The sequence below is a fragment of the Podarcis liolepis genome (genome assembly GCF_965112155.1).
Source record: "Podarcis liolepis genome assembly, chromosome: 3".
NCBI classification, from domain to species: Eukaryota; Metazoa; Chordata; class Lepidosauria; order Squamata; family Lacertidae; genus Podarcis; species Podarcis liolepis.
In genome coordinates, this window is record NC_139557.1 from 59,060,352 (window position 1) to 59,131,621 (window position 71,270).

The following is a 71,270-nucleotide window of genomic DNA, read 5'->3' on the forward strand; positions in this document are numbered from 1 at the left end:
GGGGACTTTCATTCATTCCTCCTCACCACTATGAGCTGAATAAAGAGCATGAAATCACTTTGCGACTCTGAGTATATTTCACTGGCGACGAAGGTGGGATCCCGCTGAGCTGACTGCCACACCCAGCACCGCAGCACCGCCACCTGCCGCACCGCTGCCTCGCACCGTGTATCCAGGCTTCAGCTCCGGGACACAAGGAACTCAGAATGGCAGCCAACAGCAGCTTCTCGCCATTCAACCCAGCATCTGGAGACTGGGAAGCGTACGCCTCCCGTTTCACCTTCCTCCTAGAAGCCAAAGGGGTCACCGACGAAGAAGACGCCAAGAAGAGGGCGATATTCTTCAGCGTCTGCGGAGAGGAGACGTTTGAAATCGCCCGGGCTCTCCTTGCACCTGAAGACGTCGCTACTGTTCCATACAAAACAATAATGGAACAGCTGAAGGGGCACTTTTCGCCGCAGCCCTCAGTGGTGGCTCGTCGAAATGCCTTCTACGCAAAGCGACAAGCCCCTGGGGAAACCATAACTGGGTTTGTGACCTCTCTCCGCCAAGCCGCCCGGTTCTGCAACTTCTCAGAGCTGGAGAACATGCTTCGTGACCGCCTCGTCGGTGGCCTGAAGGATGAGAAGCTGCAACGACGCCTCTACGCTAAGAAGGACCTAACGTTCCAGGTCGCTCTGGAGGAGGCCCTGGCAACGGAAGCTGCTGAGAGGTCGACGCAAGAGGCACGGCCGAGCCTGCCATCCCAACCGAGGGTCCACCACGAAGACCTCACCGACGACTCAGGATCCGACAGGGAGGAGGTGCACCGAGTACAGCAGCGCACTCAAGCAGCGCACAGACCACAGCTGCCTCGACGAGAAGGAGGAAACTGCGCAAGCTGCGGGGAGAGTCACGAGAGGAGGACCTGCCGTTTCCGCAACGCAGAGTGCAGGCAGTGCAGAAAATCGGGACACATCGCCCGGGTGTGTCGGGCTCGGCTCACCCGACACCAGGCATCAGATGACCAACCCAAGAGCCCCAGGTCCCGGGGCCCAACGCACCAAGGCAACTCGACGGAGCTCACAGACTGCCAGGTATACCAGTTGCCCCACCCCAACGTAGAGAAAATTTATGTAGAGGTACAGATAGAGGGGGCCCCATGCCGCATGGAGCTTGACACGGGTTCAACTCTATCCATAATCTCGGCAAGGACCTTAAGGAAACTGTGTCCTACTGGGGGTCCCAAACTCAGGCCGGCCCCATTCACCCTACGGGACTTCCAGAAACGTAAGGTCCCCACAATGGGGGTGGGGACCTTCAGGGTGCAATACCGAGGGCGGACGCGGCAACTGGACTTGCTTGTGGTCAAGGGCCCCTACATTAGCTTACTGGGATTGGCATGGTTTGGACCACTGGGGCTAGCTGTCACCGGGGTGAACCACACTAGCTTACAAGTGGACGTGGACGCCATATGCAAGGAATTTCCAGGGGTTTTCGACGGGAAATTGGGACAGTATACGGGCCCCCCCATTGCGCTACAGCTTGACCCCGCAGTACGACCGGTCAGGCTCAAGGCCCGCCGGGTCCCGTTCGCCTTGAAACCCCGTATAGACGAGGAATTGGACCGACTCGTGGAGCAAGGAGTGCTGGAGCCGGTGCCTAATGCCCCCTGGGAAACCCCAATCGTCACTCCCGTCAAGCCTAATGGTTCGGTCCGTATCTGCGCAGACTACAAATGTACCATAAACAAGGCCCTCACGGCCCATGCATACCCAGTGCCAGTGGTCAGCCATGTCCTTGCCACCCTGGCTGGGTCGAAATTTTTTGGCAAGCTGGACTTGGCCCAAGCATATCAACAGCTGCCAGTAGATGAGGCCACAGCAGAGGCACAGACGATTGTGACGCACAGAGGAGCGTTCAGGGTAAAGCGGCTGCAATTCGGGGTCATCGTGGCACCAGGCATATTCCAGAATCTAATGGACTCTCTCCTTAAAGGGATTCCTGGCGTCACCCCCTTCTTCGATGATGTGTTGATTGCCGGGCCCACACCAGAGGAGTTTGAGGACCGCCTCCGCACCGTTCTGCACCGTTTCCAGACGTCGGGTCTCAAGGTGAAGCGGGAAAAATGTCTACTAGGAGTGCCTCAGGTGGACTTTCTGGGATTTATGGTGGACGCAGAAGGGGTCCACCCGACTGGGGACAAAGTATGGGCCATTTGTGATGCCCCAGTGCCCAAGAGCAAGACTGAACTTCAGGCCTTCTTGGGACTATTGAACTTTTACCATTCCTTCCTTCCCCATAAGGCGGCAGTAGCGGAGCCCCTACACAGACTCCTGGACAAGCGGGCCCCTTGGGTGTGGGGCCAGCGCCACGAGGCCGCATTCCAGGCAGTCAAGGACTTGCTTGTCTCAAACTCTGTCTTGGCACACTTCGACGAGAGGCTGCCGGTGGTGCTAGCATGCGACGCCTCACCCTATGGCATTGACACCAACTCCCGGATGGAAGAGAGGTACCGGTGGCGTACTTTTCCCAGACACTCAACGCAACCGAGCGGAACTACTCGCAAATCGACAAGGAGGGTCTGGCAATCGTGAAGGGAGTAAAAAAATTCCATGATTTCTTGTACGGGTGGCCCTTCACCGTGGTGACTGACCACAAGCCATTGCTTGGCTTGTTTGCTCCCGAAAAGCAGACCCCCCAAGTGCTGTCTCCTCGCGTCCTCAGGTGGTCAATTTTCCTTGCCAGCTACCAGTATGCACTGATTCACCGACCTGGGAAGGCGATGGGCCATGCGGACGCCCTCAGCAGGCTACCACTACCGGAAACAGGCCCCGACCCAGCACCTGCACAAGAGGTTATGAGCCTGGAGCTGCTTCCCGACCGCCCCATTCAGGCACAAGAAGTTGCACACCATTCCAAGAAAGATAGGGTCATCTCCCGGGTCCTGGACTGGGTGTGGAGGGGATGGCCCAGCAGCAGCCCCGGGCCAGAATTCGCTGGCTACACAACCCGCAAACATGAACTGTCGGCCCACAAGGGGTGCCTGTTATGGGGAAGCAGAGTCGTTCCCCAGCCCCTCCGCAAAAGGGTCCTCACAGCCCTACACGAGACACATCCAGGGGTAGTAAGAATGAAGGCCCTTGCCAGGAGTTATGTGTGGTGGCCGGGGATCGATGGAGAGATAGAGGCCTGGGTCAAACACTGCCAGGCCTGCCAAGAATCCCGCCCAGATCCCCCAAGGGCCCCAGTCCAGTCCTGGGAGTCCGCCCGAGCACCATGGTCACGCCTGCATGTGGATTTCGCTGGCCCCTTTCAGGGGAAAACATTCTTCATAGTGGTGGACTCCTACACCAAATGGCTGGAAGTCGCACTGGTACTGTCCACTTCCACGTCCGCAGCCATCCGGGTACTACGCAGGCTGTTTGCAACCCACGGGCTCCCTGACACTCTCGTCTCAGACAACGGGACTGCATTTACGTCAGGAGAATTCCAAACCTTCACAGCGCAGAACGCCATCCGCCATATCCGTTCAGCGCCATTCCACCCTGCCACCAATGGCCAAGCAGAACGCATGGTGCGGACCACCAAGGACACCCTTCGCCGCATGACGCAAGGGGATTGGGAGTACCGCCTTGCCACATTCCTCCTAGCATAGCACAGCACCCCCAGCTCAACGACTGGCCGGAGCCCTGCTGAACTACTAATGGGTCGGCGCCTTGCAATCAGATTGGACCGCCTTCACCCCGATAGAGCTCAGGATGAGGTAGTGGTGGGGGAAGGCAGGAACCCCCGGACCTTTGAGGCCCAGGACCCAGTGTACGCAAAGAATTTTGGGGCAGGCCCAGCATGGGTACCCGCCACAGTCACCAGGGTCACTGGCCCCGTGTCGTATGAGGTGCTAACGGATGGGGGGCAATGCTGGCGCCGCCACTGCGACCAGATACGGCGACGATTCCCAGGGGAAAACCAGGAGGAAGAAAGGTCAGAGGAGTCCCAAGGGAACAGAGGGGCAGTGAGGTCCATAGAGCAGGAGGGGCCAGCAGGAGAGGCAGAATCAGTAAATACAGAGAGGACCCGCGAGGCCGAAAGGACACCGGAACCAGAACCACGACTGAGCGAGCCGGTTGCGCCAGACCAAACAGGCCCATCACAGCCAGCATCCTTGGAACACGAGCCAGAACCTGAACCCCAGACCAGGGAACACCACAGGCCGCAACGCACACGTAGGCCGCCGGCGTACCTTGAGGACTATGAATGCGACCTCCCGGGCAGGACTGGAACTTAGAGGGGAGGGGTGTTATGTACTAAGTTGAATAGGATCCAAACTGAAGCAGTCTGACTAGTCCTAGAACAATAGGATTCAGAATGCAGCAGTCTGATTGGTCCTAGAACAATGCAGCAGTATGATTGGTTGGCAGGAACCACCCAATCCTGCTCCAGATAGAAGTGAATCCACAACCTGATTGGCTTACAGTAGAATTCCGGAATTAGCCAATCATGTGCAGCCCATTGTGTAAATAATGTATATAAAGCAGATACTGTGAGGGGACTTTCATTCATTCCTCCTCACCACTATGAGCTGAATAAAAAGCATGAAATCACTTTGCGACTCTGAGTATATTTCAGAGAGCTAGCCCATGGATGTGCTGGTCAAGCTGGAACGTGAATGGGTGAGGCTATTTGAAATGGATTGGGCAATGAAGCTGGGAAACACCAGGCAGGAGACAAGAGAAAGAGATGAGACTGTGAAGAAGGGCAGCAGGCCAGCCTTGAATAGTTCCAGGGCTCAGTCCCAGCACTTGTTTTCATTGCCAAGGCTCAAATCCCTGGAATTGATGAGCTGATGAAAGTGCCTCTGAATAATAGAGCAAAGTGCATATTCCTCACCCCCAAGTTAACTACAGAGTCTTCATGTATCAAGGACTACCTACATAAGGGCTTTCCCGAGGCTTACTTGAGACCCACATCTTTTTCAAGAAAGCAAGCATGGAAGTCAGGCAGGAAGAAGAGACTTGTAACAGTGCAGAGAAGGCAGGAAGGTGCCGCTTAAACAAAGATCCAGGCAGGGAAACATTTAAAGTAGTTTATCACCAACCTCCATTTTCTTGTCAAAGCAATCCTCTGCCAAAAGCAGTTACTGTATATGTTACTGTATATGTTGCTGTCTTATCATGAAATAATTTAAAAGCCTGTTATCTACTACTCTTCTCAGGGTGGTTCAGTGAGGCTGTTTAGTCAATAATGCGACACATCCTCTCTCATTTTCCCTTGGGCTAGGAAATTAGATGAGGGGAAGAAATCAATGCATGCAGACAACGCAGTAATTTTACCTCATGTTCTCTGTGGTTGCCCTTCTGATACCTTGGCCTGTAGTGGTGCTTTCACTAATGTAAATTTCTCTATGAAGGCTGAATGGTAATTCAAGACACTAAAGCTCTATTAGGCTTCAGAATTAATCCAATGACTCAGCTTTTATATGGCTAACTAAAACTGGAAATAATGGAGGAAAATAGTTTTTAAAAAACACAAACACCAGTAGGCAAGCACTTTGGATTACTGCACTGTATTTTGCTTGTATATTACACAACAGCAGCGTGCTGCCTCTTGCATTACATCAGTTTGCTTCTCCTGGGGTTAACTGAGTTTGTCTCCTATCTAAAGAGAACAGTCTAGACCAAAAGACAAATAATTATAACAGGCATCCCATGCACATCACTGAATCGTATCTCCCAGAAAAGAGAGTATCTGGCTTTTAAGCTATCAGTATTAAGCTGACTACCTGGCAATTTTCTATAAATTATAAGGTTTATGATTACACAAGGGACACAGGTGGCGCTGTGGGTAAAACCTCAGTGCCTAGGACTTGCCAATCGTATGGTCGGCGGTTCGAATCCCCGCGGCGGGGTGAGCTCCCGTCTTTCGGTCCCACCTCCTACCCACCTAGCAGTTCGAAAGCACCCCTAAGTGCAAGTAGATAAATAGGTACCGCTTTACAGCGGGAAGGTAAAAGGTGTTTCCGTGTGCTGCGCTGGTGCTGGCTCGCCAGAGCAGCTTCGTCACGCTGCCCACGTGACCCGGAAGTGTCTGCGGACAGCGCTGGCTCCTGGCCTCTTAAGTGAGATGAGCGCACAACCCTAGAGTCGGACACGACTGGCCCATACGGGCAGGGGTACCTTTACCTTTTTATGATTACACAACCCTTCTGTGCTCCCCAACACTCATTTTTTCACACATTAAGAAATGCTTGATTTCTCAGAACTTTTGAAAAGTATCCAGTTTGCAGCTGATGTGATAAACCATGAATGATCTTTATCATTCTTTTAATTTTGTTTTATGATTGACATTATCTTACAGATTTTTATGTACTCTTGTTCAGCTCTTACATGTTTCGGAGAAGAACAACTCATCACATGACAAAATATGGCACGTGGAAGGACTTAAAGTAGTCTCCAAATGGAGCTTGTGAACTACAATTCAGCCACAGAATATTTGCTTATATTTTGTTTGCTTATAGATAACATAGTTTGGGTGATGAGTTACATGTTTGCAGGAATATGGGGATCCCACATACATCATATATTATTGTAAGCAACTCTGAGTGTCCTTGACAGATAGATGGTTAGGATATAAGATTCAAAATGCTTGATCAAGTGTGAGATAGGATATTAATACCGTTACTTTCTTTAATAAACCCAACATGCTAGTTACCAAAGTGTATGAGGGCTGACACTGACTGATGTCTGTACTCTAACTAGTGAACCACTGAGGATCCTGTCTCAACTTTGAGATCAGATGAAAATGGCTCAAGGTACAGTGGTGCAAGACGAAAATAATTCGTTCCGCGAGTCTTTTCGTCTTGCAATGTTTTTCGTCTTGCGAAGCACGGTCCGTCTCAACTGCGCCTCTTCAAGCAGCTTTAAGAAAAAAGCGCAAGACGTTTTCGTCTTGCGAAGCAAGCCCATAGGGAAATGCGTCTAGCGAAGCAACGCAAAACCGAAAAACCCTTTCGTCTAGCGAGTTTTTCGTCTTGCAAGGCATTCATCTTGCGGGGCACCACTGTAGTTCTTGCTTTGAAAGGCTATCTGTGAAAAATGATGATTGGCTGGTCCTTGGCTACATACACACCATATATTTAAAATGCACCCCCCACCTCACCCCGAAGAATCCTGGTTACTGTGGTTTGTTAAGAATCCTGGGAATTGTAGCTCTGGGGAAAACTACAGTTCCTTGGCAGAGGTGTGTGCTTTAAATGTATGGTGTGTATGCAGCCTTTTTTATATATATAATCATGAAGTATCTCCTCCCGCACCTTCCTGTCAGACTGATGTACACTCAGCACATACAATTTTCACATGGATAGTTTGCCCAAACCTTGGCCAAATTTCAAGTTCCTCTTCAACATGTATTAGAACATATGAGCAAAGCAAATGGAGGAATGTAAACATGACCAAAACCATATTTTCCTTGCCATTCCTCCACCCTCTCTGCTCTTAAATTCTCCTTCTGGTATTTTCCACAGGCCTCGGGGATAGCATTTTACCATGGAAAATTAATTAGTTGTCATTCTCTGGGATTTTATTTTTATTTGTCTTAAGATGTTTGTCTTTCTTTGGCACAAAAATGAGCTGTTGCACTTGTGAGACTAGCTCAAAGAGGAAATGCTAAACACATTTTGTGAAATAATAAATGGAACAAGCTATAATCTGCCATGCAACTGGAGGAAAACAATTATATCGGATATCCTCAACGCCAAATGCACTTTTTAAAAATAAAAAAATAAAAAAGTAGTAACAAAAATCAAGAGTCGCTGCAGATGCTCAGGTCATGTCACAAAGAGATACATGCCAGTTTAAAACTGTGTTAATGAGGGAGTTTGTAGCTAGTTAAGATGCTACATTAAAAAATGGTTGTGGCCTCTCTCTCTCTCTCTCTCTCTCTCTCTCTCTCTCTCTCCATATTTCCACATTATCAAACCCTTTCTGCACAAACACTCTATATGTGCCATTTCATTCCAGATACTTTGAAGATAATGCAGGTATAAAACTTCTGCAGCCTGCCACCTCAAGAAACAGTGAGGGCAAGGACAGATTTGATCTGGACTTGGAATGTCAACAAGATTTTGTTGCAGAACTCATTCGTTGGTTTTGATTACAGAGTTGTATGCTACACTTAATGATTATATATGAATGGGAGGTGACGGAAGATGCAAAAGCCTTTAGCTGATTGTGGTTTCACTTGCCCGGGAACAACATGAGAGAACGAATATTTCAAAAGGCCTTTCACGTTGGTTGACAAGATGAAAAGTCAAAGAAAAAATAAAAAACATATTAAAAATCCCCCTAAAGGTCTAGTTCAGATTATTTTATTCTCCAATGCAGAAACATCTATCTATGTATTCAGGGGCTATTTCAGATTTCATGACGGGAATGTGAAGAGATTTGATCATCAGTGTTTAAAGGCCCACACAGTGGCATTAACAGTTAAATCTCTCCCCACCCCCGTCCATGCAATATACTTTGAATACAGTTGCTGTGGTTAATAAGATCTGCAATAATTAATGTAATTGTACAATAACCTCTCTTAAAAAACTAAACAAAAATACAAAGTCACACCCACATCGGCTGGCAGACCTTTCCTATTTCCTTCATTGTACAATGTCACCTTGCCAACAAAGGTCCGTATAGTTAAAGCTATGGTTTTCCCAGTAGTGATGTATAGAAGTGAGAGCTGGACCATAAAGAAGGCTGATCGCCGAAGAATTGATGCTTTTGATTATGGTGTTGGAGGAGACTCTTGAGAGTCCCATGGACTGCAAGAAGATCAAACCTATCCATTCTTAAGGAAAACAGCCCTGAGTGCTCACTGGAAGGACAGATCGTGAAGCTGAGGCTCCAATACTTTGCCCACCTCATGAAGAAGAAGAAGAAGAAGAAGAAGAAGAAGAAGAAGAAGAAGAGGAGTTTGGATTTGATATCCCGCCTTTCACTCCCCTTCAGGAGTCTCAAAGCGGCTAACATTCTCCTTTCCCTTCCTCCCCCACAACAAACACTCTGTGAGGTGAGTGGGGCTGAGAGACTTCACAGAAGTGTGACTGGCCCAAGGTCACCCAGCAGCTGCATGTGGAGGAGCGGAGACACGAACCCGGTTTCCCAGATTACGTGACTACCGCTCTTAACCACTACACCACACTGGCTTCCAGAAGAGAAGACTCCCTGGAAAAGACCCTGATGTTGGGAAAGATGGAGGGCACAAGGAGAAGGGGACGACAGAGGACGAGATGGTTGGATAGTGTTCTCGAAGCTATGAACATGAGTTTGACCAAATTGCGGGAGGCAGTGGAAGACAGAAGTGCCTGGCGTTCTTCTGACTTTATTATCAAAAGGTCCTTGTGTTGAACTTACTTTGCTGATAATGTTTATTTTTCACTTCATATGCATTGTCCATTTTTGTTGCTCAGTTATAAAGAAACTGGGCAAAAAACAATGCAACAACAACAAATTGATTTAGGTCTTGGGCATATATACCCGAACAGAGCCATGTTATTGTATGGATTACACCGAAGAGGTGAATTGGATCCAAATTAAGTATTTTCACATTTATTTCAATGAGATCCAGATTCAAGTAATGTAGCCCAAACCCCAGTGAATTGGCCAGAAAAACCAGTGCTTCTGAGGTATAATCACATTTCATCTGAAACACAGCCTGACTTCTTCCAGTCTTTCCTAAATGAACCCCCTATTCTGTCAGGAGTTACTTCCTTTGTGAAGAAGGTTCATCCCATACAATGGAGGAGGGTATCCCATCGACATGTGTTTAAAGCTGGAGAAGTTGCAGGTCATCAGCTGAGTCCTTTGTGCCAGAGATGGCAGGTGCCTTTGCTGGTTTCAACACTTCAATTCAGCCTCTATCAGGTTTGTAAACCACATGTTGGATTTATTTCAATGGCTATGTAAACCACAACAACACATTTCAAAAGCAAGGCAGCATAAGAAAGCCTTAATATGTGTTTGTGGCTAATTTTATTTTTAAAAGGGCATACATCTGCACCAAGACACAGGATGGGAAAGTGGAGAATGTTGTCTTGAGTCTAGAATCCCCCTCCCAATCCAGTTGCTCACCAGATATATTGAACTACCAAATCCATCAGTTCCAGCCGGAATGGCCATAGTGCCTAATTGTTACATTTCCCCCACTAACCTAAGCTGCTACAGGGTCTTGGGAAAGGAAATGACTCTAGTTCAAATTACTAGTAACTGGTAGACCTTCATGCCACACCACTTTCCGTCCTCGGTTTTCCCTGAAGTACCCTTCCCTGAAGTACCCTTTCCCTTCTACCACCAACTTCTTTTCCTAACCCTGTGATTATGGAATCAACTCAGAATTGGTTGGCTCAAGGCTGTCGCAGGAATCGGGGAAGGGATGCTGAACCCATCACCAATGTCATGGTCCTCTGTGTCTCAAACTATTGCCTGTGGTCTTCTTTACCTCTGAAACTGTCCTCCCAGAAACAATTTGCGTTGCTTCCTTGGAATTCCCAGCAGGACAGCACGGCATATTTGAAACTGTACACCACACAGTTCAATCACAATCCTCCTTTATACACTCAACTGCTAAAACATTTCATTCCATCGTTGCTGCTTAGAAGAGCTCTAGCTATCAGATCAGACTGAAGCTTCCTTTGCAAGCCATCAGCTGCTGTTTGCCATGACAGCTCCATTTAAACAGGCTTAGTGGAAGCGTCTAAAATCAACACAGCCAATGAACAATCTACCTATCTGCATATTGAATTCAAATGCCAGGTACTTATCTAAAAGCTAAAACAAACAAAAAATGGACTACACGTTATTTAATTGAGGAAAGGAGAACATCCTATTCAATTTGCCATTGATCGATTTAAAATTAATTACCACAAGGGTTTCTTATGGTGCAGTTCAGTAAGTAAATACCATTGAGTTCAATGGGACTTTCCAGGATAAGTGGGTATAGGATTGCAGCCTTAATTAGGTCTATATACAAGGGGATGCTACCTACCATTCATTAATCTTACATTGTAGCTGTCATTTGGTAAAGTGGCAGAAATCAAAAGCAGACTAAGCTACCATGCTATCATTTGATGAACGAGCTTTGAAAAGATAAGCCAACATAGGTTAAATGGAGGATTTACTTCATACAAGAGTGCAGCAACCTTTTCCACAGTAATTCAAGCATTGACATAGATTTCCAAATGGTTTTCCTGTCTTTGCCTTCAATAGCCTCTTTTGGCATGAACCTGCTATGGATTAATCTCCACATCTGAGACCCTCCTTTGGATTTCACCTCTGAGACAGGTTTGGAGAGCAGCAATAATAATTATTAATTATTATTAGTTATTAAATTTGTTAGTTGCTTAATCTTAGTTGCTCAGTTAATTTCATTGTACACTGGTTGTACATTGACAATAAAGGTTGTATTATTATTATTATTATTATTATTATTATTATTATTATTATTATTATTATTATTATTATTATCTTGCCCAGGGCAATCCAAAGCAATTTACAACCAAACAAGGGACGGGGCCTTTTCGTTTGTGGCTCCCTGCCTATGGAGCACTTTTCCCACTAAGGCCTGCCTGGAACAAATATTACTATTTTTGATTTATTTATTTTTAAAAGAATCAGGTGAAGACATTCCTCTGCTCCCAGCCATTACAATAGGGTGTTTGTTATTATCTATTTCTGGTGATAGAGGGACGCGGGTGGCGCTGTGGGTAAAACCTCAGCGCCTAGGGCTTGCTGATCACATGGTCGGCGGTTCGAATCCCCGTGGCGGGGTGAGCTCCCGTCTTTCGGTCCCAGCTCCTGCCCACCTAGCAGTTCGAAAGCACCCCTAAGTGCAAGTAGATAAATAGGTACCGCTTTATAGCGGGAAGGTAAACGGCGTTTCCGTGTGCTGCGCTGGTGCCGGCTCGCCAGAGCAGCTTCGTCACGCTGGCCACGTGACCCGGAAGTGTCTCCGGACAGCGCTGGCCCCCGGCCTCTTAAGCGAGATGGGCGCGCAACCCCAGAGTCGGACACGACTGGCCCGTATAGGCAGGGGTACCTTTACCTTTTTTATTTCTGGTGATCTTTGGCTATTGACTCTTTCTTGTGCTGATGCTGATTGTATCAATTTTTATGGGGTAGGGTGAGGTTTTTTGTATGTTGCTCTTTTTATGGTATTATTTCAAATGTTGTATGTTTTGTATTTATTGGAAGTCACGTCAAGTCTTTTTTTAAAAAATGTGTCGGGAGGAAATTCAAGTGATGATTTCCCCAATATGCCTAGTGGTAGAAGCTTCACCAGTGAACTTTTACATGCCATGAAACTTGTCACGAGATAAGTTGGCTCCTGTAGATTAGTCTCATGTTAATTAGAGGGGCAGGGGAATCCTCTCAGATACCTCACAGGCAATTTTTAAAAAGTTTTATCATAATTCATTCACAAGGCAAGTCAGCTAGATCATACGTTGCTTGTTCTGCCAAGAATTGGTACAATTCTACACTATAATCTCTGGTCACTTTTCAAGTATTCTGTGAATGTTTCTGTCAAAAAGAAAACTGCACAGTAAATAGTCAACATGATTCCCCCTTCAGACAAGATCAGCTCGTCTGTGGGATCACTGTGACACGGAAATAATTTGGAAGAGGAATAATGGTGAACGTGTACACATTTACTGACTGTAAAACTCTCATGTAGCAAGTGTTCCCTCATTCATCAGCTGCTAAACATATGAAGCTGCCTCAAACTAAGATAAGATTATTGGTCCATATATACCAGTACTGTCTCTTCAGTTCTCAAGAAGAAACCTTCCCTAGCCCCTATTACCTGAGATTCTTTTAAGCAACAGATCCTGAGGACAGATCTGTGCTTGTAGAGCTGGAGAAACTTCTGAAAAAGGCAACCAAAATGACAACAGAACTAGAGCAACTCATTTGGGGCTTTTCAGTTCAGAAAAAAGTTGAGTAAATGGGGGTGGCACACCTGATAGAAGTGTATATGTTTACACATAGTGTGGAGAAAGTGAATAAAGAGAGGCTTTTCTTCCTCTCTGCTAATGCTAGAACCCAGCATCATGCAATGAAGTTGAATGCTGGTGAGATTTAGGACAGACTTCTCCATATCATGGAATTCAATGTCATGAAATGCCGTGGCTTTAAGAGGATTAGACAGATTTGTAGAGGATAAGGCTACTAGTTGCAATATTGAGGTTCTATCTCCACTGCTGGAGGCAGTATGCCTCTGAACATGTTACTGCAAATCCTAAGTGAGGGGTCTGCTCCGGCACTCATATCCTGCTTGTGGGCTTCTGGCGGCAACCGGGTGGCCATTGTGAGAACAGAATTGTTTTAGCTTTCAAATCAGTGGTGGAGGACCTGTGTCCCTTCAAATGTTGTTGGAGCTATAATACCCACCAGTCCTAGCCAGAACAGTCAATGATAAATATTTCAAGCCAATAAAATGTTAGGGTCTGATCTGTTGGTGGGTTAATGTGGCAAAGAATTTTGATTTCTTCTTTTTCTTCAAGCGGGGTAGTGTCTGACTTTTCTCATGAGAAGAGTAATAGTGTGACTATTTTGGACCGACCTATTTCCTTAAAAATATTACGTTCACCCTAGTATTCCATGTGGGTTGCTGTTCATTTCTCCTGCAAAATTCTCAGAGAGATGAACATTCACGACAATGAAAGCAGCATTTTTAAAATGACACTTAACAAGGCAGTTCAGGAGGATCTATATTTCATTCAGACTCTTAGGAAGAGTGTATAAATTGAGCTACGCACATAGCATATTAACAGCCAACAACATAGAGACAGATGATGGCAAATACATGCTTCTAATGCCATCAGTCTAGGATTTCTGGCACCACAGCAATCCTATCTTGATGCAATATTTATGTACTCTATGTCAGGCTTCTGCCAGAATGAAAGCTAACCTCATAACCGAGAGCCACTCATAGCGCTCATGGGAGCAGAATGTGGCAGTTGCCTTGGCTCTCTGAAGTCCTCCAGTACTTCATTGGTTGATAATTCTTCCGCTTTCATTTAAAACGAAGTGATGAGCTCCATCTTGCTAGACTTGAGACTTTGACTGCAGCCTGGACAATCATAATGGGGGAGGGAGAGTGGGGATTGGCTCAAAAGCACAGCTTAGGTTAAGCCCTGCCACTTGCCAAAATCCTAACATTAATGGTAAATATGACTTAGCTACACTTTTATTACAAGTATTTCAGGGGAAGTGGAAGTGTGCAGAACCAGCATGCACTCATCATGTTTAATAATAATAATAATAATAATAATAATAATAATAATAATAATATGCTGTTGCCCCAGCCACTCTGGCATGTTCTCCTTCATGTCATGGAGTTCATCTTACTACATGTCTGGGCAGCTTCAGTGTGTGTTTCATCAACTCAATTCCGCATCACTGACAGAAGTCAGCAAGGAAACCAACATGTCAACATGTGGGTTAAGTTGTACTAGAAGCCCTGAGGCCAGTGAAGGTATCGTTCTGCCCTAAAGCTTTTAAAGCCAGGATTTGCCTGGCTTCCATGCACCTGTACACAGCCTTCATGCACGTAGGGAAACAAGCCTGGAAGCAGTATCAACCAGAGTTCCCACATATATGTGACCCAGGAACTCTTGTTAATGGCTTCCAAACAAGCAAGATTCATAAGTTTTAAATCATGGCTTGTTCAGAAGCCATTAACAATTGCTTCCTGGCTTGTTTCTTTGTTTGCATAAAGGGAGGAGCAAGTGGTAGGAGGGAGCTGCACCAAGCTCTAGCATAGTGTGGTTTATAAAGTCAGGATTTGATGGTGTAAGTGCAGCTGTTGTCTGGATATCCGTCTCAATCTTTCTCCTCTGTTCAACACACACGGCCGGTTGAACAAATCTATTAAGAGTCCAGTCACTGAGTGATGTTATAGCAAATGGCAAGCACAAGCATTATTTTTTGGAATGTCTGTGCACTGATAAAGGCCTAATGTAGGTGTAAACACTAGGTTTTTAATTCTGAAACATAAGCCTAGCATAGTAAAGTTTAAAGAAGTGACGTTTAAATAAGCATTAATGAAGACATGATTCACTGAGCAAAACTGCTCCTGGTACATACCATAAAATGCCTTTTCACTACAGTTACCCCCCAAAATGCATTTCTTAGTTTTTGTATATCAAATACTAGACCTGTGAAACCTGTAAAAGATATACAAAATATTATTATTGCCTAGGCTATATGCTGAACTTTCAAAATAAAACAGAAACATTTTTATGTGTATATGCAAGTATATAAACAAATGTTATAATTTCAATATCAGCACTGGAACTGAGTTTCTCTCACCTAAATACAGTTATGCTTCCTATTTCAACACATGCACCTACAAACACATGATCATGCATACAGCATTTCTTCCTGCTCTTTGTGGGGAAAGTAAGAATATACAGGATTATACATTATGTAATTTCTTTTTAAAAAAGGATTGAGGAGATAACTATTAGCATATGTCATTCAAAGGAAAAAAATGGTTGCGAATTATAAAATCATATATACATATGAGGAAGGGGCATCCTTATCTAGTTGATAAAAACACTGAAGACTGTGGAAGGATGGTCTAAGAATTGAAACAGTGACTCCAACAAGTCCAAGGGCAAGGTCACTGTTGACCAAAATACGATTACACAGATCTGGTTGTGGTCAGGAACGTGGAAAAGAGAGTCCATATGGAGATTTAATAACAGCACCAGATCCATTCTTGAGTTCAGAAACACTGAGATCCCACAACAGAAGTTCAAGAAAGTTCGTTCAAGGCAGCTCTTCTCACAGCTGGTGGGGCTGATGGCGACCTGGAGGCCCACCTGGAAGGCAAACGCCTGTTCGCTGGCCGAGCTGGCCGAGAGAAGCCTTTCGCATTTGACTGCTTAGCTGGCGCAGACACCTACAAATACAAATGTGGCTGCTTGGGTAACAAAGTCAGAACAAAACTCCTCAAAAAGCATTCGTGGAATTTAAAGAGAATGACTAGCCTTACAACAGGTGGCCGCTGGCTATTAAAAGGTCCAGAGAATGTGTTGTTTACCATAACATAGCATTGCAAAGATGTAAGGACAGAGGAACTCCTGCATGTGTCAAAGAAATATGTGCCACACTAGCAAGACACAAAATATGCATGGGAGACTCTAAATGAGAGCTAAAACACACAACCCTCTCTCTGCACATGGCCAAAGCTGGATGAAGTCAAGCAGGTTGCGGAGCAAACTGGTTGTGCGGTGGCTCCATCCCTGATGCCACTCACACCTCTCAGCGTACAGTCAGGTTTTCAAAAGCTTATTGCATGTTGATGGGAAACTGACTGTGTGATGCAACCAAATGCCCACTGTCTTGCAGGGACAGCTGAGCTGTGGCTAGGCACAGAATTATGGGTGGGCAGACTCAGCACCCAACTTCCTATTCTGCAGTCACAAATTTAATTGTGATGACTTTGGAGCACATCTGGTGACTTATCTGAAAGTAACCTGATGTGTTCATTTGGAATCAGTAGGGCCTCTGGGGACCATTGCACTCCCAATGACACCTTTCAGACCATGACAGAGCCTAGAAGACTCTCTGAAATGTTTCTCTGCCACCACCTTTCCCTAATTTATCATGGTGGGTGTTGATAGATGACTCTTGGGAAATCATACAGTAATGGCTCAGGCTTCAGGCCATTCAGTGGCGGGGGTAGAGAGCAGGTGGGGGCATGGCTGGCGCGTGTCCCGGGGCATGGCATACTGCCTGGGGCATGGCATGTGTTGCAGGGGTGTGGCAGGCTGCCTGCAGGGGCATGGTGTGCGTCCTGGGGGTGTGGCGCCCAGCGCGGAGGGAGGGCAACCGTAATGGCACCCCACTGGGATCGTGGTGCTGGGGGCAGTGCACTCCCCCTCTTCCTCCACCAGTGAGGCCATGGTCAATGCTGTGAGCATGTCTAGGAATGCTCTGAAGTAGACAGGACCATAGGAAGCTGCCTCATACTATTAGACCATCTACCTCAGTATCGTCTACCATGACTGGCAATTGCCCTGCCTGGAGATGCCAGGGGTTAAACCTGGAGCTTTCTCCATGCAAAGCAGTTGCTCTGAGAACATAAGAATGGAAGAAGGACCTGCAGGATCATGCCAACAGTGGTCAACCAGACGCCTGTGAAAAACCTGCAGCCACAAGAGCATTCTCCCCGCTTGTGGTTTCTGACAACTGCTACAGTTCTTCCACAGAATTCTTAAAATTCCCCCCTTTTTTAATTTGAAAAGCTGTTTTTAGAAAAGGACTTTTGGAGTGGGAGAGTAGGGAGGGATATGCTTCATCTTTTCCCGACGCAGTTGCTTCTCCACTCCTAAGCACCCTATCTTTCAAGCAACTTTCCAAGCTAAACAAGGACAGCTAGGCTACCATTTAGCATGTAATGTCTAGTTTCTGCCCTACTCTTTGCCTTCTTCCTATGGCCAATGTGGATATCTGCTCAGTGGCAGCTTGCGGGGGCAGGGGCAGGCAGAAGCAGTGGCGTCCCCTCATTGGCAATAGCACTCATAGAACCATAGAATTGTAGAGCTGGAAGCGTCCAGACGGTCATCTAGTAAAATCACCCTGCAATGCAGGAATCTTTTGCCCAATGTGGGGCTCAAACCATGTACTGATTGAGTTATCCATCATGAGCCATTGTGCTAACTGAAACAGGGATGAGGTGTCACCACTGTGCCAAAGACTCCCCAGTCTCACCATCTAGCCTCCCCCCCCCCCATCCTGATGAGTGCAGCAGTGTCCCAGGAGAATGCCACTGTCTTCACACATAGACACCCTCAGCCACCGCTGAGTCTGCTGTTGCTTCCATTATCAATCCTTTTCATTTCCTGGCTCTTGGGATAAAACAGCAAAATTGCTTCTGTATTGTATTCCCAGAAGCCTAATGACATGGCAAGGAACTGGTAACAGCATAATAAAATTACTTCTCCTTTACCAGGACCTTGTTATCTAACTGCTGTTACAAAATGAATGGCTAAGATATTTTCTTGCTGCCTCGGAAGTGGAAGAATTATTAAAACAAAGGCAGACTCTTAAAGGAACATGGCAAGCTTCTCCTCTTTGTTCTCTCTATCAAGGTCTTTAGACCCTGGAGGAGTTTTGCTCAGAAGGGCAGCCTATAAATATTTTAAGGAAGACAAGTAATGAATAATAAAATGAAATGTTAGCATGGTTCCAGTAAAATCAATGGAATATCAGCAACAGGGATGAAAATGAACAATCTGTGGGTTGCACAAAACGTATATTCTTCCCCGCTTTGGCCAATTTGGGGACTATTTTTACAGGAACTTTACAATCAATTCAACCTTACTCCAGCCAGCGATCATTTCTGGCTTTCAACATGTACTATTTAAAGACATTTGATTAGATGATGAATGCCAATCCACCTTGCTTGTACATTTATTTTCTATTATTTTTCATGCCTTTTGAATCCTTTTACATCAAGGAGTTATTATCATATCCTTGCACTAATCCTGTGATGTCTTATGGGGTCAGGGCTCCAATGAGCAGATGGAAAACCCACTCTGCAGACCATTGTTCCTAATTCACACAGTCTGTTCCACAATGGACTGAGCACCCAGCAATTGGGAAGCACTTTCTGGCAGCGTCAGATTGGGAATTGTAATAAATCATCCTTGAGAGCTCTGTCTAAAATTTCTCCTATAACAGATGGTGCAAAATGCAAATGGAACACTGAGAGAGCTGTGTATGCCGCATCCGATACTGTATTTGATTTGTTAAGGAACCAACCCACCCATCCCACTCATCTCTGAAGCTCACTAAGCAACTTGGGCTAGTCACTCCCTCAGGCTAGCCTACCTCACAGCACTGTTGTGTGGGTGCAAGAGGCCCAGGGACTAAGAAACTCAAGGAAGGCCATATTGGACAACATGTGCCGCCTCAAGCTTCTTCAAGGAAGCGTAGGGTCAAAATGTGACAAATGGGTCAACTTTCATTATAAAGGCATACCTCGGGAAATTTCTGCTTCTCTTTGCCATGCTTGGCATAAAGCCCCACGTGCCGGGTTGAATTCTTCGGCTGCTCCTGCTTCCCTTGATCTGTCTGGAGCATTTCAAAATAGTGGCCCAATTTCTCGCAGCTGCCACCCGCCAATTCCGAACTGGGCGGCAGCCAGCGCTCTTTGTGGAGCTTTGAGTTCCATGCAGCGGTTGACTTTTCATAGTTCTTCAGAAGCTTCTCGACAACCCCATAGTTGGATCTGGAGTCTGCGGATCGTGGGCGGCCAGACAAATTGCTTGGCTTCCAGTCGTGTTCATGGAGCATATGCTGGTAACCACTTAGGAGTCCATTGAGCTGCCTCTGCTGCCCTGTGGCTTTGGCATTTTTGCTGGGCTTGGAGGCTTTCTCGTCCAGTCTTGAAGAGAGCCTGGGATTCAGAACACAGGCTGGCTCTTCCTTTTGCGCCCTGCTGGCCACACTGTCCTGAACTATGGGGCGGGGTTTGGGGTCTCCAGACAGCACTGGCACCACGGGGTTCCGTTCCACACACTTGTGGCCTTTATCTGTGTGAAACACGGTTCTGTTGAACTCATCAATTTTTGCTTCCAGCGTTTCATTTCGTTGAGTCTTTCCAGTTCCATAGCCAGAATCACCCAGGGTGTTGCACACAGGGGCATATAAGTCACTGTTATAATGCACACTGCTTTGCGGTATAGGATGCTGTTGTTTCTGGGGCACCATATTTCCGTCAGAACAGCTCTTCTGGACAGAATGTGAGGCAGAGTCCTTTTTAGGACTATTCCCAACCTTACTTGCATCATGAGACCAAGTGTTATGAGAAAACCCTGCAGGCAGCTTGCATTCAAGGGACTGATCCCTTTTCTCAGTGGGTACCGTGGTAGCCATAGCAGGCCCACTAACAGATTTCCATTCATTTGTCAGTGGCATTGGAGCATCACATTGCTTTGCAAAAGGCAGGCGAGTCAATGCACTTTCTTCCTGGTCCTCCTGGGTCTCGCAACTGCTTTTGTGCCCTGTTTCTTTTGCTAATGCTTCAGAAACCTGTGCGAGAGAGCTGGCCAAGTGCCGGGAAGTGCTTCTTGGAGGCACAGGAGGGGCTTCTCTTTTCTGCCAGGGAAAAAAGCCTGTTTTCTCAACTCCAGCAAGAGCGCTCGGTGGCATCTCCTTTGAACACCTGCTAATGCCCATCAAGTTCTTCTTGTTGTTTTGCTCTTCTGTATCAAATGCAATTGAAACTGTTTGTGGGTCATGGTTACGCCCATGGTTCATCTCTTGTGTGATCAGTGCGTTTTCAGTTTCGGCAGATTCTCCCAGGAAAGGAAACAACTTCTTTCTACATATGTAAGAAAAATATTTTATATTAATCAGCAGTGATTTAACTATTCTCTCTATTACACAAATCAGTCCAGCAACAGTTTCAGAATGTCAATGTAGGACTTGAAGTGGGGACTCAGTCCATGTTCTGTTTGTTTGTTTGTTTGTTTACCTACCTACCTACCTATATCAATAGGCCCACACCTTTATGAAGCCCATGAGGAGTGTGATCATTCTACACAGCAAATATCTTGAAATCTCTTTCTTTTCAACATGCCAGGGTACCAAATCAGCAGCACAACATAACAAAACACATCATTGCCCAAGGTTCTTGTAATTTCATCTTTGATCCCTTAAGAGAACTATCCTAGGGGCCCACCAGCATCCCCCAGAAGAACTGGCTAACCTGAGCGATGTTTGTATATATTTTTGGCAAGCTGTTCCTTGGAGAGAAAAGGAACTTTAATCAGATAGCAACAACACTTGCTGAATTACAGAAGCACTTCCTACTTCCCTGTGAATCAAATCCTGTTACCAAACGAGAACTTAGGTTAGTCACAGCTATCCAAGGCACTCGAGTGTGACTAACTGTTGCTGCCTCAGTGTGAAAGAGATAAGACCAATGTGTCTTTCACCTTTGAGCTCCACAGGCAGCTAAACCTGGGGGACAGCCTATAAAGCATGCCATTCTTTTTATAATGTTTTTAATGTCGGAGGAAGAACTTTTGGGAGCGAGTCCCTTGAAAGGATTAAAATGTGGTTTCACTGCTCAGCTGCCTCAAATGAGGGGAGGATTTTAACAGGAGCCTCAGGCTGCTGTTTCTATCACAACCAGATCTAATATGTGATGTGGGCATAGCTTTGAACTGGATTTAAGGTAAAGCAATTTTATTACAAGTTGAAGGGGCTAAGAATTTGTATCTCTCTCTCTCTCTCTCTCTCTCTTTTTCCAAGGACACTTAAAGTAATGATGGGGGACCTGTGCCTTCCCTGCCCAGATGTGGCTGAACTACAGGTCCCATCATCCTTGACCATGCTGGCTGGGGCTGATGGGAGTTGGAGTCCAACATTTGGAGGGCCACAGAGTCTCCACCCCTGATTAAAGACTGAAGTATTGTGGACATTTCTCCAGCTCACATTCAACGTTTCCCAGTTGCTTGTGTGTGGCCCTGTGTCTCCAATGTGCCCAAGTAAGAACATCTAATGTAGTGATACCTTTTGTGGTTGGACTTCTTGCGGATTTCCTCTTGGTAGCTGCACAAGTCTTCGCTTACTTTGGCAAGTTCTTTAAGAGCCTATAAATGCAAATAGCAATCTTTTAGTGTGATCAGGTTCTTATCAAATTTCTAGAACGGCTGTAAACACAGCTATAGCCTGTGTTTTCCATTTCAGAGGTAATTAAAGAAGGGCCACAACACAAAAGATACAGACCTGGTAGAGCCATAACTTCTCCTATCTGCTATTTACATTATTGTGTAGTTATGTCTGTGATTTTGATGTTTTATTCTGCTGCAAGCCACCTTGAGTACTTTTTGTAAAAAGGCAAATATATAAAGCAAAACCCCTGCACACCATGGTTTACCAAATCAGGAGCTAGCCTTATGAATAGGCCACAACCTTGCCTCACTTCCTCCTCCTTCCCTTTCCAAAGTATCTTCCCCTCTCCCCAAGACTTGGTCATCAGCCCAGGTCTTCCTACAAATTGGAAATTGTAATTGTAATTTCTGGAAATCCCAGGTATGAAGGAATCTGTTTTTATGCTAATCGTGACTTTAATTGATATGTAATGGCAAACCAAGAAAATGAATAACTGGGAGAAACTGTACCACATGGGAAAGGAGGAATCACAGAGGGCACTTATTTTTGAGGTTGACTTCCCACTTACAAGTACAGTTCACAGCAAAGCAGTGTTATGTCTAAACCAGACCACAAACTGCAGCAAAAAGGCTATGCTATCAAATATTTTAAACAAAAACCAGCAAACAGAAGAGTCTGCATGGCTTGACTGACAAGTTTTGGAATCCTCAGCACCCAGGAGATATATTTTGGGGACAGAGGGCAGTGTGACATTCATTTTCTTAGATCTGTAGTTAGCATGTTTTCACACATATTCAGTTCAGCTCAGGACAGGCTGATCTGATCTTGTCACCTTCCAGTGGACTCGGAATAGACTCAGATGAGCTGAACACATCAAGTCCATCCATTAAACAGCCACTTATAAAAAAGTGTTGACATGTAAGAGGTTGAAGCCTGAGCTACCTTCACTTTCCCTAATTGAAATACCCATTACTGGTTTACTCACAATATTGAGATCCTGTGTGTAATTCTTGGTTGTTTTCAAGCCTGGGCAATCTTCAGATTCCTTGTAACTCTCAAAGGCCAGAGTATCATTTGCAAAAGCATGGTTTCTTCCCTTGTTTTTCGCATCCTTGCTCTCCTTTTCTGCCTTGCCGAGAAAACTCTCTTTGTCTGCTGAACAAGAGTTCAGTCCTGGTGTGTCACTCCATACTGAAGAGGGGGAATGTATGGGTCGTGTCTGTGCCTTGCTATGAATGGCCTTAGTCTCAGAGGCATTCATATTGCTCTCACGCCTTAATTTTACCTCCTGGTAAAGCTGGAAAGGAAACAAAACGCCTCCTATTAGACCACAGTGATCTTACCAGTTTGATGAACAAAGGATGATATCTGCTTTCATGTTGAGCTTGTGTCATCAGACTCCAAAGTCTGGATTCCTCAGTGGGCTGGAATATCTGGAACTTTTTTTGCTACAGCATCATTTCTTTTCACAAGGAAGTACTGCAATTTCCAAAAATGGTGTCGGTTTCAAACATAAAGCACATGAGTATGTGGCTGTTGCATACTGGAACAAGGTCTGAACAGATTCCCATTGTACCACACTAACTCTCAAATGAAGCATCTCCCAGCTGGGCCAACTCTTGGACATCAAAACCAAACCAAATACATGGTGCACCACAACAGGACATGATAATTGGTACAAGACTATGTAGAGAAGGCATGTGATATGAGAAGCAGAGCAGAAGAGCCACTCAGATCCTATTTGTGGGCTTCCAATCGGCACCAGGTTATCCACTGTGAGCACAGGACTCAACTGTGTGTGTGGTTACTGTTTTAGTTTATTACTATGTTATGTAGTTTTGTGTTTTTATATTGTAAACTGACCTGTGATCCTTGGATGAAAGGTGGTATATAAATTTAATAAATAATATAATAATAGATGGTTCTTTGGCCTCATCCAGCATGGTTCTAGCTGCTCTTCCATTCGTTCTCAGACTTGGAAGCAGTATCCCTAAGGATTCCTGACCAATTGCTATGGGAAGCATGAGTTCAGCTGTGACCTCTACCACCATAGGCACAGATTGCACAACAGCCTGTTAGGCTTCCTTTCCAAGGGGAACAGACAGATATAACAACTGATGGCTCTTCTGCATTTCACCTCTGCAGTGACTGACAGATATCAATTTCACCTCCCTCTTCAAATTCTACCTTTTCATCTCAAATCAGTTTACAGATTTAGCAAGGCAACAACTATAATATGGAATGGTGATGCTCTTCCATGGACAAACGAAAGATCTGATGGGCAAAGCAATGGCATCATTATTACAAGGAATACGGCTAAGGGAGCTTGTTAAACAGCTACACTTCACTCTGAAGGCACAAAATGGCAGAGATCCAGTGGGGTGCATCAGCCACCTCAGCTGCAAACCACCAGGCAGATGAATCAATGCAGACACATATTGTGAATGTGGAAAACCAACAAAGCAGATACAGAATCACCAGCAGGAATAGATTCCATGTCCTGGTAAACAAAATACACTGCTAAAATGGCAACTCAAGGGAGCATCAGCAATAATTATACTAAACTCGTCCCATGGGTTAGAACTGTGCGAAGACTGGCAGAGAACGAATGAGTGAAGGGTGTATAAATACAGTTTGTGTCTAGCCTGTGGTATGTTGTTTATTGTACTCTCTTGCTACTGAATGCCATCAATAAATATAGCAGGGCTGAGCCGGAATAAATGTGTCCTGCTCTCGTGTCCCTGGATTCCAAATTCAAGACATTCCTTTACATGCTAATAAACAAGATTGGTCAACGTTAATCTCAGAAAGCAATGTCCAAAAAGGCACACCTAGATTTGGGGCGGACAGTGGGTGGCACCGCAGAGTGTGTTGGACTTCATGAACAGGCATGATGGGAATTGTAGTCCAACAGCACTTGCAGGGCAGCAGCTTGCTACGTGGCACCTTTTTTTGCATGGATTGCTGTTCTATAATACAAGGGTATGCTCATGACCCCTTTAGTTTTAAAAGCACAGTGCAAATTCTTCCAACACCCTTTCTGGCATCAATATCATGTTAGCATTAGCATGCTTTCTACAGCAATGTCCCAAAAGGCATCATGCTTCAATGTTTATACAATAAATGGTGCCTGAAGAACTCCCCACCACCACCCCTGCTTCTGAACAGTGGCATAGACACAGTGGCTGATTCATTCCAACCCTATGGATTCTTTGGTGAAATCATCTTTTTAAGTTTTGGGACTTTGCTTAAGACAGTATCATCATGTTAGTTGCTGACATGGAAAAGAACCCAAAAATACCTCTTCTATTTTCTTCTGCATGACCTTCCACTGACATTCCCACTCTTTCCTTTCATTGTCAAAGCGCTCCAGAAGCTCCATCTTCTCTTTATTCCAGTTCCTCTCAGTTGTGCTCTCCAGTTGTGTCCGTAGGTCCATAGCTGCAGTGGCCGAACAGAGAAATGTCTGTGCACCTCTTTTTTCTTCTAAGACTTTCCTGGAATGTGTGGGAGTTACGGAACGGCAAGCCTTACTTGCCTCTGGCTCCAGCTTTTGGGTCAAGCACAAAGGAGAAGAGCAAAGAAACAGGGAAATCAAACAATATGCATTAAAGGTTGGTTGCAGAGTATAATTCTATACCTCTTGCTTTAAAATACATACAATACAACAACAGGGCAATCTGCTCAGTTGTCCTGCCTGAGCTGGCCTCCTGCTGAACAAGCAATACATAGGTGGATTTTTCACCAGTGGAGACCAGAAAAAGCTCTGAAACAGGGCCTTCCAAGGGGAGGACTCAGCTGGCCTGGGATCCACTAGATTCCAAGCCAATCTCACTGTCATCACACGATGGAATTGGACTGCTGCAAGAACTGGGCTTGATCATCCACTATGGCAGTGTTTCCCAACCTTGGGCCTCCAGCTGTTTTCGAACTACAATTCCCATCATCCCTGACCACTGGTCTTGCTAGCTGAGGATTATGGGAGTTGTAGTCCAAAAACAGCTGGAGGCCCAAGGTTGGGAAATGCTGCACTATGGCAGCTGGCAGGAAGGGTGGGCGTGAGTTTGGATTCTGCTCTTAATCTCTGGCAAAATGGAAATGGAGGAAATTCAAAATCTGTGGGAAAAGAGCAAATGCATGACAGCTCCTGTAATCTCAACACATGCAGGAACTGCCTTTTTATTTTTATTTCACTCCAGTGGTATTTTATATTCACAAGACTACTAAAAATGCAATGCTGAACATGTTGATTTCTTAAATATTTCTAATGGTTTTGCAAAACCATACAAGGTTCTCGGAAGATGTTTCAAAGATGAAACAGGAGCTGCATAATCTATATTCGCCAGGCAGAGCATTTACATGATTTGCACAATTTAATTAAAAGCAGGCACAGGATCTTGGTAAGTAATTTCTTAGCAGGTGCAAAAATGCTTATCGTAGAAGCATGGTGCAGAAAGATATGGAATGTTATGATGGGTAAACTACTTACTATTATTAAGACATGGTTCAGCACTAAAGCTCTGATTAACTTTATGAATGCCTCTGATTAACTTTATGAAAAACATACATTATGTTGGATGAAAAATAATCCAGACATGTCTATACATGTCTATAGATTAGCAATGCCATAAAATTAAGCATTTGCCCTATCAGAACACAAGCACAGTTGATTGACTTATTTAAGTATTACATTTTTGCATTTGCAATGTTGTATTTGGAAAAGTAGTTTCTTTGTCTTTAATTTTAAACATATTTTTACAAAATACAAATATTTTTAAAACCTATGCAGAAAGAGATGTGTGGCATGATCACCAAAGGATCCTCTATTTGTCTAAATTAAGAAAGAGTGTTCATTAAAATAAAAAATACACATTCAAACGTGAGCAGCTGTCCAGGATTGTGATACTCAGTCTTGCAAGGTAATGCTGAGCAACCTCTGTTCTCCCTGGTGCCTGGCAGTGGAAACCAAAACCCTCCAACCTTGCTAGGCCTGGAATAACCAAGACACAGTCCATGTCCTACTATCTCACACTCTGTTGACAAGGCAGCCAAGAATCTAAAGATAGTAAGTTTGCTAATGAAGATGATTTGGAACTGATGCAGTCAATCTCTCCACCTGCTCTTCCCAATAAACAAATACACACACAGAGACACACACACGGAGGGGCGATCTATACAACAATGGTGGGTTGACTTCAGTCTTGCAGAATCTATACTTTTGCTTCACAAGAATCCCCACAGTCAGCCACGTATATTAACTGTGCAGAGCTCATCCGTCTTAAGTGTTTTTGAGTATCCATTACTGCTTAAGAATATAGGAGATAGCTTGCAGGAGCAGACCAATATCCCAGCAACCAACAGTCACTAGGTGATTATTGGTCAGTGGTCTACTGCTTCCCTGTAGTCTACCTATCTCCATCCCACAATAAGGATGCTCTTCATGCTTAGAATCATACTATGATTTTATTTTCTGAATTCAAACTAACATTGTCAAGGCTGGAGAAAGGATGACCATAATAAAATTTTAGGCCTTCCTTATGGGGGCTAAAAAAAATGCTACAGTATATTTCTGATGTCCCAACCCAAATATAAAAAACTATTATATAAGCTGGATTCAATTAACAAAGTCCATTAACAGAATCCCACACAATAATTTGTGCTAGCACAACAGTGCTTCTCCCTTTCTCCTTCTCCTGTGCCCCCCCCCCCCGAGCCAATTGGACACCCCCAGAACAACGCACAGGGAAAATGTTTTGCCTGCCGAGCTAAAATGCTTGCACTGACAGAACAATTGCCACAGTGCCGCACTGAGTTCCTCCCTACATTTTTTTGAACGACGGTTCACCAAAGCCCTGGTTTGTTTGTACAACAGATTTATAGGGTTGGGGTGACACGCACTGACCCTGCATGGCCTATGCGCATTCTGTAGTCCTTCTGAGCAGACTCTATATGTGTGCAAATCATAGATGAGATCGAGTTCTTTTCACAATGGGGTTTGGAGCTTAGGGAGCACCCCTTTCACCCCACCCCTTGTGTCCTTCACTGTACATGCCAAGAAGTCAAGGAAGTTGCTTAGGGGAATTCTCTCACCCCCCTCAAGACTATGGAAAGCAGTCTTGCTTGGCAGCCACAAACAATATCTAGAGCTACCAGAAGGAAACATCTGCCAATTCCCAAGGAATGGGTGATGGCCTCCTTTGCCCTCCTGAGATTTCTGCATTGCAGGGGGTTGGACTAGATGACCCTTGTGTTCTCCTTATATTCCTAAGCAACACAACCTAGATGCAGGCTTGATACCTCAGTGACAAAGAAGTATATTTTTTATTGGTGTTTTGCTGCCTGCATCTTAGTTTCATAAGTTGGAAACCACCCAGGGGTTACGTCAACATGATGAGTGATCTATAAATGAAACCAATAAATAAATAATATATTTCTTGGGGAAGGAAAGTAACCATAGACAAGTATGTATTTGCAGCGTGAGAAGGGATGACAAATTCCTTATCGTTCCTCTTCAAAATCATATGTATGCTACTGAGTGTCTCTCACCTGCGTGATGAAACATTTAAGCCCTTCTTTTTCTGGATCTCACCCAGACATTTCACAGGACTCTGAAGCTCCAAAGGGCTCGCTCTTTTCTCCTCTCTTTGCTTCACTTTCCAAAGCTGACTCTGGATCCAGTAAATTCTTTTGTGTTTATACCTGCCAGGAAAAAATTCAGGGCAGCTTTATTACAAATGAGGGTCACTGCTGGTAACTGAGCTGTTCAAATACAACACAATATTCTTAATAAAAAAATGAGGAGCGGCCAAGAGGGACTGATTGTTTAAGCAAAGGTCTTGGCTTCAACTAGGAAACAGTCAGCAGATAAAGCTTCCACGATTTCTTAGGCCAAAGTTCTAGCTGACTGCCAGGGGCTGAAATGACTGTTGCTCAAAAACAAATTCTTACATAAAGTTTCCACTGCCCTGAAAGCTCGTTTGCAGTCTAAATGTCATTTGAAATAGAGCTTGTGCAGCCATTTCAATATTTTAAAAAGTTTACAATAATGTAAAATCACTAGGTTTGATTTTCTAACAAAATGAAGCTGCACAGTATTTGGAGGGGTGCTACAGTTACCTCTGAGCAGACTTATTCAAACACACTTCAGATGAATTACAAGACTTTTATTACTTTGACTTCAACTGTATGAAGACTGGTCAATCTGCAGGTTCCCGTGCAAAGCAATAAAATAAGACAATGTAAAAAAGCTATGATCTTGAGAAGCATTAAGATATAGATGCATTATAGGACAAGCACAAATATAATGCATTTCACCTTAATGTGTATTGATTGCGCTCTTGCAATGCATGCTTTTGCAGCGAAGCTCAGTAGATGTAAAACAAAGGAGCACAAAGCTTTCCTGCAATTATTACTTAGTTGCTTAAAGCAATCCTTGCAGTGTGTACAATCTGTTTCCCACCAAACTACATTTCTGAAACCACACTGGAGACCATCCAAATGCAATCAAGTTCTGGAAGAGCACCACGGGAATCATTGCATTACATGTAACATAGAATGGGATGGTTGGAAAAAGCTGGAGGTCACATAACTCAAACTTTTGCCCTATGACAGGTCCCACTTTACCCCAAGCAGTCTCAGCAGATTAGCACATGTCAGATGGACCCGTTGTTAGAGATTTGCCTTGGACTCAGAAAACCTGGACCCAAGTCCCTCTCCTAGTTGAGATTCATTCCGTGGCAAGACACTTTGTGACCTCCAGCTTCTCCTCTGTAAAATGGGAACAAAAGTTACCCTACTTGCAGGGTTACTGTGAAGGTAACAGCAATAAAAGCTGTGAAGCATTTTTTTTTTTGCAAATTAATCACGTTATAGTACAGTGGTACCTTGGGTTACATACGCTTCCGGTTACAGACTCCGCTAACCCAGAAATATTACCTTGGATTAAGAACTTTGCTTCAGGATGAGAACAGAAATCGTGCTCCGGCGGCGCAGCGGCAGCAGGAGGCCCCATTAGCTAAAGTGGTGCTTCAGGTTAAGAACAATTTCAGGTTAAGAATGGACCTCCGGAACAAATTAAGTACTTAACCTGAGGTACCACTGCACTAGAAGGCTTGAGCAAAGTGGTCATTGTCCTTGAAGGGCAACTTAGTGAAACACATCCAGATGGCCCAACCAAGCAACATCTTGGGTGATATCCAACTGTGCCCATCTGCTAGCAGAACAGACTTCCACTTGCACAACAAAACTCCTCCTTCCTCTCGCTCCCCCTGCAGCCTCATATGCACCCCCCTCCAAACTGTTTTGGAGGGTTGGGGAACTGCAGGCGGGTGGAGAGTAAGGGGAGGCCTCCTCACACAATGCTGGATACTGCCCCCCTTTATATATATTCTCCCCTTTCATTCATGTTCTCTACACTTGCTCCCATTGCTGTTTATGGATCTGCCACATTTTCTTGCTAATTGCTCCCATTGATGCTGACACTCAAGCATGACATTTACATGTGGAAAACTGGGTCACTGTTTAATTTTGTACCAAATTCTCAAGCTGGTATTATGGTGGATAAATTCCTTAGGGGACTGTCCCTTATCTCCATCTCTTATTCTCCTCAGATGACCCTTCCTTCCCTGGGAGGGCAGAATTAAATTTCCCTTTCCTGTATTATTTGTACCCATATGGTCAGGGAAAAATAAAAATAAAGGCTTGGTTGAAGAATCATGGCAGATAATTTACATCAAAGCTCATTCTCCATGTAAATAGGAAGCCTTTTCCTTTTAAAAGAAATAGCTAACATGCAGTGTGTGACACAGCTTTTGTTTCCCTTGGGGAATAGCAGGGCGTCCATCCTTTTCGACATGTCCTAGACAAGGTCAGTAGCTCAATACAGCAGTAAACTGTATGCCAACAATCAATGACATCTGCACCACTGGTTGTTTCCTATGTCAAGCAAACAAGTTTTTCTTTATTAAAAAAAGAAAGCAAAACTGTATAGCATTATACTCTCCTTCTATCCCACTCTCTCTGCATACAAACACACATACAAGTCCAAATAGTTTGAAATAAACACCCTTCTGGGGCACGGACGGCAGCAGCTAAAAATAACAGATGGTGACATCAGCCAAGGAGGTGTTATGTTTTAACGGAGATGAACAAAAGTGGTTGCACAAGTCAGCTCTCTGGGAGAGGCGTCTTTTGATTTATCAGCAACGCAGCCATTCAGCTGTGCCAGATAGTTAGGTACATGCTACAAAACAGTTACTTTTGATCACAACTGTAGCCAGCTACTGTGCACTTGAACACACGCATCCAAGACTCAAGCAGTGAAAATCAAGAGCCAAATAATTAAATAAAAAAACACTCCCTCTATCAAAAAGTGCACCCAGCCTTTCCTTAAATAATCCATTTCTTAGTAAGATGATTACTGACCTACATTCACATCAAGAGGAAAAACTAGACAGATGTCAAAATAAGCTGTTGGACACAATGCTATAGCCCCTTCTCATTTTATGTTTTTTTTAAATTCTCATAGTCTAAAAATGAGTATAAACAATGAGGTTTGAAGTAGGAGAAAAACCTTACCTTTTATAGAGGAAAAAAACCTTTCAGAAGTATTTCAGTCCAAATGTGAAGTAGTAGTGAAAGCAGTGAAAGTCTTCCAGTTCTGAAAATACTGAAATCGTTCAGAGAAAGGAAAAATAATCAGCTTCTCAACCAGGAGAGCTCTTGGAACTCTATTAGATCAACTTTGCAACTTTTTGCAAACTGAAGAACGGTTCCGTTTAGCATCATCCCAACAGCTGGTTTCCATGTGACGTCAGCACACGGAGGATGGTTTTAGAATCTCTTCCAATCCCCAGCCCTGTAACTTTATATCTTCTCATATTATATGTAAACAACTTTGTGTCCAGGACATTTTTAGGTTTTATAGTGGAGCCCAGTTTTTAAAACTTGCCAGAGCAGCCTGTGTAAATATTAGAGCAGTGACAATAGCCAGTTTTAGATTTCTTTTATTAAAAGGCAGTCATCTTTTTTTCTTTCTTTCTTAAGAAGCATTCTTTCCCTGGAGAATTTTCAGATGCACAGATAGGATAGCAACGTTCCACCACATTTTAAAAAAAAAATCTACATATTTTCTCCTTCTTCAAAATAATAGCTGTGGCTCAATCTTTTATTGTTTTAAAAAAGCCTCCTCTCAATAGAGAAGAGCAGTTTGAAAAATATTATCAAACTCACAGTGCCCTGCCAAAAAAGACAAAACTTTAAATGAGAACAAGAATCAAACCTAACAATCTTGCTTAATGCCTGTGTGCTGTGAACTCTGTGTGGTTGCCTTTGAAGACTATTCAACAGCTGCAGCTGGTGTGGAATTCACTGACCCCACCTCATGGTGGGTGGAGGGGTCACTTGGAGCAGAGAAGAACAATATTCCAAGTCTCCACTGGCTGCCTGTTGCTGAGCAGATCAGCACAATTTAAGGAGCTGGTTTAGATTCATAAGGCATGAAACAATGTGACCTCTGCATACTTCATGGCCGTTTTATAGAATTTGGTTTGAACATGCACTATCACACACAGTCAAGCATTGACCTATAGTGCTTAAAAACACATCCTTCATAGGAATATACAGATTACAGGAAGATCTCATAAGTCTGCGGTATGTACTTGTATTAGAAGTCTCACTGGCTTCTGTGAAGCTGTTTATTTTCTCCTACTTGATTTCCACTGCAATTGTTTACTCCAGACCTTCTCCTTCTGTTTTCCATTACAAATGCGTTGGTCAAACAGCAGAGGGGCATTTTCAGTGCCTGCTCTGAGGATTAAACTCCCCTTCTCTCCACCACAATACAAGTCTGTATCATTCCAGAAAGTGTTGTGTAGAATCTTTGTTAAGTAAGAATTATACTGCCCAGGATGGGTATGAAGACTTGAAAGAAAAGCTTGCTTGCCTTCAGACCATGGAACCCTTTCCACATCAGCTTTTACCATGGATCCTGCTCATCTGCGTGGAATCCCTGAGCATTGCAGCTCCCTCAACCACAGTATGAAAACCAATGTTTTAGTAGCATAACTGTAACCTGCATGTCACAATATATTATATATTTTTGTATTTAAAATTGTTATCTTCTCTGAGGTACAGTAGTCACTCCGGTGGTCAAAAGCCATTTGAAGGGGAAAAATGTAATGTATTTGTAGCAGATGTTTTTCAGCATTCAGGAACCCACAGGAAATGATTGGCTCAAAATACTTGTATTGTTGACTCATTTTTAAATAGTTATTCTCTTCCCCTCCCAACCTATTAGGTTTCAAGACACATTGTCAACTATGTAGTCCTTGGCAGTGCAAAAACACCCATTTGCTTCCATCAGATTAAAAATGTGTGTTTCATTCCATATTGAGGGGCACAGAAGAGTGTATCTGAAGGATGTATTAAGCCTGATAAGTACCGTATTTTTCACCCCATAGGACACACTTTTTCCCCTCCAAAAATGAAGGGGAAATGTGTGTGCGTCCTATGGGGCGAATGCAGGCTTTCGCTGAAGCCTGGAGAGCGAGAGGCATCAGTGTGCACCGACCCCTCTCGCTCTCCAGGCTTCAGGAAGCTATCTGCAAGCCTTGCAAGCCTGGCGGGAGTTCCCGCGGGCTCACAAGGCTTGCGGGCAGCAGCCTGCAGCCCGAAGCACGGGACACCCTCCGGAGGGCTCCCCGTGCTTCGGGCGGGTGTCCGCAAGCCTTGTGCGCCCGGCAGGAGGTCCCGCCAGGCGCGCGAGGCTTGGGGCGGCAGCCGGGGCTGGGGGAAAATATATATTTTTTATTCATCCCCCCCCCCCCAAATGAGGTGCGTCCTATGGGCCGGTGCGCCCTATAGGACAAAAAATACGGTATGCTTATGATTCAGCTCTGCTATGAACTCTTGCACCAAGCATAAGAGCACATTTGTACAATGTCATCCTAAGCTTTTGGTTCTGTGTCTTAGCAAAACCAACGTGACTGTTATCAGGGTTTAGGCCTACAGATGGCCCTTTGTGAGAAATAATCAGCCACCTATGAGATAAAAGGCTGGCCTTCAGCTTTTGTGCCACCACTGAGTACCAGGCAAAGGAAAAAAGTGAAGGAAGACCAGACAGACCTACAAGAGCTTCATGAACATCAATATGACATCACAGGCCAAAGCCTGAGCATAGAGACCACTTTTCCAACACGGTTCAGCTTGTTGCTGTTCCTTTTCACAAATACTGCTTGCCCGGCCTATCTCACCTTGTCTCACACAGCATCTTTGTATTGTGCATTGTTGCCTAAATAGCACCCCTACTGACTTCGCAGAAGCTCTCTCAGGCAAGGATCTGAAGCCAAACTTTGGATGCTGGCTTTATTCACCCCCTAGGTAGATCATGCTATGCTGTGCATGCAAAATCTATGACTAAAGGTGGTGCCATAGAAGTACAATTGTGGACAATTGTCTTGCCCTTTCTTTTCCCTCCCTTCTGGTGGTAGCTGTTCATTGCAGAGCACATTTCTCAATCACATTGCTTATGCTGACTGGAACTCCAATGGAATATGCTGAAAGGTTTGTGAGTAAATAGTTCACTCCCTTTGGTATAATCTGCTTCAGTTCCAACCTGTCAAAATGGCTTTCTCCAGGCACTGCCAGGATTTAGACAGACTGCAGAAGGTATTAAGTGGTATATTAGCAAATGGGCCAAATACACTTCCTCATAAATATTTTGGTACATTCAGTCTGATAAAACAAGAACAATGCAATTATGACAGGAAAGAGGTACATGGTAATTTCTCGGGTTCTAGCATAGTAATACGATTCCACATTAAGGCCTACTTCTCACAAACAGCAGGTGAAGAAGTAAATCTGTTACTGGACTGTTCCACTACATATTGCATCCCTGAACATATACTGACACCAGGAAGAAATGTTCTAGTCTCATTCAAGAAATATGCATATAGAGTTACGAGGCTGAAGGCTATGAGAAAATGAAAAGAACATTCTAGCCCTGGTGCACTGTAAAACCCTTAAGTACCAAAGAAGAGGCCTTCTGGATTAGGCCAAAGGCCCATCTGTTCCAGCATCCTGTTGTCATAGTAACCAGCCAGATGCCTATGGGAAGCGTGTGTGTAGGACTTGAGTGCAACAGCTGTCTCTTCATTAGTGACTCCCTGAAACTGGTATTCAGAGGCATACAGTGGTACCTCGGTTTACGAACAGTCCTGTTTATGAACTATGCAAAACCAGAAGTAGTGTTCCGGTTTGCGAACTTTACCTCAGTCTACAAACGGAAGCTGAATGGTGGATGGGCACCGGCAGCGGGAGGCCTCATTAGGGAAAGCACACCTCAGTTTAAGAATGGACTTCAGGAACGGATTAAGTTTGTAAACCAAGGTACCACTGTACTGCCTCCAAGAATGGATGTAAATCATAGCCACAATGACTGGTAACCACTGGCAGCCTTGTCTTCTACGAATTTGTCTATCCTTCTTTAAAGTTGGTGGTTTTGTTACACCTTCTGGGAGCTAATTCTGAAGTTTAACTGTGTTGTGTGTGAAGGAGTACCTCCCTTTGTCTGTCCTGAATCTTCCAACATTCAGCTTCATTGAGTTCTAAAATTTTGAGACTGAGAAGTTTTTCTCCTGCATTTTGTTTCCCCTTGTCATTCCAGAAGCATAGTTAATTCAGTCTATTCCAAGCCTAGTAAAGGAACTGGAGTGTGATGTTCTTAAGGCCCCGCACATGTTGTAAACAACCCCTGAAGGTCATCAGCAGTTCATCTTTCTTTTCGTTGCCCTCTTTCTGGCAAATATTTCTATATTCCAGTGACTGGGTGTATTTTGGCTTCACAGTGGCACCTGCTTTCTTCCCCTCTGGTTCCAAAGTGTTGGTGACACATGTCACCAGATCCTTGTCTTATTATATCTGCGACCAGGAGCTCCAGGCACATAATATTTTCAGAGGAAAGAAATCTCCATCTCCTTGAAAGAGAGCTTTCAAACCACCATTTAATTTGAGAGTGGCAGAGATGGCTTGCGCAATTAGGGTGGGTGGAGGGAGAACTGTGTGACTCATCCCACATTCCTTAATTTTCAAGCTAGTAAAAGTTACTCTGCCTAAGACCTGTGAAATTCTGCACGGGGTGGCTGCTTGCATAAGCCCATTATCAGGGACACCTAGGAAGACTTGTAAGTTTGGAAGGGCTGTAGATCAGCCGTCACACACATGCTTTGTGTGCAAAAGGTCCAAGGTCCAATTCTCTTTATCTGGGCTTTGCCAAATGCAAAGTGAAGCTGATGTGAGCCCAAGAAATTGGGTAGTATGCAGCCTAGTGCAATTGCTCTGGTTGTCTCGCCCTAAAACCACCCAGGAAGGTCTGTAATGATCAAGTTGCAGTGTGATCTTGCCCTGTTGTAAAAATGCAGCAGTTACAGTAAAGTCTGACGCTTCTTGGGTGTGAATGCACAAGCTGACCTTCAGTGCTTAATGGCACATTTATTAAGGAGGGGTGGGGAAACAGAATTACCATTTTATTGTCAGCACATTTCTGTCATTACCTTTTAAAAAAATAATTATGGGTTTGTGTCATCGACTCTTAAACTGACCCCCCCCAAGGGAATGATAAAAAGAAAAACAACAACAGTCCTCTCTGGTGCAGAGAATTTATGGGATACGTTTTGTCTAGAAGAGATTCTTTTGAAAGAGGGAAAGAAACTAGTGCATTGCAAATTGCCAGAAACACAGACTGTAGAGGGACACTGCCAAGTAATCTTACTGAAAAAAATAAAAATGAGAGAGAGAGAGAGGCAGGATGTTTAAGTTACAGGTAGGTAGCCGTGTTGGTCTGTTGTAGTCAAAACAAAATAAAAAAAATTCCTTCCAGTAGCACCTTAGAGATACTTCTTCAGTATCTGAAGAAGTGTGCATGCACATGAAAGCTCATACCAATGACAAACTTAGTTGGTCTCTAAGGTACTGCTGGAAGGAATTTTTTTAAGGATGTTTAAGAACTCTCTTACTCAGTGATCTGTCTGATGCCAAGGCAACTGGTTGTATCTTAAGAAAATGCAGAAATAGGGTCCACACAAAAAATGGAGAGGGAGTTGGACCAGCTCACCATCACTAAAGCATATATGTAGCATTTCACTGGAGAGCTGGAAGGGACCACAGGGGTCATCTAGTCCAACCCCCAGCAATGCAGGAATCTTTTGCCCAAGGTAGGGCTTGAACCCACAACCCTAAGATTAAGAATCCCTTGCTCTACCAACTGAGCTATTCCAAAAGGGCAATGAGATTGGCAAACATTCCAGTGTTTTCCCCAAACTGACTTCTTTTTAAGTGTGTGTTCACATTAATGGAAACAGAACACCTGGGGTGATTTCCTAATATAATTCATTACCTCCCTCAAACAAAAATATGGCATACAGTGGTGCCCCACAAGATGAATGCCTCGCAAGACGGAAAACCCGCTAGACGAAAGGGTTTTCCGTTTTTGAGCTGCTTCACAAGACGATTTTCCCTATGGGCTTGCTTTGCAAGACGAAAATGTCTTGCGAGTGTTCCGATTTTTTTCATTCCCCCCCCTTTTTCTAAGCCGCTAAGCCGCTAATAGCCTTTTAGCCGCTAATCTGCTAAGCCTTTAATAGCCGCTAAACCGCTAATAGCGCTAATCCGCTAATAGGGTTGCTTCGCAAGACAAAAAAACCACTAGACGAAGAGACTCGCGGAACGGATTAATTTCGTCTTGCGAGGCACCACTGTATTTGGGGATGAGATGGAATTAGATGCTTGCAACCTCACTGTGGGGTAGACCTGTGCAACCGTGACCTGCCAAGCTGAACTAGCTCACTGATGCACAAGCAGATTCAATAAGCTTCTTTTTGGTCCAGTCTGCTTAGAGCCTGGCCTCACTGTTGTGGGGGTGGGCAGGAAGAAAGCTGGCAAACTACAGCCTTCGCCTAGTGGGCTGTGTTCTTCTTGGAGGGTCACATATTGTGTATGCTTTCTGTGGAGACACGGAAACTGTAAAAACCAATTTCTGTGTCTACTCTGAAAGGCATGCTTAATTTCTACACTGATATGCTCTCTAGATGTACTTTAACGAAATGCACAGCTTATTCAGTCTTGTTTTTCCCTTGACCTTAACCCAGCAAGCTACAGTAAAGAAAAATAATGGCTAGAGGCAGAGTTGAGATATGGCCAGGAGGCTTCAGGAATACAGAAGAATATCCAGTAAGTGATGAGCTGACACAAGAAGTGAAATCCTTCGTCGTTTTTCTATCTCACCATGGTTTTGGTCAATAAAGGCCAGATCTACATCATTATCCTTGCTATTCTGACATTTGTCGCTGACATTTTATACCACTCAGATATCATCAGACTCTTAACTAAACCAAATCTACATCCACTACAAGATGTTAAATCATTCAATGTTCCAGGGGATTGATCCTGGACTTAGGAGCTATACATTCAGTTCCCAAAGGATCCTGGTAGAAGCTCTGCAAATATATCAACTGCCAGGAAGTCCGGCAAACTCCATGTAAAATCAATTTTAAATTCACAGCTCTGTTCTGAAGAACACAAACTGCAGTGAGTACAATATAAGCATTGCATTGAGGGGAAACGTGCAACATTTCTACTATTGTATAATTTACTAAATGTACTGTGAAATAGCTATTAGCTGTTTACAGCCTCATTCCCATTCCCCCCCTAAAAATAAAATAGATAAATAAAAAGAATGAAGATCTGTTTTTAACCTGCTTACCTAGCTTTTTTTTTTATGACCACGATCAATTCCGTTGTGGAGATGGTGTCCTCTGTGTGTCGTTGCTTCCTGTGTGACTGCATTTTGGCAACTAAGGGCTGGTTTGTCTTCTTTCAAACAAGTAGTCTTCAGTGTTTTTACAACAGTAGTGATGGCTACAGAAACTTATAGCTCTTGCACTTCTTGTCTTGGGAGGGATGGACAAAACAAAACAAACTGAAAATAATACTACAATGAATGGTAAAATGATGAAAAAAGATCTACAGCACAAAGAACAGTGTGAAAAGGAAGACAAGCTTAAATATTGTTGTGTAAGAAAGGGATGAAAATAATACAAGGATGAGAATCAGTAAAATGATAGGCTGGAACATCTGGGAAGGTACAAAGACAAGATAATGCTATATTAATGAAACAATAAACAACAAATTTCCAGAGAGTGAAAAATCAGTATCTGGAACCTAGACCTGCAAAGACACTCTGCTTGGGCTGACTAGTTTTAGAAGATCAGTTTTCAAAAGATCACTTTTATCTTGGAAACCAATACTCATCAACGGTATTCTGAAGTTGACTATATTGTCTTAGATCTGAGATTACATCAAAATTGTCTTATGAAAATGCTGCCATGCTTTTATTTGCTTTTCCTTTTGCCAGTTTGTGAAATGTTTGTTTCACTTTTCTTTTCCATCCACTTGCAATGGGCAGCACTACATTCATTGCATCCATGATTTACTGATAGAGGAAAGGTTAAAACCACATCCATTCATTAAACATGAAAGTCAGGACAAATTGAAACCTTGGCAAGCTGTTGATTTTTTGGGCGCATTGAGTCTAAATTTGCAACCTCCTACCATGTATATTATGTGGTATATGACCAGAGGAGCATGCATATGCATCTGTACTTCCTGACACATAATTCTAATGGATTTTTCTACCATCTCTGAAGGGGAAAATATACACATGCATTTGTCTCTCACCTCAAAAGTTCTATCCTAAGAAGGCATTCCCCCGCCACATACAAGAGCATTATAGCTGATGACAGCCTGGGCCAGCCCTAATTTTAAAAACCTTCACACTTAATGTAGAAATAAACCCTGCAGCTTTGACAAAGCAGAGGCACATTGCAATACATGATTTAGATTATTAACCCTGCATTCCAATGAATTATAAGATGCAGGGGTAGGTTTCAGAAACTAGTGCATGGGCTTCTGCAAGAGACTCCAAGGCAATTCCAGCTATTTCACAAATGTGAGGCTTTTTAAAGGCCAAATTGCCACATGGGGAGGCAGTGATTTTCAGGCAATGGGGAGGAGGTCAAAGTGCATGGCGAAGAGAAAGTTAATCCTGCTCACTTGCAATCTCTTCCCTAAAAATGTTGCAACTGGAGCAATTAGGATTTTTTAAAGAACCCTCATATTGGAGCCATTGGGGGCTTTTTCCAAGCATAACTGATCTGTGATGAGAGAAAACATAGGGAGAAAGGGATTAACCTTCTCTCCCCAACTGTGACTCCCACCCCTCTTTAAAAAAAGTCCCTCTGCACAGTCAGAAAGCTTAAAAAGGACTTTCATTGGTACTTGTGATTTTTTTGTCTATTTGTTGCACTGAGCGGTTAGGGTAAGGAGAGGCATGGCAAGTGAGGAAAGGAACTCATGGGCTTGACTGGGAGGCCAAAGGGGATCGTAGCTACATTATGAGCTGGATGTTCCCTGCACCTGGATTACTGGATGTGGGGAGAGTCTTCTGCCAACCTCCACAATAGATTTGGCATGTCTTATAAAGCTGAATATTTTGCTCTTGTAGCCCTAGTGCTGACTCCAGGTTGGTTTGTTATTTTTTTGTGGGGGCACAGGAAACAGCAGCAGCACTCTCACTGTGAGACCACCTTCTCCTTTCTGCAATATGGTGCTGCTGGCTCCCCCTTGCCAATACCACATGATTGCTTGCCAGGGCAGAAGCCAGCCAGCCAGCCAGCCGGCAAGCAAGAGAGCAGGTAGTGGCAGCCATTCTCTTGCCCCTTTGGGGCCTGAGGGAAAGGCCAGGCAAGAAAGCCAGAGGAGCCATGGGGGGGGGGTCTTGGCAATGGGTCCAATGTAATTGCCAGTGCTGATGCCAGCCCCGCACAGTTTTGAGAATCCAATACAGTGGAATCTCTGCTGTTGAACGTAATCCATTCTGTAAGACTGTTCAACTTCCGAAATGTTCGACAACCGAGGCTCAATGGGCAGTCGGAAGATTCAATTGAGAAAATTGAGAAACGCGCCTCAGAAGCTGGTTGACTTCTGAGGCACGTTCGAAAGTGGAAACAATTACTTCTGGGTTTTCAGTGTTCAAAAACCAAAACTTTTGGCTTCCGAGACGCTCGAAAACCGAGGTTCCACTGTATTGTGATTGGGTTGCAGACATTAATCTGGCAAATTTACAATTAAGACAGAGAAATGTAAAAGGAAGACTATTATATAAGAATTTCAAGAAAATGTGGCTCAAATATCCATGGCATCTTGGGCTGGATTTTTTTTTTTACCTGGATGGCTTAATAGGTAAAAATCTACCTGACTCACTGACAAAGGTTCATCTGTACTTCGGTCGTCCGAAGACTTTGGAACTTCTAGTCTGTCAATAAAGGTCTGGAGCTCTTTTCTGAACGCCTTCATTTGGGCATTTATCCGGTAAAGAAGTTCATGCTCCCGTATCCGACTGCCATCATCTTCATCATCCATAAGTCCAAACAGGTCCCCATTTGCCACATAAACTCTTGCCTCTGTTATTATGGTGCTTGTGTCTGAAATCAGGCGGTCTATCGTCTTGCCCAGGCGTTCTGCCTCACAACGGATGTCCTTCATTTGCTGCCGGTCGGTGAAGCTTTTCTGCCACCCTGCCGGCGTTGGGTAGAAGCTTCTAGTGGGGGTCAGGCAACGTATGTTGCGGACCTCCTCCGAGTCACTTTCCCCACCGATGGGCCCCTCACGCTTGCGGTGTGGGGGCCGAGAGTCATCATCACTTTCTTTTTTCCCTGCGTCACTTTCAGCATCGCTGTCTCTGGGGCTGCCCCGGATCCCCAGATGAGAGGCTAGATCATAGCGCTGCATGTTGGACATCAAGACTCTGTTCTCGTACTGGAGCTGCATGACTTTACCACTGAGGTCATTGATCTGCATGCGAGCAGCTTTGAGCTCTTCTTGCAGCGCATCCATCTTGACACTGTCGTAGTGCCTTGAACTGTCGTGAGCCCCACTCTTGTATTTGTATTTGTTCAGCTCTGTCGTGATGCGCTTGTTTTGTTCTTCTACATCAGCCAAGTTCCTCCTCAGCAATTCAGTTTCGTCCTCAACTAGCTGAAGATGCTGACGTAATTCTGAGAGGGATTCGTTCTGCTCCCCCATGAGGGGGTTGGCTGCCCCTGAAAAATCATCCCCTCTTAAGTCATCCAGCTCTGCTTTCAGCCCTCTATTTTCCACTTCCAGCTCCACTATTTTCCTTCCCAGAATATTGGCTTCTTCTTCTACTAATCTCAGACGGAGCTTGAGTTCTGATTCTCTTGTGGTAGGCGGGCCTCCTGCTTCCCCTTTGGGTAAGGGACTGTCTAGGTCACCATAAAACGACCGATACTTCTGCAGGTCATGTTCAAACCTGTCCTTTTCCTTGTCTATTTTGGCCAGCTTCTTCCTCATCAGGGCAGCTTCCTCTTTGACAAACTGCAACTGGCATTTCAGATCTTCACTGTCCTCCTTACAAAAGGAAAATGTTATTCAACAGTTACTTCATGTGTGCAAGCCAAAACACCACTTGGCAATTCAACAAAAGAAAATACTGAAGTGTAGAATACTGGCCCTTGAAGAATATAGTGGGAGTCTTCCCGCCCTACATTCATTTCAACAGAGGCAAGCCTTCATTTGACCCAGATTTCAATTATGAAAACATCTGTGCTGTGCCATAAGAGCAAAATCTGATGCTACATCTAAAGGAGATTCAGGAACCTTATTAATAGATAAAGCATAGTTAAAATCCCCCAAACCAATTAAAAATAAAAATATTTGTGTCCGATGCATTCACACATTTTTTTATGTGTAGGGGTTTATCTACAATACGTTGATCTGTTTAAGTGCCCCTGAGGAATAGCTGAGATTCTGACCAAAGGATTCTTATTCCTGGCATTATAAAATGAAGGGCAATGTTATCCTACAAGGAATAGTATGTTACATTTATTGCCATATAATTAGTGAAATAAGTAGTGATCTATGTTTATCACTGTTGTAGCCATTCAACAGTAGTCCAGGCTTTGCACTTTAGATGTAGAGATACCGAGAATTAATTATAATTAATATTTGGGCCGTGTTCTTGCAAACAAGTGCCACAAAAACAGCAGCAGATTTCCTATGCTTGACTAAGGAAACACTTGCACTCATGGATCTTTGCATTCCATACCCAGTATGATGTATTGGTTGGAGTGAAAGACTGGGAGACCAGGGTTCAAATTCTCAACCAGCCATGAAGCCCATTGGGTGACCTTGTGCCAGCTACTGGCCTGCCCTAACCTACCTCACCAGGTTATTGTGAGGATCCAATGGGGAGGGGGAGAAGCATATATGCCAGCTTGAGCTCCTGGGAGAAAATGTGGGGTAGAAAAGCCATAAGCTAAACCATGTACATTTGAGCTCACCTCGGTGGGTGTCTGCTGTGACTTTTTCTCTGATTTCTGCAGGTCCTTGCTTCCCCTTCTTTTCATGGACTGCTATAAAAGAAAGATCAGGGGCAGGACATAAAGGTCAGATGTAGCCAACAGATGTATGAAAAGTGTACACAATGCAAATCCATTAAAGCATCATTTGAAACAGACAAAACTTCCAGCTATCTTTTTCATAATATTTGTGGCTCCACAATCCAGAGACATTTACCTTGGAACAATATCAGGATAATGTCATACAAAACAATACCATTCTGTTATTATTGTTCTTAATAAATTAAATAGTCAAAGTAGTATCAGAAACAAATTATGTATTTTTTTAAAAAAACTACCCCCTCCCCTTAAAAATCAACTTAGAAATCTTGTAGTTTAAAAGAGATCTACATGCTTTCATATCTTTTTTCACCACACCAGAGGTAGATGAGGCAACCTTAGGGTGCTGCTATACCCTGCAGTTCTGCATCGCTGAGTTGACAAATGCTGTTTACACTTTCCCAATGTGCCCTACATCTGTATGAATACTGGGGACCAGAGCTTTGCAAAAAACATTTTATGACAAGCCTCTTTTGCCTGCCTAATGCATAGGTTACCAAATATGAAAACCTTTTTTATCCTTCCTTTGAATATGAAGCATACCTTAGGAGTTATTTTAGTATGCAATATACTAAAATTTCAGTAGAACACCTAGCAATTTACCACTTTCCTCTATCTTCATTTTTAAAAATCAAATGCATGTAGTTTAAGTTGCTTTTAGTATCATGTTGCTACTGAAAAACACAGCAAAATAAGGCCATCTGCAACTCAATTTAGCCATAGTATTTGCATTTACATGAACTTAGGGGTATCATCCATTTTACATTATCACATTGTGGCAGTTCTGGAGCAAAGGAAATATTCATCCTTGTTGGTCAGAAATGGGAACATCCAGTCACACTGCAAGTTCTGGGAAGAGGGCCAGCACTCTGGACGATGGCTCAGTCAGGAACTCATCTGGAAGTCTAACAAATGACCAACGTTACCCAGTCCTAGTATTGGGTGGAGTTCCTTGCAGAATGTGAGGAGGGAAAAGTCCTTCTCTTCAGGTTTACACTTTGTCTGCAATCCTAACCCCCGCCCCGCTCACGGGGCTTTGCAGAGTGGCCATGGTGGAAGGTCAGGGGGTACAAGAAGATTGGGCTCAACCCCTGAGGTCTGGACCCAATCACAGGATGAGATGGCAATTGGTATCATGGCAGCAAGACTGGCACAGGATCCTGTGGATCCCAGGCCAGCTCAACCATGCCCCCTCCCCCAACTTCAGAATATGCCATTTGGGAACTTCTTGCTGGGCTCTGCTGGCAGAAATGCCACCTATCTGCTGGAAGGACAGAAAGGAGAGATCAGTTCAGTCAGCAGTGCTGACACCTCCATGCAATCCACACACACATCCAGCCTGGCGAAAGACCCAGTGAAATAAAAGAGCTCAACTTAGTGAATACTCTAGGTATGACTAAGTCTGAATCTAACCCAATGCACATTTTGATAGAGCAAAAAGCAGACGACTATTCTTCTTTCTCTTACCCACCGCCCTGCCACACTTGTTCCTATTCACTACAGTAATCCTTTGTTATTATTATCAGGTTGACATCTGCTGGGCAATGTGTGTTTTTCTTTCTCTTGAGCTGTATGTTTCCAGGCCAAGTTAATCACTATGATATTACCAGGGCAGGGAGAATGCTTAACCCATGTTAAAAGGCATAAAATTAATCTGCATGAGGTATTCTTGAAAATCCTCCCCAACACACCCTGCTCCTTCCAAATGGAAATGTTCTCAAGACATGATCTTTAGCGCTATGAAACTATCAAGAGGTCCAAGTTTCCAGCTGGTAGGAATGCTCATCTCTTAACATTTTCAGTGCAAAAAGAGGCCCTGGTGCACTGACGCATTTATAATTATTACACTGAATCATAATATCGAGGATGCAAACTGCTGATAGCTATTTAAATTAAAGATGTAGTCAAACCTCTAGCATGGTATTTTTCTGGTAACTGAGCTTCCAGGACAGTCACTATCAATCAGGCTTTAAATGAACTTAAGTCTCTCTTTATTCTAGGCAAGCAGAATGGCAGCATGTGCTCAGCGAATACCTCCTAAGCTTGATGGCCAGCCATCTGAAACCTAAAGCAGGGAAGTCATTAGAGAGAAGTTTCAACTAAAATTATCTCTCAGGCTTCTCTATATGGCAACTATCATGGATTTAGCATTTCATTATAATTCAAGACAAGAGGGAAAAGACCCTCAAATCTAAATGGGTGGTTCAGATGTTAGTAAATAGTTCCACCTAGGGTTGGTACAGGGAACCACTGGCCCTCCAGATGTTGCTGAACTACAGCTCCCATCATCCATTGGCCATGCTTGCTAAGGCTGTATGGAAGAAGTAATATCTGATCTCACACAACTGCAGATACAGCAAACATTTCCTAGAGAGCTGCTTCATAGGAGGGAATCAGTGAAACGTCTGCAGCTTGTGCATATTAACAGTGGGTTAGCACAGCTGTACTTGTAGAAACACTTGGTCAGCCATTACTTCCACCATAGCCCCTGGATATTTTTTGGCACCATTTGAATCAGCCGTAAATGTTTCCCAAAGGATAGAGGTTTGATGATCCTACCAGGAGTAACTATAGTAGGCTTCTCATATATTAGGAAGAACCAACAAAAAAATAGAACAAATTTCCACCTTTATAATTTCCAAGCATGGCATATTCCCTCATACTCACTCACAAATTAGTGAGAGTCTACCAAAGTTTACCTTTGGTACATAACACCGGTCTTGAAAGACCTACATTGGCTCTCAGTACATTTCTGAGCACAATTCAAAATGTTGGTGCTGACTTTTAAAGCCCTAAATGGCCTCGGCCCAGTATACCTGAAGGAGCTTCTCCACCCCCATCATTTTGCCCAGACACTGAGGTCCAGTGCCGAGGGCCTTCTGGCGGTTCCCTCACTGCGAGAAGTGAGGTTACAGGGAACCAGAGGGCCCTATGGAACGCCCTCCCATCAGATGTCAAAGGAATAAACAACTATCTGATGTTTAGAAGACATCTGAAGGCAGCCCTGTTTAGGGAAGTTTTCTAATGACTGATGTTTTAATGTATTTTTAATCTCCTGTTGGAAGCTGTCCAGAGTGGCTGGGGAGACCCAACCAGATGGGTGGGGTATAAGTAATAAATTATTATTAAATTATTATTATTATTATTATTATTATTATTACCTCCTCAGCTCTTAATAAACTCAGAGAAAATTTCAGTTTGATTTTTGAAGTCAATGGACTTCATAGATGGTAAATTTATAGAGCACCAGGTGTGCAGCTGCTCCCTATTTCTTGGTTAGGATCCATGTGTGTCCTGCACTTTTGCTTTAGGAATATCTCAACATTTCTAAGCTTTAAACTGCAATATGTTGCTTCTGGGAAAAAGATGCCATTAATTTCCCAGCTACAGGTGCTGCAGTTGTACAAATTGTAGCTGCATAAATAATAATGATCAGTAAGAAAATTGACCTTCCAAATGTTCCTGCTAGGTTGTGACACAACCTGCTCAGCCTGCAAAGGAGGGGCTTGTAGTTCATGGACGTGGTATAAAATCCAGCATTGCTACTAGCCTCAAAATTCCCATAGGCCATAAGGCTTTTACATCAAAGTGTGCTGGCTCTACACAGAGCCCTGCTTTGGCAAAGAGTAAGGGTGATTTTCCTTGTGTTAGCCTTTTTATTATAAATATATATATTACTAAAACAGGATTATCAAAAAAGGGGGGGAAGTAAGGAGGAATAAACATGACAAAGTCCCTAGAAGTAAAATTCATTTCCCTTCTCTGTTTAAGTCCCAACATTTTAATCTAAAAGCAGGCAGAGCACTGAAATGCCAGAGAATGATGATGACCTTTTCTTCCCATCTCAGTCTCTATAGCAGCCTTCCTCTCTCTCCCCTCTTGGGCATGTAGCCCTGGTTACTATCGCAGTTCAGGAATTCAAGCTCGCCCAGCAAGATCAAGTCTGAGCTGATGTTTCTCTTACACAGGCTCACAGATAACACTGTCAAACAGATTGTCTTTCAAAACACATCCATGAGAAAACAGCACAGTTCACATTGTTCACTAAACTCACTTCGCTGGTTACACAACGGTTTTCCTCTGGAGACTTTGATTCTATGTTAAATGGCTTAATACAAGGTACCATCTGGGATCTCTCACAACCTGCCTAGACTCAAGCCAACCCCCTAGAAAAACCAGGTGTACGTTTCACAAGCAGGCATGTAACAGACTGAGGATAACAAGCCTTGAGGATAAGAAGCCCTGGCAGTGAAACCAACGAGATATTATATCCTTATTTACTTTAATCTTCTTTGCAAGCTTTTTATTTATTCCCTGCCATGCACTTGTTGAAGCCTCATAAAAATTGCCTTGCTACTTGGAGGGCCAAAAGTGTGTGTGTGGGGGGGTATTTTTTCTTACACTGACCCATACTTAGGTGCAACACAGTATTGTCCTTCCTATGTGTATTTGTCTGAACAGGTGATCAGGGCTACTCATCATCTCAACACAGCCCCAGAGTATCTCTGCCATGAAGATGCTGCAGGCTCAAAAGGTCCTGCTTATTGAGATAATCTTTTTTCAGTTTCATCTGATTATCTGAGATTCTTTAAATGAAGATGCTGGGGATTGAACAGGCTAATGATACCATTATATGCAAATATCTGAAACAGAAAGAAAGGAAAATGGGGCAAAGCAGCTTGGTAGAGCAGAGTTTGTTGTGGAGAAGAAGGAAGAGAAAGTATATGAACCCCTTCGTGCCCCACTTTTGCTCTCATGTTTAGAGGTGTTTAGGTGAATATGTACCTATATTTCTCCAAACAATCCAGGTGGGCTTTGAAGTCAGTTGGTGAGGACCTTTTGAAGGTACCACAATTGACAGAGAAAGAAAAATAGTCAATGACTCTGCAAACGGGGCCTTCTCTGCATTAGCAGATGTGGAATTTTAACCCCATCAACTTTGGTCACCTCCTGATCTGTTTCGTTCCAGTGACAACTGAAAACTCCCCCACCTCCTGCAGCCCTTTGGATATTAATATGTCCGACTCGAAGACCTGTAATACATTTTTTAAAACCAGAATCTATAAAAAGTATTCATTTTATCTGTTTATATTTATTTGTTGCAACCTGCTCCAACATCATACATGATGTGGGGTAGGCTATAAATCTTATATATTATAAAACAGAATACAGTATGTGCATAGAACATGGGAAAGAGAGTATGGTAGGAGAGGTCATTTGACGTGCCACAGCAGCCAGCAGGGAAACAGTTAAGCACCCCACCATCACTTTTCACTTCAAACTCCCTCCAAATGCTGCTTTTCTTAAAAACACATAAACAGCCTGTTATGTGCATTTCCATAAAACATGTAGTTAGGCCCTTCCATGTGCAAGGAATAGAATATATTACTGAGCTATGTACGAAAGTATTTCTTCTCTTCTAAGGCCCTGAAATATGTTTGCAAATCTTGCAGGGATCTGTGATGCCAGGATTCTTTTGCACATTGACTCCCATCCCTCACATATACCATGGAAATAATTTTTTTAAAAAAACACAAACAAACCCCAGCAATGTCATTAGCAGCTATACAAGCAGAAATAACCGGAAAACTATTCATGATTTTGAGCAGTTCTTAGCAACTAAATAGAATTTTGGATACTACATTTTAAACAGGGTAAAACATACATCTCTGGATCCCGCTTGAATAATTAATCATTATGGGTTGTATCCATCTAAGTTTTACTCAGGGTAGACCTAATGGGCCTAAGTTTGTGATGTTCATTAATTTGAATGAGCCTACTTGAGTAGGACTAAGGGACGCGGGTGGCGCTGTGGGTTAAACCACAGAGCCTAGGGCTTGCCGATCAGAAGGTCAGCGGTTCAAATCCCCACGACGGGGTGAGCTCCCGTTGCTCGGTCCTGCTCCTGCCAACCTAGCAGTTTGAAAGCATGCGAAGTGCAAGTACATAAATAGGTACCGCTAAGGCAGGAAGGTAATCGGTGTTTCCGTGCGCTGCTCTGGTTCGCCAGAAGCGGCTTAGTCATGCTGCCCACATGACCCGGAAGCTGTATGCTGGCTCCCTCGGCCAATAAAGCGAGATGGGCGCCACAACCCCAGAGTCATCTGCTACTGGACCTAATGGTCAGGGGTCCCTTTACCTTTACTTGAGTAGGACTAGCATTGGATACAACTCACTGTTGGCCAGCCTTGCACTTATTCCACTCCTGATCACAAGAGAAAAGAATAATGTCAAACCAACTACTTGGGTGTTATGCGACTCAGATGTTCCCTCTAACCCCTTCCCCCCAATATGCTTGAGAAGGAAGTCCCATGAAGTTACCTACGAGTACTAGAAAGCTGTATAACAAATGCATAACACCCCAAGAGATGAAGTCATAGTCTTCCTCTTATTATGGAACCTCATAGGGTCTGTCATTCTTAATGAGGGTGTTAACAAGGGTGATTCCTTCAGCAACAAGGGGGCAGCTTATCTGCAACCACATCCCTTGTTCCCCAAAACGGGATTACAATATTAAGCATTCTCCAAAAGCCCAAGCTGAGATCCATTGCACACACTTTCTAATCCACCCAGGACGCCCATGGCTGGATTCTCACTGAAATATGGCAGGAATATATGAAGAAGCTGCTTTATTCAGAGTCAGACCACTGGCTCATCTAGCTCAGTATTGTCTTTACTGAGAAGGGGGGTTTTCATAGCTCTGTATGGAGATGTCAGAGGTAGAAACCTGGAACATCTGTGTGCAAGGCATGTCAACTGTAGGTCTTACTTACTGCCATCAACTTCATCATCATACCCAAACATATTATGGAAAAGACTTTTTCCATATTCTGTCACAGAAAAACAAAAACTGAGAATTCAGTTACTCCCCCCCCCCCGCCCCCTCAGGCTATTGCTAGTCTCAAGGTAAAACTTTGATTTTAATTTTCTGTGTGTGTTGTAGTGCGAGCATTGATTACCTCTTATCACTCATAGGCTACCTGTTGACACTGCCATCAAGAGTGGTGCAAACAGATCTACTAACTATTCACCAGTTTTGTGCCAAAGCACTTAATTGAAGCAAATGAACTGGTAAGCAAAAAGAGCTCAACACTCTGCCATTTCGTTGGTATTATCAAAATCCAACAACTGTGATTCAACGGCAAGTTACTGAGCAATCAAGAGAAGACTGAAATCCCCCAAATCAGGGTTCTCAATACTATTCATGATTTTTAAATACATCAATGATAGTAATTCCCCCCACCCATAACATCCATTTATGTCTTGACTATTCCAGGTGAGAAATTTAGTGTTTGAGCCTGTCTCTTAAATTTCACAAAACATAACTAAGTCACCATAACAAAGATAACAGCCAAAGAAATAGATCTCTGGTGAAATATGGATCCCATGTGGGACTTGTCAGAGCAAATGCTGAAGCAAATAATGCAAGAAAGATACTCAGGAGTTTTACCCTGGCAGAAGCAAGAAAGAGAAGTCAACTGCAGTCGTTAGTTACTGTACAATCCACATCTAAAGAGGCAAACTGCTATTCAAAGGCTGGATTTCATGACTCACAGGGAAAGCAACATGGGGTTGCTTATTCAGTAAAACAGCAACTACATGCAAAACCGGCTTGAAACCTCTTCATGTTTCAAACACTGTGGACATATTATTGCAGTTCGAATGAAATGCAGTAACTCAACAACTAAACCAACAGAAATGAGTTCACTTGCATGACAGACATCTCTCTCACAAAATAAAGAACTAGAAAAGATTGGACATTCAAAAGAAGCAGGATAGCAAAACTGGGCTGCAGCTGTACTCTGTATGCAGGTTGCCTCTTTCCATTAAGCACACTGACTGCTATTTAAACAGTTACGAAATTCAGGGTGGAGCAAAAACTTGCCATATTCCCCAATTCCCCAAAGAAAGGGGTGAGTACTGACCTCTTTCATCTTGTCAAATTCATTCTGCAGAGCCTGCTTAGCGATCTCTACTTCGATTAGCTTCTGTCTTAGCTTGTCATTTTCATCTTCTGTGGTGGTACGTTTTTCTTCCACATTTTCCAGCTCATGGTGAAGTCTCACTGAAACATCCTTCGCAACCTAAATGCAACAGTATTTAAAACTTTAAATAAGCAGAAATTTATAGCAGAACTATGTTATATGAGTAGTCTGCCAACAAAAACTGAGTTGGTGTAGATAATTCTGAAGCTAGAGTAGCATTCTGACCAGTTAGGAGGTATATTTCCACTAGATATTTCTAATGGTAAGAGTTGTATGACAGTGGAACAAATTGTATCACCAGGTGGTGGGATCTCCTGAGTATTTAAGCAGAGGCTGAGCAATTGTCTGTCAGGTTTGTTGTAGTTGCATCCTGCACTGCAGATCCTGCATTGAGTCTGGGGTTCAACCACATTATCTCTAGAGTCTCTTCCAATTCTATTAGTTACATAGAATCATAGAATTGCAGAGTTGGAAGGGACCACGAGGTTCAATTCCATTAGAAGTTGAATAAATTAGTCTCCCCACCAAGAAGCCTAATTGGGGCTTAGTTCATGCAGTCCAATGTACTCCTGATTATTACATGGCTAAGAAGTGACTGGAACTCCCACATCAAATACCATCTCTCTCCATTAGAAGACTAAACACAGCCCAACCAAAATTTACAGGCTTTGTCACTTTACACATTTATGTGGATTTTACTCACATCTTATCTTCATACCTTGAAAGATCACGTTACGTTAACAGATATGAAGATAAAAAACTGAAGATATAACAAAAAACTGAATATATTACAAAACAGTACATGTGATGCTTTAAAATTGTAAAAAACAAGCAGATAAGAAACTATTAGACATCTTGGTGTAGACTTGGTATAACAAGCATTAAAAGTAAAAATCTGTAAGATTCAATTTCATCTGTTGGTACACAGCTCTATCTATTAACATTCAACTAGCCTTTTTAATATTTTGTTTAGCATGCTATTATATTTACATTTTGATATCTTTTCAAAAGCAATGATCACTTTCAATAGCCTTTCCCCCCAAACAAGCCTACATAAGATTGTGGCTTTAATCTTAGTTTCCCCTAGTTACAGCAAGTCGAAGGAAAGATGATTGGCTGGAAACAACCCAGAAACCTGCTATTTACCAGAAAGCAGCAGGAGAGAATGACTCACTCGTTCTTATGGGAAACATAATTGTCTATGAAATACGGTTAATTAGAATACAGACTGTCTTCCAATCTAGGGATGAGAAAAGGTAGAAAACATACCACTGAAAATTTTAATATTGAAAGAGAATACAAATTTGGCTAACTAGTCATAACGTAGGAGGAAAAGATCTAGGCCTCTAACATAATTATATTATGTTGCAGTTTCTTTAAAGCAAATATGATTGCATCATCAAGGTTTGCATCACATATTTGTGAGCTATATTGTAGTGTATCAACTACAAGGTTGGACCCTTTTGTCTTCAAGACACATTTGCCCATTCAAATGGCCTCTGTGGAGCCTTGGGTAGCTTTATACAAAGGTCAATGAAACAACTGTTAATGCAACAAAGCAACTTCTTAGCCTAAGTGTTCTTCCCCTCACCAGCTCCCTCCACCATTTGCCAATTTCTGACCCCATGGTACCTTTAGGTCTTGCTCCAAGCTACGTAGAAGTTCTCCATCAATCTCCCCAGTTTGTGCATAGCGGAGCCTCTTGCGCTCTGCTTTTCGAAGGCGATACTGGAGGATCCTGCAATTTTTATTGGCCCTCTCCAATTCATGGCGCATTTCCTGCAGTTGGCAGGCATCCTCTTCGAAGAAGCTGTCCCTCATCTCATCCATCTCAGTCCTTAGCTCGTCTATCTCATTCTGACACCCATTCAGACAGGACAGACAGAAATCCACCATACAAGGTTAGTTCACATAAATTAAAGTAATAAATAAAAATAAATTAAAGTAACCTTTAGTTCTATTCCTAAAAGCTATAATAAACAGCACCTTCAGGTAATCTACATATATTTTTAGACAGAAGTATCCATTACTATCTTATGCCTGCCCCCATAATAGCTCTCATATGCCAACATGTATATCGGTAGGGAATCCATTAATAAATCATAAGTAAATGGTACTTATCCAGTGTGGGCAGCAACAAGAAGTAAACAGAGCTGTATCTACCACTAGATACTCAGTTGACTTACTAAAAAGTAATGGCCCTAATATAGCCAATTCCATTCATTTCAATTGGTATACTCTGAGTATGACTAACATTGGTTACAACCCATAGTCTCCCCATTATTTGCACTTATCAGCTCTACAATGGCAAAGCAAAAGGCATGTTGGTCTTACCCATCTTATCACCACATAGTCATTCCTGATATGATAGTATGTAGCTCCTGAATATTTACTAACTGTAAAGTGTAACTGTAATCTTAAGGAGACCTAGCATGTAATCCCTTCCCTAACAGGTGAAACAAATGGTAGCAGGAAAAAGCCATCTGATCTGAAAAGAATAATTACTTTAAACATTTCCCTTAAGACATGTAAAGAAGATGCATTTGCACATGGCAAAATTTGGACTGCTTCACACATGAGAGGGGAAGAATGCACATGGATGCTCATGGTTTGGCATGTCAGCCATGGATGCTTTGTAGGGTCTGGCTGGGAACTACTATATTCTGACTGCTATTCCAAAAAGCTGAATTTATCAAATGCATACAATCCAATGTTTGATCAGGGGTAGCACAGGAGGAGAACTAGAGCTTCCCCTCTCAGGAATGCAGCAGAATATAAACATTTTCCTTTTTGATGGGAGTAGGTGGAATGTAGCAGCTGCTCATATTTGTGTCAAAATATGTCTCCTCCCCATTTTGTGTCTCCTCCCCATTTTGAAACCAGAAGGTTTAGCATCTATTGATCGATTGCTTTGTCTTCTATTAGTGGGGTTCTCCAGCTGAATTCCCCACTCTGGGCAGGCCCACACTCTTTTAGCCCTCCCCCCCCCCTTTTCTGCTCACCTTGAGGGTCTCATTCTCCTCCAGCAGTTTCTCCATCTCTTCCTGCAGCTCCTGCTGCTGCTGAGGGTTGAGGCTCAAGGCGCCTTCGGCGGCTCGGCTGCGCCCATTGCCCTCTTCCGCCCCAGCCAGCGCCATTGGCGACGGGGTCGACGAGGCAGGCTGAGGCTGCTTGGCGGCCGCGTCTTCGCCGTTCCCCGGGCTGCTGCCTTTGCTTTGCATCTGGGCCGCTGCCAGCCCCTTCCTGAGGTGGAACTGGATGAGCTCACTTTGCAGGCATCCTTCCTTCCAGTAGCCGCCGCCCTTCGCTGCTGCCGCGCAAGAGGCCGGAGGAGCCGGGGCTGCGTCCCCTCCGCCCTTCGGTAGAGGCCTGCCCGCTTTGCCTCGGCTCCAGCTCTTGGGTGGCGGCTGTGAGAGCGCGAAGGGGCCCTCCCTCTCCCCCTCCTCTCCAGCCGGCGTCTGCGGCTGCTCTCCAGCTCCAAGAGAGGCAAGCTCGGGGTCTCTGGGAGGCGCCTCCCGCTTGTCAGCCGCAGGCCTCGGCGCTGCCTTCGGGCAACCTCCTGCCGGGACCAGGGGCGTGGCGGCTTGAACTTCAGCACCATCCCCGGCCTGGACAGCTCCCAGCGGCGCCGCGCTCCTCGCTAGCGCAGGCTGTGCGGACGCCTTGTCCCCTCCCACTCCGCCTCCCTTCGCCCGGCCCGCTTTCTGCCCGGGCGGCGGCGGCTGCTGCTGCGGTGGCGGCTGCCGGGCGGAGCTTGCTTTGGAGGCAGCGGCTGCAGCAGCCGTCGCGGAGCGGGGTGAGCTAGCAGCCGGGGAGGGCTGGCGGACGGGGGAATCCTTGGGTCTGCCTGGAGAGGATGCTCGCTGCTGCTGCTGCTTGTTTCGGCTGCTGCTCCCCTCTGGATGCAGGCGAGGAGAGGCGGTAGCAGCAGCGCCTCCGCTAGGCGGCTGGCTCATAGCTGATGCTATCTCCCAGGCGTCGCAGAAAGGTCCGGCCCCGCAAGGGTCATCGTCCGCCCCTAGCTGCCCCTCGAGCTGGGGAAAGAGGCACACACAAAGCCCTCGTAAATGACTCAGCAGCCCATCACCAAGCCGGCCTGCTTGCAACAATGGGAACCTAGTGCCTCCAAGAAAGAGGGCGGAGTTGGAAGCGGCGCCACGAGGTTTGCGAAAACTCCCAGGCGCAAAAAGTATCGCGCTCTCCTCCAAGGCAGAGTCGTCACCTGGGGGGTTGCTTTGAGAGCACTCCAGCTTTGCAGAAAAAACATTTGCTATTCCGGGAAGGAGAGCCTTTTCTACTGCTAATTTTCTGGTTCCCAACGCTCAAAATCACCTCATCCGGAGTATTCCTCAAAGAATTAATTCATCTAATCACTTGCTCCTAAGTACTTCTAGAGGGCAGTGGGGCTGGTTCCATATAGTCGTTTTAAAATGGGTCATCCAGCCTTTCCCATCCCAAATTCCATGCTTACTTTTACTGCACTTTGTGCTAGTTATCTCACAATTCTGCAAAAGAGGTAATGAAAGGTTCTGGGTAGAGTACTATCTTACTAGTACACTATCAAACTAGTGTACTATCAAACCATACAAACAAGCTGGGGGAGCTGTTCACTGGGTGAGCTTTGGCCTTGTTCTGATTGGCTGACACAAGTTTGTGTGCTCATTCAATGCTGAACAACAGGCATTTTACACCCTACCATTATTTCACTTTATAGTGGCTATTCCCTTTACCCTGAGCCCCAATAATAAATGTGGGTGTCTATGGCTGCAATCCGATACACACTTGCCTAGGAAGAAAACATGGACCAGATTTCACTGCATGTTTGTTCACATTCATCCCTGTCTGACCCTCTCTTCCTCCCCTCCCTCTACTGTCTTCCTTGCAAATTTAAATTGTAGGCCACTTCCTTTGTAGCTTCTGTATCACTCCAGGTACGTTGGTAAATAATAATAAGGGAACAGTCAGAAACAATAAGATGCAGACCTACTGCTGAAGCCACACAAGGTTTGAATCTGTACATGGGAGCCAACCCATCCAAAATATACTCTTGACTTCTTAAAAGAAGAAATAGTACAGCCCTGTATATCTGAAAAAGTGTCTCCCCTCCCATTGTTTGGCTCACTGTTCAACGCTGAAATCCAACAAGGTTACAGGGAACCAGGCATAGGGCCTTCTCAGTAGTTGCATCCACCCTGTGGAACGCCCTTCCATCAGATATCAAGAAAATAAACAACTACCGGTATTTGACTTTTAGAAGACATCTGAAGGCAGAAGTTTCTAATGTTTGATGTTTTACTGTGGTTCTTTGATTTGCTGGAACCTGCCCAGAGTGGCTGGGGCAACCCAGTCAGATGGGTGGGATATAATAATTATTATAATAATATTATAATTATTATTGAGAACCTCTGGACTTGGAACTCCAAACCAGGATCTCTAAGGTGAGAATGAAAACATGTTCCAAGTTACAACTAAAACATACTTATAATCATGTAAAACAAATCTAGTTATTCAGTAAAGCACTTTAATTTCTTCCTCCTCCACCCTGTCCAACTCAACACACACTTTTGTATTTCTTTTTTGTTCCCTAAGTGTAGGGCATTTTATTAGAATTGCTGAACTTCCCTTCTAACTTCCAGCTCTGTGCATTCAAATGCTAAAGACTATTTTTCTACAAAGGGTGTGTTTTAGCTGAAATACAGACACTTTTGTATTTCTAATCTACATTTTTAAATGGAAAGAATGGGCAAAATATATAGTAGAATGGTAGATCTCAAAGTTATTCTTAATCCAGAAAAGTATAACCTCAATTTGCAATATAAATCTCAGCAGCACCTTATGACAATTATGACAAACTGAACATAATATATATGTGCATGAAGAGAGAGGGTGACCAAGAAAGTTTTACATGAGACGATGAAATAGACAAGGTCTGTTGCCAGATTTTAGCAGTCTATAAAGTTATATGCCAGAAAAACACTAGATTATCTAATTATTTGCTTAGGTGCCAATGCTGCAGATTCTTATTTTAGATGAAGTACTTAAAAGAAGTGAAACATTATTAATTTATTATAATGCAGGCAACTACAATATATCAAATGGGAGAAGATCAGTCCACCACCCACATTTTATTAGAGTGAATAAAATAAAACAGTCACCTTCTGAATTCTAGAATTCCCAAGTGTAGATGGGATTGCAGCCTAAATTAGTAAATGTTTTACATATATCTATTACAATTGTTACCTCCAAATTCTATTACGCTAAAGTCTGCAGGTTACCAAATGTTAGCAATTATTTGAAATCTCTGTTTCTCAAACACTTCATCTTCAATCTGAAATTCAAACTGGTTTTACTGAACGGAACTTCAGAACAAAGCAAAAGCCAAAACACTACACAATAACCTTCAAGAGTTTGGATATACCTATAGGGACATATATATATATAAAACCTACAGTCCTTCACATTAACAACCTCCTCCCACCTCCAAGTTGCATTGCAGCAGAGTCATCACTTTTACCAAGGACATCCTATGACCTCCTTTAAGTCTTCAATTGCAGCAGCGGTTGATGCCTCTCTATACAAACTTCATAACCCATTTTAAAAAATAAAATAAATAAAGTTACAATCAAAACCAAGAATCTCTCTCCCCCCCCCCCCCAGATCTCTGGGACATCGTCACGTGGTTATCAGAGAGGTGGCAGAATGTTGCGCCTCTGCAGATTTCCATGTTAAAGCAAGGGGTGGGGGGAGAGGAAGAGAGAGAAACAAAGAAGGAATTCCATACTTCACCATTTAGCATAGACTACCTTGAAAACAGCCAGCAGCTCAGAGGCGGCTCTATTTGTTCACTTATCTCCACCCCCCGCCGCCGCCCCCCAGCAACGGTCTATTTCCAGTGTGTCGAGATTTCGAAGCTCTTTTGGAACTTTTATCCAGGTTTCAGCAGGCGGAGAGTTTGCACGCGCTCTCTCTACAAAGGATCAAGGGCTTTGTTAAGTTGCCCTGCTGTGCGATTGCCCTTTTTCTTTGCGAACAATGGCTCCCGCCGGCACCAGCGTTACTTACCCCCCACTTGGTGTCCTCTTAGGCTGGCTAAACTGCACACGCCCACGGATGCACGAGGTACCAAGCGGAGCCAGAGCTGCTCGGGGTAATGCAGCAATATTCATGAGCTGACCTCATTGGGCCCCGGAAAGGGAGAGCGGGTGGGGGGTGGGGAGAGGAGGGAGGGAGGGAGGGAGGGGAGAGAGAGAGAGAAGAAAGATCAAAAGAGAAGAGCCACGCCCGGGCAGGCCTCAGGGCTCCATTGCACCTCGTATTATCGGCACGGGGTAGAATTGGATTACAGCTCTCCGAGTAGGAAGGAGGCAAAAGACATGGGAAGTTTCCCTTCGAAATTCAGTCCAGAGAAACAGTCGGTTCTGATCAAATATTTATCCTTCTTTGAAGTCCGGATGTGCGGAGTGCACAGTGATGTCAGGCGCTTTTTGATGTTGCAGCAGCATCAGCATAATGACAACTGGGCTCTCCTTTGTTCTTTGGCTCCAGTGGCTGTTTGACTTGCATTTCAGTCAGTCTCAAGGAATCAGAGACAAAGACAGACTATAACCATGTTGCTCCGCTGCCTGTGGCTTCACTTACTCTGGATTCTCTTTTGTGAAAACTTAAAAAGGCTGACTATCACGAGTAAAGGCCGAATACCGTTTACCAAACGTGGTTTTAATTATTTGGTGGAAATTTACATTGAATTCTCTTGTAGTTTCAAAACTACAGTATATATGCACGTGTTAGGGTTCAGAGATAGTTCTTTCTTTAAAGCCGATAAAATCCTCTAAAATATGGATTGTCTGTTTCTTGCCTCTTGAAATCACCAACAGTAGATCCTGCATATTCTGTACAACACAATTTTCTTCTATCTATTGTGTAATCCTTATACATCTTCTAAAAAATAAAGAAGACGAAGAATGCTGAATGTGGCTGGGCCAAACTTCACTGCATAAAGTTTTGTCTATTTTTGTGTAGTGCCATCCGTGGACAGCAGACTCCAGTTCACACAGATGTAAACAGGTACCTGATAGTTTAGGATAAGAGGACTAAAATCTTTTCTGTCTGGTGAATCAAACTGGTAGGTGTTAAGATTGTCGACCTGATGAGCAATTTCACTATGGGCGATCTTTGGCTTGGGTAGTAGATGGTCATATGGAATAAAGGAACACAAAAGAGAAAGGGCTTTTGCATTTTGTTTAAAGGGTTTAAGTCATCGATAGTGTCATGCTTGTTACTTGTATGAATGGAACCTCCAGCCTTGGGCAAGAATGGAGGTTTTTGACCTTACACATTTGATTAACAATTTGTTTATGCCTGTGTTCCAATAATTATTGGAGTACAGTGGTACCTCGGGTTAAGAACTTAATTCGTTCCGGAGGTCCATTCTTTTTTTTTTTTTAAATAGTTTTTATTGCATTTTTTCAGACATCATCAAACAACAAAGAAAAAAAGCAAGAAAAGAAAGACAGAGAAAAGATAAAATGAATCATGTCCTTCCAACAGCTTATTTCAACATTCCAACGAACTTCCCCACATCTCCCGCACAATGCATTCTTAACAATAAATTTATCAGCAAATTATAACCTTGTTTCATATGTTTCTTTGTACTTTCAATTGCAATTTAAGTTTAAATCCCTTATTGTCCATTTACTCTAAAAACATACCATATTAACATTTTTAACATTTAAACTTGATTCTTTCAATTGTGTTATCCAATTTCATAGATATTGCACTCTCATTACTGGGGCTAGCATTTCAAATTATGCGTCATCCGGAGGTCCATTCTTAACCTGAAACTGTTCTTAACCTGAGGTACCACTTTAGCTAATGGGGCCTCCCGCTGCCACCGCCCCCAATTTCTGTTCTCATCCTGAAGCAAAGTTCTTAACCCGAGGTACTATTTCTGGGATAGCGGAGTCTGTAACCTGAAGCGTCTGTAACCTGAGGTACCACTTTACTTGATATATGGAGCAGTAAACAGGGCCATAGCTAACAGGGACTAGCTGGGGTCTCAGCTCTGGGTGAAGCCTCTAGAAACACGCATGGGGTGTGTGGCAAATGGGGTCTTTGCCCCCAGGTGACAGAAAGCCTAGTTTTGGCCCTGCAGTAAATGATGAATTGGTAGGTCCAATCTTTGATTTGTAAAAAATACTTATGGTAAGTCAACTAAATCAGATTATATAAAAATAATAATTCCAGCCTGGCTGGAATCCTCATCCCAGTCTCCCAGTGAGGCCTTGGAAGCTAGGCTTGCACCACAACAGTGTTCAGCACTAGGCAGCTCCCATGGAAGAGGTTTGGCGCTGTCCAACCCCACCAGCTAGTGCCGAGTAGAATGATGAACTGATCCGGTCCTACTGCCATGCCAACCCATACTCAACCTGCCACAGTTAATAAAGATTTGGCCTGATTTCATCCCAACCTTTCTGTCTCGTCATTTGCAAATCTGGGTCACAGAATGCACCTACCGAGGCAATAAAGTATTGACTCATAAAATGATTCCTTTTACAACTAACAAAGATATGTAACAATTAAGTACTTTCCACCTGTGAGTTCCAGTATTTTTGAGAGCAAAGGTTCTTATAAAGTCTTAGATGAGCCAGATGTTTGCATATACTGGTGACAATGCTTGTGCTTCAATATTCAAAGAGGAAATAAAATCATGCCACATGGTCAAAAAAGAGAAAGGTCACTTGAGTTCTGTCTTTTAGATACTTTTAGTTTATGAGATATCTTTTCAAGGAGAGCAATTTGCCAAAACTAATTCTGTCCCATTTTCTAATGTTCCTATTTCACTTGCAGTACCTTTTTGTATTATGGGACTGTCTTTTTCAGGTATATACTGTCATGTGCTAAATTTTAAATGCCAGGAATGAACTGTTTGCTGGCATGCCACTCCAAATGGTGATCTGTGAATGATTTTTTATGTCTTCCAGCATTCTAATTCCCCCACCTGTGTTCAGTTTACCTCAAGAAATATAAGGTTCAGAAGCTTCTGTGTTTAACTTTGCACTTTATGAATCACTAAAGATTTGGGCTCTTTATATATTATTCCCAGAATCTGTAAAGATGGGCTAATTCTTTCTGTTTGGGTGAGTTTCATGCTTGACAGATTTAAGCATGTTAATTTTAATTTTCTTACTTTTATATCCTGTCTTTCTTTGATTATGGAGCTCAAGGTGGTGTCTGTGTGACTTCCTGGCAGTCAGCCATCAAGGCACTGATCAGACCCAGACCGGTTTAGCTTCAGCAAGATATGTCTTCCCATTCATTCAAATGGGACTTGCACAGGATATGTTCCAGCCCTGCTGTGCTAAGATTAATACTAGTGAGGGTGTTTGTAGGGTGGGGGTGAAGCAGTCGTTCTCATGCTTGATTTTGGCCATGATTAAATGGGGTTGACCATCAGTATAATCCTGTATGAAGCAGAGGAATGTATCAATTGATTGATTGATTTAAAAGCTGTTATCTAATTTCATTTCAATTTTGAAGCAGCTTGCAATGAAAATCAGGGAAATGTCATACAGCACATAATAAAATTGCATGTGAAAAGCTTAGAGCTACCTCGAAAAAGACTGTCTGTAAAAACAAAGCATGGAAATAAATTAAATTAACATATCACAGATTCAGGGATGAATTAATCTTCTGTGCCTTTTTGAGGGTATCCTGTTCATTCCTTTAAAAATAAACAAACTGAAGATAAAACTGAAGAATAACAGCATGTAATTGCAGGAAGCTCTCATTCTACAAAAGGCGGAAGGGGGAATACTCTTCCCTTTTCTCAGCTGCTCTCTCCTCCCTCCATAATATAAGGGAGAAAATGAAAGCCACGCAGCCCGTCCCCCCTTAAGAGGTTAGGGCTTGTTGATGGAGTGACATGCTACCAGGGTAACCATGGAAACTAGACTCACTCGCACAAAAACTGCTTCCCAAGCAGTCCAGAATGTGTGTGCATGTGTACAAAAAGAGAGAAGAGAAGCTATTGTACTTGTGAGGGTAGCAAATTGGATCCCTTTTCCATACATTTCACCCAAACTCCTTAAAGCAGTATTGGTGTAAAAGCCAAAAGGTAGTCACAGTAATCGCCCAAATGTGTTTACAGCACTGGAGCAAAACATCAGTTGAGTATTTTGTTGCACTCACCTTGCAAAATGCTCTCTGAATTAATATTTCATCAGCTAATTAGTATTTTCCTTCTGGGCACTACTTCTGATCCATGTAAACGGACTTAATATAACTGCAGTATATCAGACTGGCAACAATAACAGATTTAAGGAAGAAGAACTCTCAGCCATCCCAGATCTTGATGCATTGGCCTAGCACCAATCTCTAAAATCCCAGTACCCAGTATAATCAACCACATGAATCGGGGTGGGGGGGTGGGATGCACCTCAAAATATTTTAGAAAGCCAAAGCTCTAGAAATCATTTAGAACTAAGATCTCTCATTTCAAACTGTTTTCGCACATGACATTAAGAATCATCGCTGCCAGTGATGTAAGGTAAAGGTAAAGGACCCCTGGATGGTTAAGTCCAGTCAAAGGCGACTATGGGGTTGCGGAACTCATCTCACTTTCAGGCCGAGGGAGCTGGTGTTTGTCTGCAGGCAGCTTTCCGGGTCATGTGGCCAGCATGACTAAACCTCTTCTGGCGCAATGGGACACTGTGACAGAAACCAGAGTGCATGGAAACGCCATTTACCTTCCCACCACAGCGGTACCTTTTTATCTACTTGCACTGGTCTGCTTCTGAACTGCTAAGTTGGCAAAAGCTGGGACAGAGCAACGGAAGCTCACTCCATTACAGGGATTCGAACCACCGACCTGCCGATTGGCAAGCCCAAGAGGCTCAGTGGTTTAGACCACAGCGCCGCCCACGTCTCCTACCAGTGTTGTAGGTTTTAGTTTCACCTAATGGACCTACTTAGGTTGAAAACTGATTGAAATCTGGTCTGTTTAAATTATTATTATTTTATTTTATTAGATTTATATACTGCCCTTCATCTAAAGATCTCGGGGTGACTCACAAGATAAAATGTGGGACAGAGTCCCTCCTGCATAAAGAAGCTATCTTAAATGGGCTTTGTATTTTACAACATTGAGGGCGATAGGGTGAGAATTCCTCAGATGCCACCAAGCCAGTCTTTCCAGAAAGCAGGAAATATCAGAAGATTTCATTTAAAACACTACTCTCACGGTGAAATCCATTGATCCACCTTGAACTAAGCCATGCACTAATTCTACCTAGTGATGTTTCTTTATTGGTAATTTCAAATCCAAACTCCTCCTCCTCCTCCTCCTCCTCCTCCTCCTCCTCTTCTTCTTCCATTACGTCTCTTTTACTCTATTATAATATTCTGTCCACTATGTAATAGGTTTTAGGATATTAAAAATGCATGGCAGCTTTATGATTTCTCTTAGTGGTCATTGCTCTATCATCTCTACTGCTGGAAGAGGCAGAATTTGTTTGAGGCCTTCACTGCTAAGGCCTATGTAGAATGATTTTCCTGTGGGAAGTTATTTGCTGCCTCAGTAACATTGTGGGCAAAATGACAATGAAAAATATTTTCCTTTGTCTTGTCCACATAAACTGCTTGGAGAAGCTCTAGTTCTGACAGCAAAAATAGGTTGGCACACCTGTATTTTTAAAGGCATAAACAGAATGGGTTGCAACTGTATAAAATGTGATTATTTCCTCGCTTCTGTTTAATTCTCCTTTGTGACCTTGTAAACAAAATAACTTTCCCACACTGTTTTAATCACACAGTTAATAAAGAGGAGCCAAGGTTGGTTAGTTTTCAGAAAATAAGAATTTTAAAAAGGGCTTTTGAGTAACGTGTCAGGAAAATAAATTAGGCCGAAGTACACATGCATGTGTAGTAAATAGCAGTCACCAGCATTAAAAGCCAGGAATTTTAATTTAAGCAAGCATCTTCTATATATGTGTGACGACTGATGAAGCTAACAGTTTAGTAAAAAACTAGAAAAAGGCAATCCCAAATGTGAGAAATGATCATGCTGCTTTTTCACATAATCCACAATCCTGCAATTGCTAGACAACCTTAGACAGCTGATCGCCGAATAATTGATGCTTTTGAATTATGGTGTTGGAGGAGACTCTTGAGAGTCCTATGGACAGCAAGAAGATCAAACCTCTCCATTCTGAAGGAAATCAGCCCTGAGTGCTCACTGGAAGGACAGATCGTGAAGCTGAGGCTCCAATACTTTGGCCACCTCATGAGAAGAGAAGACTCCCTGGAAAAGACCCTGATGTTGGGAATGATGGAGGGCACAAGGAGAAGGGGACGACAGAGGACGAGATGGTTGGACAGTGTTCTCGAAGCTACCAGCATGAGTCTAAGCAAACTGTGGGAGGCAGTGGAAGACAGGAGTGCCTGGCGTGCTCTGGTCCATGGGGTCACGAAGAGTCAGACATGACTAAATAACTAAACAACAACAACAACATTGTTAGAACAGCTTGTGGTTAGGATGCTCATAAGTAGGACAGCTTGCGGCTGGAGTATGGTTTATTCATAGGCTTCAGCAGGTACAGTACTCGCTTACACCTGTAACTGGGACAACAAGTGGTCAGGATGTTGCTTGCGTCAGTATGTAAATGCATAGGAACATAGATCAAATAGGGAATAGGATAAACAAGAAGGGTGGGTGTTGAAATCAGAGTAATGGGAGATGTAAACAGGGGCGGGAATGTTAACTGGGTAATTAGGCGGTCATGGTAGGCTGTAAACCTTGTAGTACCCAGCTAATAGGGAGACAAGGGAAGGAATATAAGCTTGTGCTTTGTCAATTTGGGGTGTGCCTACTTTGGACACCAGCTCTTGCAAGAACATTTTGTAATCAATAGACTCTTTGCTCCTTCACCAATTTTGTTCAGATTTTATTTTGAGGACCAAACAAACCATAGGTTGTGGGCAGGCTTGGGCTGAGGGCTGAAAACAAACTGTTTTTAAGGCATGTTTAAGAATACAGCTTCAAACTTTTAAAAAAAATCACATCTGAGGGGAAAACTTTTTTCATTTTTAAATTCTCCTTCCTATCATAATACTTTGAATCCACACATTTACACAAATGAGAGGGGGTAGAGGTTGACTGGGCAGGTGTTCTGTTATTAGTTATATAGGAATATAAATAATACCACTATAACCTCTTTTTAGTTATAAAGGGATTCCATATGTATGTTTGATGGCACAAAGGGATGATAACTGCCTCTTAGAAGGACCAGTAGCCACCCTAAGGTGTGCATTGCCTGGTCACTGTGGTTGCAGCACTGCCGTTGGAGGGGAACTCAGAACCCTTGGAAGGTGGATGTGGCCACAAAAAGTTAACTTTTTGTGCTTGCTCAGGGTGGCTTGGTAATTCATCAGATGGGTGGGGTAGAAATAATATAATAATAATAATAATAGAATTCGAATTCGAATTAATTAAGCCCTGATCAGATTTGAGCATGTGAACTTGTTTCGTCCATATGGAGTTCATCTGTCAGGAAGTGGCAAAGATGTCTGGATAGATCTCTGTTCAGGCCTTCAGGATTGGATACAGAGGTTGGTTGGGGTGGCAGAACAAGGACCATGGTAGGATCCCACCCAGGGTGAATTACTATAAGCGGGCAGCAACTGGGGGTTACAGATGAGAAGAGTCTGTTAAAAGAGAGAAAAAGAAAAGAAACCAGAACAGATTTGTGTGAATACACTTCCCACAATCATCTGCACTTCAATTATCTGCACTTAAATAGCAGACTGGTTAAACTGGTTGCCACTATTCCTGGAGTTGGTTTTTTGTTTTTTGTTTTGCTAAGCAGAGCACATATCCAAGTGAACAAGATGAAATTGTAATGCCCTGCAATATGTATATTTGTCCTGCGTGTTGGGGAGGAGGAAGCAGAGAGGAGAGGCAGGAGGAGTGACTTATTTCTGATTTACATAGGGTGTACATTTCACATTCTAACTTGCTCCTCCCTTTTTAAAACAACTTTCATGCATTCTGAAGCCAAGAAACAGAATGGTCTTGTCCAGCATGGGGTGCCTTTTCCTGAGAAGATTTTTCTGGCATCTCTTCATCTTCCTTTTTGCTACTTCTTCACTCGGCCTAGAACTCACAGAAAAATTAGCTGAAGAGCCAGAAAGCTACAGTGATGCTGTTCCTCCACTATGGCATTCTGCACCTGGAAATTTAGATGAATACCCAGTAAATGGCAACAACATATTAATCAACCCATGGAGCTACCCTCAGAGATTAGGACTATACAAAATCCTGCTTAAAGCCACATCTAACTTTTTCGCTCCTCCTGGACCAAATGATGCTGACAACAATGTCCCAGGAAGATTGCCCCAGCAGCATGGTTTGCAATACATTTCGAACAAAAATATCCTATGGGGACTGGCTTTACAGCATGGCTGGCAATACTCTACAGGTATGAACAAATTCCCTTACAATCTAAACTGTTAGGAATCTGGTCTCTCTTCTTGGTTCAAATGGCAGCAGAAATAGGTTGAGACTTGTGACTTTGAAAATGTATTTCAGCGCTTTTTGCTAAGCTCCACAATGCAAAAATGGTGTTCTTAGCCTCACTGCTTTTTGTTTGTAAAAAAATGAGGTCCAGTGCTCATCCCAATTCTTAACAATTTCCCCACAAACTTTTGTTTTCTGTAGCACATATTTCCTTTCCATTTCCACCTTACATGTATTAACAGTACAATGCTACGCATGCTTATTGAGTAGCAAGCTCTACTATGTCCTTGTATAAAGTGATGGGTATGCGATGTGGCTCTTTTAAAAAGGGGGTGGGGATACTCTGCATCACTGAGTGTCACTAGAAATAAACACTGCCTGTTCTCATATCTTCCATGTACCTCGGGTTAAGTACATAATTTGTTCCAGAGGTCTGTTCTTAACCTGAAGCACCACTTTAGCTAATGGGGCCTCCCGCTGCTGCCGCCACGCGATTTCTGTTCTCATCCTGAAGCAAAGTTCTTAACCCAAGGGACTATTTCTGGGTTAGCGGAGTCTGTAACCTGAAGCGTATGCAACCTGAAGCGTATGTAACCCAAGGTACCACTGTACCTGGGTAGTGATCATTTGAAGGGACAATGAGACACATGAGAAGAATGTTTAACCCTCTCCAACTCAGTTGAGTCTTCCTTGCAAATGTTCCTATGGTCATTACACACACTCTGCTCAAAAAACCTCAAAGATTTCACAGTGGGCCTACAGTTGCAATCTTACAACCACCTACCTGTGGCTAAGCCCGGCTGAACTCAGCCAAACTTATTTCTGAGTAGATATGAAATGTAAGGTGTATTTGCAGAGAACTGTTAGGTGTGGCAAAAGTTAAAAGCTATTATGATTGATTTTGTGTAGGCTTTCGATATGGTGGCTGGGTGGAAATGAGGACATGACTCCTGTTGCCTTGAACAGGGAATTTCAGCAGCTGCAGTTGATAAGCTGCACCTGATGAAATTCCCTCTTCTACACTGCCCTCGTTTTCAGCTGGCTACAGTAACAATGGCTTATGCAAGCCTTTCCATATGTTTTGGGCCGACACCCATCAGCCTCAGCCAACATGGCCATCTGTCAGAGATGATGGGAGTCACTGTTCAAGAATACCTGGAGAGCAACAATCTGGGAAATGGTGGCATATATAAAACCTTGCTGTGGCGGTTGCCATCTTTTGGGATCGGGTAGGAGTTTGTCCACCAGGCCAATTGGCTCCAGCCTGGTGGTTTTGCCTACCTCGTAGCAATCGTCACAACTCACCCAGTCATTAAAATGTTTGTGGTAGGATGTAAACATCATTAAACGTTATGTAATACTGTACTTGATTTCCTTCTAGGCAGACTAGAAGATCCAACCAACATCACAAGATGCAGCAAGAAAGATGGAGATAATCTGTGCATATCAGAGCGCAGCTGGTGGGCGTGTAGGTATTTTCATCCATGAAGATTTTCATAATACCAGAGTCCTACCCACACAGTAATTTGTAGGGCCTAAATGTGCAGAGCATGGATTGGACCTTTATTGCTTATAGTATTTATTATCTCTGTGTTACTGATACATTTATCCAGTGCTTTTTTTCTAAAAAAAAATGTTTAGGGGTCCTCTCATTTTCCTACTCATATTGAAATACTGCCCCTCAATGAGGCCAAACTTAGATTCACAAAATGTTTAGGGGTATGCGTACCCCTGCGTAACCCAGAAAAAAGCACTGCATTGGTGAATGAGGCCTCCTGCCTCTGAAATCCTGTGGCTGCAATCCCAGAACCACATATTTGGGAGTTAGACCATTGAACAAATTGGGACTGAAGGCCAAACTCGATGTGAGACCATTCATACAAGTAGCGGCTTCATGAATTCCTTATTTTAAATATATTGCAGAAGTCAGGACCCAATTCAGATTGAAAACCTTGCACAGGAGTAGACAAAGCCCATGAGGTGACGTAAGACAGTCACCACAGACGGTAGATCCCGCCTCTGAAAAGCATGCTGCTCCCCACCATGACTGCCCATTTTTACTCCCCTGCCAACTTTAGCAAGAGGGGCTGCAGAGGAAGAGGTAGCAGCAGCAGGGGGCACTGTGGCAGAGGAGGTAGTGAGGGATGGCATTTTCTGCTTTGTCTAAAGCAGCCAAATGCCCTAGGCCAGTCCTGGGAGGAGATGTGCTTTATGCCTTTGCTGCCTGCTATGCAACTAATCCAGATTGGGAGACGTGCTAATTGCATTGGGGGGGGGGGACTCCCAGTCATGTAAATAGCAAGTTCAGGTGGCCTAGTTTACTTTTTAAAAAGCCATTCACCCAGTTGTTAAATCGTGTAATTGATGTCTTAAGTTTTGCCTGATGCTGCATGGAAGTGTGACTTCCATTTACCAGAACTTCCAATAATTTGAATGTTTTCCCATATCACCAGATGTTCTGCTAAACCAATATTGCTGCTGTCCATTACTGCAGGTATGAATTACTACCTAGCAATTGTACCCTTTCTGGGAGCACTGGAAAGTGGCATTTTTGGAGACTTGGCAGACAAGGTAGTAATACTACCACCGGATGAGCAAAGAGCTGACTTCTGTCACAGTGTTGCAGAATGCAATGCCCAGGCACCAAAAGCTATGGCTGGCTGGAGAGATTTCTTCAAGGTACTGTAGCTGTTTTTCTGACAAGACGGATAGTAGGGTGGGTTTTTTTTGCACCAGAACCATATATTTAAAGATAGCAATCAAGTAGCGCCTTCTGTTTTTCAGTTTCAACAATAGGTTATTGTTTCCTTGTTTTCCCACTTCAAAATAATCTCTGCTCACCTACTTTATTAGACAACTTAGGACATTTTAAATGGTTAAAGAAAATAATTATGTTTCAGAACCTCTCTAAATTAATGCCACCAGCAAAATACTGCAAGATGTTGGGATGATTTGTAGTGTGAGTAAGAAAGAGAACATGAAATGTTCTGGGAGATTTTTGAAGGAACAGGAACAATCCATTTCTGACACAATTCTGTGGGTATTGCACTGCCATCAATGACACAATATTTTAGAATAGCCGCTCAGCTAATGAGAATTCTAGTTATGGCTACAATCTTATACCTGGGAGTAAATCCTATTGAAGCCAGCGAGGCAGGTATAAGATTGCAATGTAAAGGATGATACAGTATTTATGAACAAAAGCTCCACATGGACATGCAAGTGCTATGGTTTGGAAGGGCTGGCAAAAGAGGGATAGATTTACAATCTTCAGTTACTTTCCTTTTAAAACAAAAACTTCATTTCCAAGAAATCTGAATAAGGGGAAAGCTCACACACATCTGTAGCAGAACAAACCAATCAGTTTTTAATTAAGGATAAAGGAAGATGCCTTATAGCAGGCTTCCTCAAACTCGGCCCTCCAGATGTTTTTGGCCTACAACTCCCATGATCCCTAGCTAGCAGGACCAGTGGTCAGGGATGATGGGAATTGTAGTCTCAAAACATCTGGAGGGCTGAGTTTGAGGAAGCCTGCCTTCTAGTCAGACCCTTCATCTAGCTCAGTATTGTTGTCATTGACTGGCCGTGGTTCACCAGGATTTTGAACACAGGGCATCCCCTCCCCATCTGGTGATGCCAGGGATTTGACCTGGGACCTTCTGCATGAAAAAATAGATGCTGTTCCATCTCCTCCCCCATTCACTTTTTTGGGGCTACTTTGGAAGGTGACTCAGAAACTACAACTAATCCAGAATGCGGCAGCTAGACTGGTGACTGGGAGCGGCTGCCAAGACCATATAACACCGGTCCTGAAAGACCTACATTGGCTCCCAGTACATTTCCGAGCACAATTCAAAGTGTTGGTGCTGACCTTTAAACCCTAAACAGCCTCGGCCCAGTATACCTGACGGAGCGTCTCCACCCCCATCATTCAGCCTGGACACTGAGGTCCAGCACCGAGGGCCTTCTGGCGGTTCTCTCACTGCAAGAAGTGAGGTTACAGGGAACCAGGAACACCCTCCCATCAGATGTCAAGGAAATAAACAAATATCTGACTTTTAGAAGACATCTGAGGGCAGCCCTGTTTAGGGAAGTTTTTAATGTTTGATGTTTTATTGTGTTTTTAATATTCTGCTGGGAGTCGCCCAGAGTGGTTGGCGAAACCCAGCCAGATGGGCGTGGTATAAATAAATAAATAAAAAGTTTATTATTATTATTTTATTATCCTAATGGAGTGTGTGTGTGTGTGTGTGTGTGTGTGTGCATATGGCATCTTCTCTTCTAGTATCTCTCATCCACTGCACTGAGCTCTGAAGCGCCTGAAGCACAAGAAGCAGCACTGAACTACATGTGGAACGCTCACGTTCATAGCCTGGCTTATGGAAGGCGAAAGTTTAAAAACCGGTAAGAGAAAACTACCAGAGGTACAAAAGTTTTTTCGCAGGTTCCCTATGATGTACACTCACGGGTCACTTACAGGTGTGAGAAACAATCTTTGTTTTCCAGCAGTCATATGCAGTGCTGTTTTGGAAGGAAGGAAAGATACCTGTAATCTTATTTTGATATAGGCGCTGTGGGTGCC

General features: G+C 43.6%; 3 protein-coding genes and 1 long non-coding RNA gene across 9 annotated transcripts in view; 2 read left to right on the top strand and 2 right to left on the bottom strand.

The window, feature by feature from the left end:
- Positions 1 to 5,796, top strand: part of LOC310704499 — a 9,611-nt gene extending 3,815 nt beyond the window's left edge. The window contains exon 3 of the long non-coding RNA XR_014524818.1: positions 4,613 to 5,796. This is a non-coding gene — a long non-coding RNA (uncharacterized lncRNA). The remainder of the gene's footprint in view (positions 1 to 4,612) is intronic.
- A 9,189-nt stretch (positions 5,797 to 14,985) lies between these two features.
- KIAA0408 lies at positions 14,986 to 25,773 on the bottom strand. The gene is made up of 6 exons (XM_083498004.1): positions 25,695 to 25,773; positions 24,964 to 25,549; positions 22,648 to 22,959; positions 21,561 to 21,640; positions 19,020 to 20,364; positions 14,986 to 15,933 (listed from the first exon to the last, which is right to left on the bottom strand). Exons 2-6 carry the CDS (start codon positions 25,099 to 25,101, stop codon positions 15,787 to 15,789), a joined length of 2,022 nt encoding a protein of 673 aa, XP_083354130.1. The 5' UTR covers positions 25,102 to 25,549; positions 25,695 to 25,773; the 3' UTR covers positions 14,986 to 15,786.
- Positions 25,774 to 28,211: 2,438 nt separating this feature from the next.
- Positions 28,212 to 58,326, bottom strand: MTCL3 (MTCL family member 3). Of its 6 annotated transcripts, none has more exons than XM_083497999.1 (9): positions 58,240 to 58,326; positions 54,180 to 55,211; positions 52,810 to 53,034; positions 51,118 to 51,276; positions 43,076 to 43,144; positions 40,968 to 42,143; positions 38,419 to 38,789; positions 31,239 to 31,329; positions 28,212 to 28,361 (listed from the first exon to the last, which is right to left on the bottom strand). In XM_083497999.1, exons 2-7 carry the CDS (start codon positions 55,131 to 55,133, stop codon positions 38,679 to 38,681), a joined length of 2,694 nt encoding a protein of 897 aa, XP_083354125.1. In that variant the 5' UTR covers positions 55,134 to 55,211; positions 58,240 to 58,326; the 3' UTR covers positions 28,212 to 28,361; positions 31,239 to 31,329; positions 38,419 to 38,678. The 6 variants fall into 6 exon arrangements, with proteins under 6 accessions (XP_083354125.1, XP_083354127.1, XP_083354128.1 ...); XM_083498001.1 differs by having other exon boundaries at positions 38,419 to 38,605; positions 43,076 to 43,147; positions 58,240 to 58,319; XM_083498002.1 differs by having other exon boundaries at positions 38,419 to 38,605; positions 40,977 to 42,143; positions 43,076 to 43,147; positions 58,240 to 58,318.
- Positions 58,327 to 66,198: 7,872 nt separating this feature from the next.
- Positions 66,199 to 71,270, top strand: part of LOC310702446 (protein LEG1 homolog) — an 8,703-nt gene continuing 3,631 nt past the window's right edge. The window contains exons 1-4 of the mRNA XM_083493930.1: positions 66,199 to 66,650; positions 68,070 to 68,156; positions 69,183 to 69,367; positions 70,974 to 71,092. Coding sequence (XP_083350056.1) covers positions 66,239 to 66,650; positions 68,070 to 68,156; positions 69,183 to 69,367; positions 70,974 to 71,092 — 803 coding nt within the window. The 5' untranslated portion in view covers positions 66,199 to 66,238. The remainder of the gene's footprint in view (positions 66,651 to 68,069; positions 68,157 to 69,182; positions 69,368 to 70,973; positions 71,093 to 71,270) is intronic.

Excerpts from the sequence above, each read along its gene's own strand:
- KIAA0408 (XM_083498004.1), bottom strand. The coding sequence starts at position 25,101 with ATGGACCTACGGACACAACTGGAGAGCACAACTGAGAGGAACTGGAAT. Across the intron at positions 21,641-22,647 it reads ACACACAGGATCTCAATATT|GCTCTTAAAGAACTTGCCAA; the intron begins GTGAGTAAACCA and ends TTGCATTTATAG. Across the intron at positions 20,365-21,560 it reads AAGAAGTCCAACCACAAAAG|AAAGAAGTTGTTTCCTTTCC; the intron begins GTATCACTACAT and ends TTACATATGTAG.
- MTCL3 (XM_083497997.1), bottom strand. The coding sequence starts at position 55,133 with ATGAGCCAGCCGCCTAGCGGAGGCGCTGCTGCTACCGCCTCTCCTCGC. Across the intron at positions 53,035-54,179 it reads AGGAGAATGAGACCCTCAAG|AATGAGATAGACGAGCTAAG; the intron begins GTGAGCAGAAAA and ends AATGGGTGTCAG. Across the intron at positions 51,277-52,809 it reads GCTTGGAGCAAGACCTAAAG|GTTGCGAAGGATGTTTCAGT; the intron begins GTACCATGGGGT and ends TGTTGCATTTAG.